At 39.4% G+C, this 72089-nt stretch overlaps 3 protein-coding genes, 1 non-coding gene and 1 pseudogene across 31 annotated transcripts; 3 read left to right on the top strand and 2 right to left on the bottom strand.

Annotated features, from left to right (window-relative positions):
* Positions 1-481: 481 nt before the first annotated feature.
* On the bottom strand, positions 482-6269 carry SAP (Transducin/WD40 repeat-like superfamily protein). The gene is made up of 2 exons (XM_088966609.1): positions 5965-6269; positions 482-1969 (listed from the first exon to the last, which is right to left on the bottom strand). The coding sequence occupies exons 1-2, from the start codon at positions 6205-6207 to the stop codon at positions 845-847; spliced, it is 1368 nt and encodes a 455-aa protein (XP_088822735.1). The 5' UTR covers positions 6208-6269; the 3' UTR covers positions 482-844.
* A 12446-nt stretch (positions 6270-18715) lies between these two features.
* On the top strand, positions 18716-28476 carry LOC148878479 (uncharacterized; annotated as a pseudogene). Its single transcript, XR_016102315.1, has 6 exons — positions 18716-19018; positions 20025-20363; positions 25742-25826; positions 27046-27132; positions 27222-27458; positions 27928-28476. The product of XR_016102315.1 is annotated as an uncharacterized LOC148878479 (transcript).
* On the top strand, positions 25234-25439 carry LOC148878480 (small nucleolar RNA U3). The gene has a single exon (XR_016106027.1). It is a non-coding gene; the product is annotated as a small nucleolar RNA U3 (small nucleolar RNA).
* A 1977-nt stretch (positions 28477-30453) lies between the features above and the next one.
* Positions 30454-55098, bottom strand: LOC148878478 (transcriptional adapter ADA2-like). Of its 27 annotated transcripts, none has more exons than XM_088955259.1 (14): positions 54961-55098; positions 54605-54724; positions 52893-52951; positions 52233-52411; positions 51267-51332; positions 50966-51091; positions 50806-50881; positions 44364-44427; positions 44183-44277; positions 43979-44086; positions 36167-36389; positions 34870-35092; positions 32278-32586; positions 30454-30732 (listed from the first exon to the last, which is right to left on the bottom strand). In XM_088955259.1, exons 2-14 carry the CDS (start codon positions 54655-54657, stop codon positions 30541-30543), a joined length of 1773 nt encoding a protein of 590 aa, XP_088811385.1. In that variant the 5' UTR covers positions 54658-54724; positions 54961-55098; the 3' UTR covers positions 30454-30540. The 27 variants fall into 27 exon arrangements, with proteins under 27 accessions (XP_088811385.1, XP_088811411.1, XP_088811424.1 ...); XM_088955285.1 differs by having other exon boundaries at positions 44219-44277; XM_088955298.1 differs by having other exon boundaries at positions 34870-35080; positions 44219-44277.
* Positions 55099-56166: 1068 nt separating this feature from the next.
* On the top strand, positions 56167-59442 carry LOC148878477 (Ribosomal protein S10p/S20e family protein). Its single transcript, XM_088955247.1, has 3 exons — positions 56167-56605; positions 56751-56810; positions 58807-59442. Exons 1-3 carry the CDS (start codon positions 56372-56374, stop codon positions 59116-59118), a joined length of 606 nt encoding a protein of 201 aa, XP_088811373.1. The 5' UTR covers positions 56167-56371; the 3' UTR covers positions 59119-59442.
* Positions 59443-72089: the final 12647 nt, after the last annotated feature.

Raw genomic sequence — 72089 nt, 5'->3', positions numbered from 1 at the left:
TACCCATACGACCCCCGGAACGGGATCTGCTCCTCACATAGGGGCGCTTCACAGGCACATCCACCGTGCCCCCGGAACGGGATCTGCTCCTCACATAAGGGCGCTTCACAGGCACATCCACCGTGCACTGGTAACATCTCCCGTGAATAATCACTTACAAGTACGGGAGATGTTTCCAATGTATAGGATGTGATAGGATGTGAGTGTGACGACGGTGTGATGCGCCTTGTGTGACGAGCATATCCGATCTCGCCCCCCCCAAACTCCCAACCCATTAATGGTTTATACGTCATACATTAGCTCTCTAGCCTCTAGCTCCGTAGTAGCTCGAGTTCGCTTCTCATGGCACCCAACAATTATTCAATCAATGATAATGATAAAATGAAAAGTCGAAAATCAATTAAGTAAAAAGAGAGGGCAGGCGAGAAAACAACAAAAAAGGAAATACGCTTATGTCACATGTCTCCAACAGTTTGCCAATTAAAATTAAATAGCAGAAAGTACATCCTCCTCTCTCGGGAAAGCTACAACTCAACCCCCAGGCAATGCCAAATCCCGGTGTGTATCAAATCTCTCTTTCTCTCTGTACAAACCCAACTTAGGTTTTCTCCCTCGTCCACTCAGTACCAATTCCACCACTAAAACAACTTCCCCCCTTTCTCATTCCGTGGTCAAGCCTAATCTGTCTACGTCTCTCTGTTTCTTTTTTTTTTTTCTCCTTTTTCTCAGTTTCTCTTTTAGCGTCAGTCAGCAAACAGCAATGGACTTTTATTTTGTTATATAAGTCGTTAGATAAATCCATTAACAACCCATCACCGCATACCCATAACCACATCCACACCCGCTAAAGAGCTCCAAAATCCCACAGATGTATGGTGGCGTCAGAGGAAGAAGCAACCACGTATCTTTCGTCTGAGATCAACGCAGTGGCCTCCCCCATCCTCTCCCTGAGACGGTACAGATAGCCACCATGATGCACGTCCCATACCCTAATCACCCCTCCACTACACAAAAACGCGTAGTCACTGTTGACGCACCCCAATACCATTCCCCCGCCTCGATGCGCTCCTCCCCTCATCGTAAACCTACACACCTCCTCAAAGCTACCTACACGACGCACACTGGCCAGACCACGGTTGTCAACTACCAAGAACACATCGTTACACACATCAACCGAGTTCACATTGATGCCCCGTTCGAATTCCTCCTCCCCCAATATCAACCCTTGGTTCTGCAGATCAAACACCATCACCCTCGATCCAGTGCATGCAACCGCCGTTTCCAAGCCCGACACTCTGATTCGTCCTACCGTCTCCCCCAGTCGCGTCAGCAGGCGCCATCCAATGACAGCTTCCGGGTCAGTCAAGGACCCACCAACAAACATCAGCTCCTCCGTGTCACCATCCCACACGTGGAAAGCACGCCCCGGAACACCGGCGAACAGGCCCACCCACCACCGCGCACAACCGCTGAAGTCCACCAACGTGCCGTCGTTCAACACGCTCCCCAACTGGGCCCTACGCGTGCCAACGCCATGGATGTTGGCTACGTGGATATCCCCGTCCAAGGATGCAAAAACGAGTTTCGTATCCGTGAGAATGATACCCGAGACAGCACGCGAGAAGGCACCCAGGAGGTCGTCACGGTGGTGCGGTCGAAACGTACCAACGTGAAGCCTGGACGAGAGATCGAAGAGGCGGACGGTTCCATCAAGAAAGCCGCAGGCGAGATGCACGTCGGAGAGAGCGAGGCACCTACAAATAAGGCCGTCGTTGTCGTTACCGGAGGCGTCGAACTCCAATGTTGTATACACAGCTCTTCGATAGCGGAAGTTAAAGGCCGTACGATGACGACTTATAAATTCGTCACGCCATGTGTCATGCTGTAGACGGTCAGCTCCCCAGATCTGACGAGTGAGGTTGTGCCATAAAAGGTCGGAGCGTGACACAGCTCGCCACGTAGAGCACACCTTCATAAAAATCCGAAATATCGACAGTAAGATGATGTAATGATCATAATCAAAGGCAACGTTGTCATGAAATATATAATAAAAACACGGAAAAAAGTATGAAGAGAGCTGGTTTCCTCCTCTTTCCTCTAATGAAAAGTATGAAGAGAGCTGAGAAGGAATATTATACGATACAAGGAAGGTTTGACTGTTAGAGATTGAGTCAATAGAACAAACAGGGCAAGGCACGAGATTCGTACGTAGAATACTTTATTTAAGACTTGAAATTTGAAAGCTTAAAAAAAATAGGGATCACGGGCGGAGATGGATATATTAAAAAATTAAAAGGATGGTCCGTCGGGTTGATTTTCATAAATGGACTAGTTTCGACTGAAAACAATGGCCTGCAACCCTGGTTACTGGATAAAGCCGAGGACGGTATCGGTTTGATATTAGTAATTACTAAATATTCATGAATCATCATCCGTCACATGGGAATCAAAATATTGAATGGGGGAATATGACCAAAGGGGAGAGTCATCACCTCACTCCTCAGTCGAGATGGATTGGCAAAGCCTTAATCTGTATCTGCCGCGTACTTAGCCGTCCGTATTCTATATACGCTTACAGGCAGGCCAGGCTATTTATAGGTCCTCGAATACTGTATCCACAATACCAACACCCAACACACAAGAAAGATTCCTAAAATATTTCCTTTGCACGGGGACGGCTATCAACCCTGGGGTCTATTACCTATTCCCCGTAACCCGAAGCAATTAATAAGAGCAGAAAGGATATATAAACCACCGACTGGAGAGATATATCTGAGATTAATGGGGAGGAGCCGTGACAGAGACACCTGAGACCAGAGAGAGAAGCCTGGTATCTACGATATAGGCTGTGACGCTGCTGCCCTCTAGGGGGTGTAGAGATGTATATATGTGAATCGATTTGTCCTTAGTACAATATAACACATCATGTCACATCGCCAGGGAGACTCTCAGCCTCCAGGCACAAGGTAGCTTTTCTCTTTAACCTATTATTAAAGAATTTTTTTTTTTATCATATCCCCACTGTTGGATTAAAAATTTAAAATCTCTGCGGCCTGCGGGTATACACCAAGAGTAGGACAATGTCAAAACTCAAAACCAGCTTGGCTATCTACGTGATCACATGTATCAAAATACCATTCCCAGTTTCCCACTACTTGCGTAGTTTAATCATTAATCGACTGCAACGTGGCCAAACATGTAAAAACAAGAGGGCATCAAAGATTGTTCAAGAAGAATGGTGATCAGTGGGGTTATTTAGCCACTTACCAAGTTCTAAGGCCGGCCTAAGGGGAACTCAAAATGTTGCAAGTAGAATATATATATATACACACTTATGCATGGCCATGGATCGATGCACCACGTAGGCACAAATTCCGAGCTCAGCCAACTTAATAAACGGCATATAAATTACAATTTGCCACGTGACACATTATTTGCGCACATTACAAAACCATGTCCATTTTATAGTCAAGCGTCAACAACCCAACTCCAAAGAATATTTTCTGGAGGTATTCAGTTTTCATTTTTGGGAGGTTTGGAACCTTTTACAGGGCAAGACTCTGCTTCAAGGACCGGACCGCCACCCCCAACCCCACCCCCAGCTACTAGACCCAGATACAGCCAAGGACGACGCGCTGCTTACAAAAGAAAAGCGTTCGTCGAATTCCTTTTTGTGAAAAATAATATTAGAATTTTGGACCAAGTGAGAATTACCACGTCCACGTGTTCTGTAGAGTCTGTTCCTCATTGGTATATCATATATGGTGACTTTATTTAAACTTAAATTAAAAAATGTATAACAAAATAGATAACTGAAATATTTAATGAGTTACTGTTATTACTGCGATCCCAGGCTAGAATAGGTTTGATAGACTGTAGCTTGGATTCCAGGCAAAACATTTCAGAGTGTATCCTTTCCCATGAAAGGTCCACACTAACCAACCACAACATTGTTCTACATGGCTAAAAAAGAGTAGGTCATTTAAGAAATGGCCTTCATGTCAGCAGTCGACGTGGCAGAAAAAAGAAAGGGAGAAAATTAAAAAAAAAGGGAGAGAGAGAGAGAGAGAGAACCCATTTGGATTTTGGACGAGAAATGTTAGAATAAGACAACATAAAAAATCGAGAAGAAATGAGATGGAATAAGACAAGACATTGGTATGACCATATGAGGTTGGGATTGGAAGGGCGAGCGACTCGAGTCCACAAAGCCCCACCTTCTTTCATTTCCGAGATAGCGGCAGTCTCGTGAAAAGCAGCGTCGCTGCAATTTTACAGTTTTCAGATAGAAACCCAACTTGCTCTTTCTGTCTGTCTGTAGTTCCTTGTCTTCCCGACTTGGATTTAAACTTTTCCACATAACTATCAGTTAAAAACATGTTCCCAACGTTTAGACCCATTGTGTATCTAACAAACTAGCTCTGGACTCAAACCAAACGCCTCTATTTTTCGTCGAATCTTATCACAAGACAACCGAATGGGACTGGTGTGATCTCAGCTCAAAGCGTATATAGGCGCATATTTGGTAGAGAGCATCAGAAAAGTTCAGTTGTCTGGGATGGAAAATAATCAACAAATAACTTGTTTCCATTAAAGATAAAGATAGGTATTTCTTATTTAATAGAATGATTCAGGAAAAAAAAAAAGAAAAAAACCGAATGACATCCCACAGACAAGGATCATCATCATCATCATATGCTAAGGTCTGGAACCTAGAACAGTACTAAAATGTTCTGCCCCAATAGTCAGTAATGAAAGGATAGTTCTACTCATCATAATTTATTTAACTAGATATGGGTCGGAAGCTACCTCTGTGTCTCTCTCACCTAGTAAAGCGAGTTTTATGTTTTGCTGTTCTTTTGTAATAAATAAAGGTATCCCACAGTAAAGACTATCCAGTGTAGACAGAGACAAGAAAGCTCAGTCAAAAAGGAAAGATTTGTATAGCTAACAAAAGGAACCCTGTAAAGCCAACCTGGAATTAAAAAGAGAGAACCCCCTCCTCAGTTATCAGGTGGGAGAAAATCCAGAGATTGTATTCTTCCTTGACCATCTTTCCGTGTAATCAAGTCCAGGATTGCATCATTGATCCTGATGTGGTGGTGGTGCCGAAGCTTTATGAGCAGATGAATTACTGAGAACAGGCTTGTGGCAGAACTTAACAAACAAGTAACAACATAACATGCCCAAGAGGGTTAACACCAGAGCCAATACACCCCAACTGAAAAAAAATAAAGGGCTGAATGACAATTTCACCCATTGATGGTGATGATGATGATCGAGAAGGAATAGAAACGTATGGAAAGCTAATAGCAATAGGCATCCAACATTTGACTCTATTTTCAAACCGCCCGAATCGCTTAGGCGGAATAAGGAACGAGTGTATGACTCAATGTCCAACTTGCTCAAATAATGACAAGAGTATTAATTTCCACATTCCATGTACACGCATCCAGTGCTGGTGAGGTTGATTTTTGCACTCAATTTGTAGACTTTTGACCACAGAAATCACACCTCATGCATTGTTAAACTCTGAACAGGATAGGATACCGACTGAACGAGGTGACTGTGCATGGAGATTAGTGCACTACCATAACAAATGCTACATTCACCATACAGTGTTTTCACCAACTCAATTCAAGAAAGAAGAATCACCAAAGGCGTTGAATATTCAGGCAAAAACATCGTTCGTGAATCGTCATGAAAAAGAAAACAACAAAAACCAACTTTATTGATGGTCTTTGAACTCTCGAGCGACAGCACTCGAAAATGATGGAAAGATGCAGCTTTGATAAGGATGGTTTCTCTATAATGGGGAGACGATGCACGGTGAGGAAGGTGATGATAAAAGTTGCACAGTGAATAACATAACAAAGCATTGGACGGAAAAGAACACAATCGCATGTAGAAAAAGATAAGCGTAAAAAGAATAACGTAAAGAGGGGCAATCGAGATGGGGCCGACCTGAAAGACATTGGCGACGGCGGGACCAGCAGCAAGGCGACCAATGGTTCGAGCAGCATCAATGGCCACTTGATACGCAAGAGCTTCGACGAAAGGCTCCGGCCAAACCCCATCACCGGATCTTTGACGAGATGAGGAAGGCCTTTCGAACTCTCCTCCCCTTCCTTGTCCTCCATGGACATCCCCTCCTCCTTCAGCGCTTCCTTCCGAAGAGGAAGAAGAAGAAGAAGACGACGACGACATAAAAAATAAAAAAGTGAGTAGAAGAATAAACCGAACCCGAGGGTGAGATAGAGGGAGGGGAGAGGAAGAAAGAGGGGCGAAGGAGATTACACTTAAGTAAGCGCGGTCTTTGTTGTTTTTATATGTAAAAGGTTCACAAATTTTTGCAGATTTCCCGCCCTGCAACGACGGCGGGGCTCGTTAATCGTCATGGCGTGGGTCTAAAATACCGACGGTCTTTTCAATTTTCCGCGGTCTTTTCGGGTGCTCTCCGACACGTACTTCTCTTCTCTCTCTTGCTCTCCCTCCTCCCCACTCCCCTTTCGTATCTAGGTTTTGCTGTCGCCACTCGCCATGTAGAATCAACGTCTGGCAGCCACATCTAAAAGCGCCACGTGTACATATCAAATGGCGAGTGGCATTGAAGGAGCAACCATTTCTCTGATTTCTCCTCCAGAGAACATCATGCATCACAAAAACAAAATCCAGTTAATCTGGTGATACACAGATGGAAATGCAAATGGGTTTGATGGTTCCGTTGGGCACTTCACCTCCCTAGGATGCATCATCCAAGGGGCCACTCCACTCCATAGGAGTGCAGTGTCCACGTCCAATCATTCCCCACCAATGACCAAGTTACCAGCCAAACATGGGGCAGGCATTAGGGCTTTCTTTGGTCACAGCCAAACAGAACGTTCACCTGCAAATAACAAAAACGTTTCCAATACAAAAGAAGGTCTTGTGTGATGACTGATGTGTCACCACTCACCTTCACCTGTCCTCGGCACGTGACTTGCCTTGCACTTGTGCGAGCACCTGCAGAACTCGGACAACCAAGGTGAAGCTGAAAGCCTGAAACAGTTTCATTGATCGTCCCCGGTTCAAAGTGTTTGGGATCAAAGATCAATTAATGGGTTTTTGTCAAACTGGTGTCCGGTTTATTGTTAAATCGTAATATCTGAGAGGATCTGAGTTCCTTGATTCCTTCGTGCATTGGGGTAAGATTCTGATTACATGGATCGAATAAAAGATCCAGGCGTGTCAAAAAAAAATATGGGGTTCGAAACAAAGGTCGGAGGCAGTAAACCTGCTGCACTATTTCATATTTTTATTTGCCAATATCCTGAATCGTTGCTATTAGCTGCAAGACGAAGGATGAAGCTATCCTGTTTTAAGCTAAAACACCGCGTCACACACTGTTGGAGACTTGGAGGTGATGAAGATGAAGGGGGGGCCGGGCACCAGTAAAAAGATTAATAAAGAACGATGCCTCCACCCCCTCTGCCTGAAAAGTGAAACTCACTCCGTCATTCGTCCAATGATCCTCCAATCCTCCTCTTCTTGGAATGGATGTTTCCCCTCCCCATGTTTTTTATAGGGGCACGCCGCACCCGCACGCTAGCCTTGGGATATAGGCAGAAATATAGGGATTCCCTTCACCATCCTTTATTTTTGTTTTTAATAACGTTATTAAAGGTTTGCCCCACCAATCAATGCGAGGAAAAAGGTTTTCATTTTGCAGAAGAGAAAGGATGGGGGAAAGAAATATATTAAATTCTACCGAAAACGACGAGAATCAGTTAGCCCTTGATTCCACCCGAAACCTAGGGGTGCAAATTGGGCGACCCCAACCCGATGCCAATCCAATTCAACCTGAAATTATATGGATTTGGCCCGAGTTTTTTTTGCCTTAACGCTGCGTTTGGGTCAGAAATTTGAGCCTGATTTGATTCTCAGATTAGCCTTGGGTAACCCAAACCCGGACCATTATATATATATAAATCATTTCCATTATATATACAATATATATTAACAAATTTTGAGTTGGCAAACTCAGGCTTGACCATGGGTTGAACCAAATTGGGGCCCGGAAATTGTATATTTAGGTTGGGCCTTGGTTGGTGGAAACGAATCGAGCTTTTAACAAGTTTTGAGTTGAGTGAAGCCCGTCTTGTAAGACTCGCAGGCCTTATATATATAATAAACAGTTATTATTAATATGTATATATATATTTACATATAATAAATAATTTCATAATTATTAATTTTTGTATGTAAAGTAAAAACAATTTTTATATGCATATATATATATATTATTTATATACAATAAATACATTTTGTATGTCTAACTTTTATTTTTTATTGAAAATTTGACTTATTATCGAACTCAAGTTGAACTTAACTCAAACTTACGAGCTTTTGTACCAACATTTGACTCGGCTCAGCCCGAATCCACCCCTACCCGAACCCAACCCGCGCCTTTCATATCTATTTGCTATGTGCGATTGCCCAAAGTTTACACACTTACACCTACAAACTAAGGCAGTCCTTATAAGTCCATTGACCCACACCGGGACAACAGACAATAACCTCCAAAGTCCAAAGTCCAAAGTCCAAATGCCAAACTTTGGGAGGGAGTCTGGAGAGGAGAGTACTACTCCAAACCTAAATCGCCAAGTCCCATCTGTCTGTACACTGCTTGACTGCAAGGATAGATGACAGAACCAGAGAAAGCATACTACGTTGTCATCTTATATATCTCTAATGAATCCCTCCCTCATTTTTAAACTTTTTTTTATTTTTTATTTTTGGGCACTTTTTAACTAAATAAATGTGGACTGATCTCACCTTTCACGTATTGTGGCCTCGTGAGCTCCTAACCAGCAAACCCCAATATAGCTTATGAGTGGAATTATCCATCGAGAATCCTTTGTTGGAACTTGGAAGTTCCCATGCATGTCGCTAGCCAAGCCTAACGAGTAGGTTTTCATTTGTCCTACCTTCCCGGTCAAAAAAACACTCGACCCAAGTCTAAATCCAATTAACCTCTCAGCTTTTACTGCACTTTCTGCAAATTCTATATATGATATATACCATAACGGTGCTTGTTTGTTTGTTCTTCCAAATTAAATCTTCCTCTCATCACTAACATTTTTTTTTAAATTACAACCAATAAATATTCGTGATATCAAATATATTGATCTTCAATGTATATTCTTTACATATGGGTTTTTGTCTTGATTAATTTGCATGGAAATGGTCTAGAACGAATTTTCCCTACAATAGAATTATAGATATGAAATATGGTTTTCTATAAATTTTCATAAATTGATACATGATATGATCGATGTAGTTTGCACCTATTAATAATTTATTACAGTTTGTTTTTTCCGGTTCCATGGTTCTAAACAACCGGCCGGGTGGGTTGGGATCTCAGCTGGTTAGTTGGCCCAGTTGGTAGCTAGGATCTCAGCTTCGTTGTAGCAGAAACCTAGGACCAAATCCATTGTCATCAGGGTTGGGAGGGTTTAGGGAATGGAAGATGGGTTATATCCATTGTATAGTTCCAAAGAAAGAAAGAAACACAGTGCGAAATTAGATCCCCAAGCCTCCATTACAATGAACAAACAATCTTACCAACTGAACCTGTTAACACCTTCATAAATTGTTACAAGATTGGATCCCAGCCTAGAGTTTTTTCGTTTTCTTTTTTTTTTTTTTTTTTTTTTGATAGGCACAGGCTTTTAGTTGAATTGACACTCCAATCACGTTTGAGAGTTTGACCAATCAACCCTCGGGTGAATTTTGATGAATTTTCAGTGATTTGTTTAAGCGTAGGAGACCCAGGACTCACGGACGGCTGATCTTTGCATACTCATGACAAACCCTTTTTTTTTGTTTATTGGTTCCTGCTCTGCATCTTTGCTATCACTTCACTTGGAAAGTTCTGCTTGTCAAGCATGTGATGCTCCTTAATTTCTTTTTGTATTTCATCATGTTTTATGACAACATGATATTCTTTCTTGGGTTGTGCCGTCCAACCTTATCCTATACCACTTTCCCTTGTGTAAGGAAGTTGGGATCTCCTGCACTTTACATCCTTATTTCTACACATTCAATGAGAGTCAAACGTGTCAACTATAAAAACGAGAGAGAGAGAGAGAGAGGAAGTGGAGGAAGAGGAGGAATGGAAACAAAATAACCAAAGGGAATGAGACCGAGAATATTGCAATGTCAGGGTATATATAGTCAAAAAGTCCGGGTCTCCTGCATATTGCGTTTTATACAACTTTTTGCACATCTAAATATACCACGATACTTCAGCATCATACATTATGAGTGTTGTACATGTGCTAATAATTTAACAGTTGTCTCAAGATGTTAGTTTCATTTATTTAATAATTTTAGAAAATTATTTCATAAAAGAAAAAAGTTTTGACCATTTAACCCAGCCATGAGAAAAAAAAATAGTGGAGGATAACAGGGTCATCTTCTTCATGTTTTTACTGACAAACCCTTTATCTTTACCATCACCGCCCTTTTTGTTTCCTACCGGACAGGTGACATAGAAATTCTTTTCAATGAGACATTGTGATTTCAGTTTCAAATTCAACTACTCCATGTAATCTACTAAAACATGAAATCGATCCCTTTTACAAGATTTATTATTAAGTGGATTTTTGAGTTAGAAGTTTTCAGTCTTAAAATTTGGGTCCATGAACACAACAAATCTAGAAATCCGGTAGTTTCAGAACCTAATCTAGTAAACTAGTAGAGGTTTAGGTAGACTTATACAATAAGTTTGCAGTTTAACACCACAAATTTATTAGTATAAGTTTTGAAATTGATTGTAACAATTACTCATTGATTTATAGGCTTTTGGGTATACAATGACTTGTATTGGTATTTTGGACTCAACATATTAAGCAAGTGACTTTTCATCTTCTGGTTTTTTTTTTCTATCTTTTTGTCAATTAAATGGACAAATGAATTTTTGGTTGTATACATTTGTATTTGTTTATGCTTACTTAAATTAGAATCCAAGCATGTGAATATTAAGAATTCAGAATATAAATGAAATATTTTTTACTATTATGATACATCGATATTTTACACCTTGTTATTCCTTAAAAGAATCAATGGTTTTTTGAACTTGTTATTCTTTATTTAACTCTATTATTATTGTTATTATTATTATTATTATTATTATTATTATTATTCCTTTTGTGATACTTGTGTGTGTGTGGATTGATGTATCAATCTATTTATTCTAATAATAAATGACTATGCTATGAATCCTACCATTAGGGATGAATACAATGGCATCATGGACTAGTCTATTTTGAATTTGGGCCCTTACTATAGGGTACATATGTGGTCCCTTATCACTGGGGTGAAAGTGTTTGTAATCTATTCTTGTAAAATTGCTATGTAACTCTGACTTTGAATATATAGAATCAGTCTACGACATGTGTTCCATCCAATTTGTCCTTATGGTTTTGTAGACTATGGGGAAGTTTGATACTTATTGAATATGTGAATATTTTTCTCCATGATGGATTAAGTTGTCTGAAACATGTGAATAATATGTAGATTTTATGAATTATTTATTGTTATTAGTATTGCTATTATTTTTTTTCGCATGCTTGGTTCAATTGGGGAGATGAAATGTTACTCACTGAGGGTCGTACTCATTATTGTTCTTTCTTTTCCTTTTTAGATGCCGAAGATGAATAGTTATTGTATGGGATTGCTTGAGAGAGAGAGAGAGAGCATTAATACGGATTTCTTTACATTAGAACTTGTAATAAAATTTATTAATTGGATTTTAGATTTATTGTGTTTTTTGTAGACAGGAGTTTTCACTAAAGCCTTAGACATTTGATGGAATTCAAGTTATTAGAGATTATATGATTTTACTTTTAGTTTGTGATTTGTTTTGATTTAAAGTTTATTATCAGAATTTTGGAGTTTGATTGTAAACAAGTAAAGCCTTACATGCTAAAAAGTATGTGGTGTTGTCTCGTGCCTAACCTTGGTTAGGGGTGTGACATAGAAAAAATCAGAAATTGAAAAGAAAATGAGCTTTAGAGGACTATTCATGAGGACACTCAAAGGCCTACTCTTCCTCGTTTTAACAAGATTGTTAAAGCCTTGAAAACCACTAGTCATTTACCAATTTGTTCTTTTCGACAATCTTGTTCTTCAATAATCCTGATTTCTTTTTTCTCTTTTGGTTTTCAATTTTTAAAATTGGGCAAAGCTTTAAAATAATAAAAAAAAACAACTAACCTCTTTATTTACTCGTTCACACATATTGATGCCACTCTTAAGCTAGTAAGTTGGAAGAATTGACGACTTTGGACAACCTGCAAGCATAGGGACAATTAAAAGGCCCTAGTGGATCCTCACGGAGTGGTTCTCTGATGTTCAAGTCAATAATCACTAAAGATGATCAATTAGGCTGAGTTGAATTGGTGAAATTAACTATAAATTTATAAGGGCAAGAGAACTAGAGAATTTGAGAGGAATATACATCAGCGCCCCACAACACATCCCAATCATGTATTTTGGGAAATTCTTTCAATAATGTCTCATCATATTCCATACTTGTCATGGGGAGATGTTCCTTCCCAGCACACGATCAGGATGTGCTATGGGGCGCTGATGTAAAATTGTTTGAGGTCTAGAGAGTATTACCTCGGGATGCCCTTATGTAAGTGTTAACAATTCGTTGCGCCTCTTCATGGGACATGTGTCATCACCTTGTGAGAACACAGGCCTATCTGTGGTGTCTCATCGGTTGCCAATTACACAGTTAAATCAAGGGATTGATACATCTTGGATCTTCGATTTATCCAAGTGTCCTCTCCTTGATTTGTGCAGAATATGCTGCAAAATAGAATGTGCAAGAGATCCAGATTTTTCAGGGGGGGGATAGAAAGAGAGGATTGTGCATAGCAATGGATGGGCTCGGATTGCTAATGACATAGTAGTTGAGATAGTCACTTGGAGTTCTTAGGAAGGAATATGATCCAAATCACATAGCTGTAGATTCTCCATGGTAAGGTTAGTGGACCTCATGTGTATTCTACTGTATCCCCACCCCTTAACCCCCCATTAATTTATAATACCCAGAAAGAAAAAAAATGATGGGTTCCGGGTTAAGTCAGGTTTTTGTTTAGTTAGGATGGGATCATCTATCTTTCCATCCCTGTCCTTTATAGGGAGTGGCATCTGTCCTTAGCACGAATATGCATAACAAGCATGTAAAGTTGAAGCCCTTGTCTTCCTTTTCAACACGAATCTGTCCTCTCTCTTTTTCTTTCACCCATTGTTGCTGCTGATTCGTGGTTTCTTTACTCTCTCTAAATACTCCGGATTTCCTGTCTATGAGAATTCTGCCCATGTTAATCATAGGTACACGTGGAGAACATCTCATACTCTACATAGTATTATATAGGGGGGATGCTCCCAATTCATGGGAGATAGTGTATTGTGAATAAGCGTGGGCAGAAGATCCGGACCCCCTTCCCAAACCCTTCGAAATTCCCTCCCTTCTCTTTAACATTGCTATCATTCACTAATCTAACTCCTAACTAGTGTCTTCATTTGGTTTTGAGGAACAATAAGTTGCAAAATAACCTTTGGAAATCTCTTTTAATGGCTAAAATAGAGTGATAATAAACTGTAAAAGTGTAAAATAGAGTGCGCAATATTCTCCTCCAGTGATTTGGTTTAGAAATTTTAGAGGTTGAGATTGAAGCATATAAAAATGTATAGAGTGCTTGATAATTTCCTTTAGACTACCACTCAAGTAACAAGGCCTAGATGTGGCTTTCTTCTTCATTGGCATAAATAGAAATAAAGTAGCTCATATGACTGCAATGAAATCTTATGAGGAGACAATCCTTCTCAACATCTGTCGGAATGATTATCTAATGCCATCCTGACTATAGATATATAGGTTAATGGTTTTCTTTCTTGGTTTTACTTCTCTTTTAGATTATGAGAAAAACAAAAGAAAGCTTGGAAAGACATTGAGAAGGACAAAGATGAAAGGATGGACAATCCCATCCTTGTTCAATTGGGTTGGGATGGGGTATCTAAGGTTGAACCCAAGCCTTACTAAAGTTTTAGTAGAACCAAATCTTCAAGTCAATGGGGAGTTTAGTCTAAAAATCCACCCCCATTTCATCCAAAAAGCTTGAGTTAAATGTAGAGGTGATAATTCTTAGCTTGCCCCAATCCAACCTTGTTTTGGCCTCGTATAGGCTCATGCTTAAATTTGTATTTTAGGTTCACCGTTCAAGTCAAGTTGGGCCTCGAAATCAAGCTTTATATAGCTATCAAGGTTCAAAATTTTGATATGTATTGTATTAGTGGCTTTCCGATACACCCCTACAAGGAGTGTTTCAGGGTCTGGCCTGATTCACGGAGCCTGGATCTCCTACACTCACGTTGGTGAGTGCCGGAGTGCTCTTCCACTCAAGTTTTCACACGTCTCACTTCACATGCCACCCTAGCTCACATGTGCGGGACTTATTACATGGTCATAAGTTTTTTCTGTTATTTATATTATTTTTAAACTAATAAATTAAAAGAAAAAATGGAAAAGGAATGTCATATTTACAGGCCAAAGATGATTGTTTGATGGGGGTTATTTAGATTCTAGAACGTGAAGTCACATACCAAAGACAAGGGAAAAAACATTGATTGGTTTTTAGTAATATATACATTTTTAGTAATATAGATTTTGATTCACTAGGCTTTGAATTTTAGGGTTTTTTCCAGGCGTCTTTTTCTTCTTCTTCTTTTGACTTTAGCCCTCAGAACCCTACAAATCAAATGTTCTTGACAATGTGAAGCCATGGATCAGCAACGTCAGAAGGCTATCCAAGTCGTCTTGGTACACCTCCGTGCACACATTGAAGGTCGTATTTCCGTCGGGACTTTTAGTCTTCATGAGATTAAAGGACCCCCAAACTTTGCCTGATTGATTTAAAGGATGGAGGCATGGGTGGTTGAAGGTCAAAAAAGAGTGGGAAATTTCGGATTTGAAAAATGGAAGCACTTTGATACACTCGCACGCTTGACCAAAAGTTGAAGAAGAGTATAGAAAGAAATTTCAGATTTAGAAAACAGAGGCTCACTTTGCAAAATTCAAACCCTTGCTAGAAGATTGAAAAACAAATGGATTTTGTTGCAAATGTCTTCTAACCCTGGCTGAGGTATGAAGAAGAAATGGAGGTCTACAGTCGTCTATTAATGGTGTCTGCACAGCCAAGGTTGGGTTTGCAAAATTTTTCCCCTCTCTTATTCTCTTTTGAACTTTCCTTCTTTCACTTATTTTTCTCTATCTTAACTTAAATAAAAAAGAATAATGGAGGAATCAGGAAAGTAAGACCCGCACATGTGAGTTGAGATGCATGAGAAGTAAGACATGTCTAAATATGATTCGTAGTGCAGCCCCGCACACACCAATATGAGTGTAGGAGATTCGCGCTTTGATTCAGGGGGTAGACGGGCCTTTAAAGCAACTCCTCTGGACTACCTTCAAAGAAAAACTAAAAAAAAGGGCAAGCAAAATATCCATACTTTAAACCTTGAAAGCTACTACCATAGGTGATGAGCTTGATCTGACCCATCAATTGCTTAAATTACAGCCCTACCTTCGACTATAAAGAATCTCGAAAAGTAGGAATGTCAATGGGTTGAATTTGATATGAACTTGCCTTTTCTCAACCCGAACCATCCCTTTACCTAAACCCAACTCGACTTGGCTAGATTAATGACATTGAGCTTGCCCACTGCACCCCATATATAGTACACTCAAAACAAGCCTATCCATTCTACATAAAACTTTATGTAACTGTCCACGTTATCAAGCATGGGAATGTTTAGACTCACCCACAACCAATTCAATTTCCTTCTATTAGGTAGTTGAATATATTGTGTACAAGTAATGAGAAAATGGGCCAAACGAAATTCATATTACTGTTCTTCCTTACCTACAGCATTAAGGCCTCTTTTGTTTGGGGGGATAAGTGGGTGGGTCTCATAGAATTGCAATAATCTCATGTTTGACCGCCTTTCTATTGAAACCTATGGAATTTTTTTTGAAGAAATACGGACAGGCCTAATGCGGATTTCTGATTTTTACTGTGTAACTATAAACATTTAAAATGTCAAACCCCCCCCCCCCCCACTTTATATATCAATGTCCGTCTGTGAATTGGCATCAATTCCGATTTGGCACCCACCCCAACTGTATTTTGGGCCTAAGAATTCTGACCCTGGGCTGAACCGTCATTCTCCCGTTTTTTTTTTTTTTTCTAGAGAGTATTGGTTAGAGGGTGTGTAAGTTATCCATCCACTGAAAACTCAAATCACATGGGTTCTCACACCCAGGTTACTTGGGTAATGTTTTGTTTGAATGAGCGCCGTACACCATGGTTTTCAAAACCAGATTGGACTGGATGGTCTGACCGGAAAACTGGGAACCGGTCAAGTGAACGGTTCTTTTTGACCTCATAACTGTTATTTCCCCAAAAATTGTTGATTTAATCAGCAAACCGCTGATTCGAGCGATTGAACCGTTCAACGATTTGATCACTTATTTATTTATTTTTATTTTTTTGTCAGAACAGGCCATCCGTTCCATTTAAACAGTCGGACTGTTCGACCCAAGAACTGGACCCTTGACGGGTTCATTGTCTAGTTTGATTTTAAAAACCTTGCTGTATACCCGGGATATGTTTCCTAGGAATCACTTGTCCGGGGAAATGTATTACTTGGGTAACGTAGGATGATGCCTAAAATGAGGTTACCACTTCCAACAACCCAAATTAATAGAACATCTCATACAACCAATTGTTCTAATTGATATTTAATCGGAGTCCATTCTAAAGCATTCTTAAAAAAAAACATATTTTTCCCGAAAAATCAACATATAGTGTAAGTAATCGAGATTATCACGTTCTACATTAAAAAAGCACAGTAATGAGAAATACTCGATATTTTCTCAGTTTATATGCAAGCTTTAGCGCATGTTTTGATTTAAAAAAAAACTAAAGAAAACTTCAAAAATAGCTAGGGGTGCAACTTGAATGGGCCCAATTCAAGCCTGAACCGACCTGGCCCACAATTTAATACAAACTGGATTTGAATTTTAGGGCTTTTGGATGGGTTTGGACCAAAAAAATTGGGTTTTTTGTTTTCGGGCTAGGCTCGGGCCTAGCTGTTAGATAACCCAAACCTGGCCCAAGCCTGGCCTTGCCTTATTCTAACCAGAGCCTGCCTTGCCTATGTATATATACATATATGCATATTTTTTTGATAAACCATATATATATATATATATATGCTTATATGCTTACATGATGCATATATACATACATGACATAGGGCAGTGCAGACATGACATAGGGCTCGAATTAGGCTTGGGCCTTAGGCTAAATTCTTAGGGTTGCACTGGTTTAAGCTTAAACCCGTTATATAGCCTGCTCGACTTGTACCCGTAAGAATAGCTGATTAACATGTAATTTGGTGCCCGAACATAGTTGAAGATGGTCATCAACCTCCTATTTTTAAATAATTTAAGGGATAAACTCCTCTCAACTTCTTACTTTGCAATATTAGTAACTTTACTTTGCAACAAATATCTTGACTGTTAAGTAGTTGGTGACACTTGACAGACATGGACAATTGCATTTTAGGAAGGAAAAACTCCAGTACCCAAAACTGTAGGGGTGTGTTAAGTCAATCACCGAATTTCAAAACATGTGTATGTAGTACCTGAACTAAATTTTAAAATGTGTATAATAGGTCTCTGCCATTAATAATTCATCAGTTAAATTTGAAAATATCAAAACTACTCATTATTAGATGTTGTTGTTCCACATTGATTCTAAGATAGAAAGATTGTTGTTTACAATGGATTTTAAAATATACAAGGAATTTTTATCAGCTATATAAAATTTTAAAAAATTAAAGAAAGAATATACAAGAGATTATGGCAATGGCGGTTTCAGCATTCCTTGCACCATCGATGGTTCGGTTCGTTCAAATCTGTTCTTGGCACCGCCGTCAGTTCCCGACACCGTTGTAGCAATGACACTATTCTTCGGGTTTTAAGTGTCACATGTGATCATGTGAACAGACGGTTAATGGCAGCGACTTATTAGACACACTAAATTTGGAAACACTACCCTAAAGTTTAGGAAATATAGAATAGATTTCAACGCGGCAAACGCAATGGCAATAGGCCAAGTTGAGCACGGGTCCATCCATTTGAACATGAACCTGACCCGACGACACTAACCCGTCAGTGCGAGTTTACCGCTTAACCTGATAACCAGATCCAGTCCCTACTGGGCTACTGCATACTGGTACTGGGGGAAGTGTAACAGGTTGTCTATGTTGCCAGTAAGTGGGGCCGTGTCTGTCCTGATCCAATCACCCGCGTTGTTCTGTTTTATAATCGCATTGACCGTAAGCACCATGAAGAGGTTTGCACGTTAGATTGGAATCCACTTTGACAAACAAAATGACAATCGTATCCTGAGCAGGGAGGGTGTGTGACTCATTGACTGTGTGCGTTGGATATGGAGTGTTCAGACTTCACACTTCCGGCGTCGTAGATGTATCATATATGCAAGGGAGTCCAACTCTCGTTCTCTCGGAAGTCGGACCCCCCCGCTTGCCAAATTTAATATTGAATTGAGTTATGATTGGGACCGGAACCGGAAGTGAAAGGAGAAGGAACATCGGAAGTTTACAATTAACAGTCTCCATCATGTATAATTTATTCATGAAAAGGATTCCTTTGAGAAACACAAACATAGCATATAACCCCACGTGCTTTTAGGAATTTTCGAACAGGGAGAAAAATGGCAGGAATAGCTCTTTTGTTGGATCTGTGGAGAAAAAATATTGCAGTTTCGAGCCACACCCTGCATTCTTCCGGGTTATTCTCTGCAACCTTCGCTGCTTCGACCGCTGCTGCTTCTGTTGCAGCAGCAAGGCCTTTTGCTTCTAGATTCTTGTTCGGGTAATCTTTTTCTTTGTTGAATTATATTTTCTTGATTTTTCTATTCTGTAATCAGGCCAAATGCATCTCTATCTTCTGAATGCGTATCTCTACTTTTCTTGACTTGTTTGAGTAAATAGCTACATTGGATGTTAGGGTTTTGCCAACTTCTTCTTGATGAGCGATCCTTGTGTTTGCTTATTACATCATTATCATATTTGGGTTAAGTGTTCTGGCTATTTGTGGACGAGTTTGCTGCAATCTGCCATGTTTTTCAACAAGTCCAGTGCCGTTGTCTCATTGGAGCTTAGAATCATAGTATTCTTAGTGTTACATTTTGGTTTTGTTGTAAGAGCTAGATACGTCTGCCGGGTGGTCTGTACGGTTGACTGCTAATAAATTTTGGTTGCTGGTTGTTCTTATGATGGTAACCAGGCATTGCATGGTTTACCTACCTAACCTATGCCTGCATAATTAGTGTTACAAGCACCAACATGTTTTGACAAGAAGGAAACATTACACCATTAACATTTCTGTTCTCCCTCTCATCTTTTCGCTGGAGAATAAGCTATCTACTTGCTTCTCCATCTTTATTCTTCATAATTCAGCCTTTGGGTGGGCTATGAAGCCCACTACTAGATCTGAAAGTTATATGATCCCCTACCTGTCCTACGTCATCCATGCAAAGCAATGTGAAACAAAAGAAGGTGACTGTTCAATAAATCACTTTACCATAAGAAGCTGATGGTCCTAACTTGAGAAGAAAATCTCTATAACATTTTGAATAGCTCAATAAATGAGATAATTTGTATATCAAGGGGGATTTTGTCATTCCTCAACCAGACACTAAAAGGGGTCTCTGATGAGTAAGAGTATTGGGTTATCAGTTCATGTTGAGCTGCACTCATTGGTACATTTCTTTGGGATCAACTTGCTATTTACACTATCTTTGCAATTCTCCTTGCATATTGCTATCACTCCTTTGCCAAGCACTTGTTTTCTAACCATAAACTTGTTATTGTTTCAGTGGTGGCAGGATATCAGTTTCTTTTTGTGATGCTAACACAGAATGGACTGAAGACCATATTTCCAATCTACAAAGTGCTTCTAGGAATATTTTTCAGCATGATTCAATCAAGTACAACACCAAGGAATACCCAATAGAGCAAAAACCTCTATTCTCAGCCTTTGGACTGAGGTCCCTTGCAATGACTTCCTTGAGGTCCTTCTTGGTTTTCTATTTGCCTCTTCTGGAACCTCATTCAGAAAATGAGGATGATGATGATTTCTTGCTGGACAATCCAGAAGAAAACCATGTATACTTGGTTACTCCCTTCAAAAATCTATCAAGCAAATCCTGCGAGAGGTGAATAACTTACTAACTTCATTTCATGTGCTTTCTTTCGGTGTTCCATGGCTGGTTACTGATTCAAGGACAACTTAGTTCAACTATCTTGATTAAATTCAAGCATGCAATTCGTTATATTCACAATGTGCACTATTTTTGACAATGATAATTTTGTATCTTATCGAACTTCACTCAGTCTTATGGTATGAAATTTCTAAAAGTCTTTGACCTAGCCTCTGTCAAAGGTTTGGTTGCCGTTTTCTGATGCAGTGGCTTTTGTGATATTCCTTTGTCTATTGCATGAGAGGAATACCATGCATATGACTTGATAAAATATTTTGAGATTTGATGATCCTAAAATCTATTCATTAACTAATTTAAGTTCAACTTCATTTGTAGTTAAATGATGCTGACAGATCGACTATTGCCACAAAAACGTTTTTTTCTTGAAAAGAAGGTAAAGTATGATAATAATATAAAAGTATCAGAATGAAAGGACCTGAACCTTTGGACTGGATCATAGTTTTCTTTAATTAAAGGTAAATTGCTGAAACCTCCCCTGACGTTTCTGACCATTGCTGAAACCTCCCCTGAACTTTCTGATAGAGTTGCAAGTAGACCCCCTCTGGTAGAATCTTCTAAAAAGAGGCATGGAAATGTCAAAAATACCCATGTAGGTACTATTGAGGCTGGTTTCTACAGAAAAGAAAAACAATACAAACTTTATGAACAACAAAAACAAAGAGAATTTAAGTTGTAACTTTACCTTTGAGTGATTGATATGAAAGGGCAAATTTTGAAAATAAATCAACTTCAGAAAAGAGATTAGAAGGGTTTGAGGTAGTGACTCATATGAAGAGAAAATTAGGAAAATAAACATTTTTGTTAAAAGTAACTGCATGGATATTTTGGACATTTCCATGCCTCTTTTTAGAAGACTCTACCAAAGGGGATCTACTTGCAACTATGATTGCAATTACAAAACTTCAGGGGAGGTTTCAGCAATTTACCCTTAATTAATTGATAAAAAAAAATTACCCTTAATTAAAAGATGTGGTAACATATTGATCAAAAAAAAAAAAAAGATGTGGTAACATCTTTTGACAGCATAATTATCAGGGTAAGGATAAAACTTCAAGCTCAGGTGGTATTTCCGATACCTTCCCATGCCATTAGATTTGGTCCATTCACATTCCCTCTCAAGTTTGTCTCTGCCTATGGACAGTATTCTTGGGTCAAACATTTCTTTCATTGCTCTCATCGCAGAAGAACCTGGTGCATCCCAATCAATAAACTTCAGGCCAACAAGTCTCATAGGAAGTTCATACAAAGTCATTGTTTAAGTGCTGTACTTGAGGTCTAGAGGTGTCATGAGAAAATTTAAGTCTAAATACTAAGGGGTTGGTGTGCAAGATGGATGTAGAGAAAGCTTGTGACCTTTTTGACCGGTCTTCTTGGAGGGGGCATAAGAGAAGGTTTGAACCTAATTGATAAAGGACCTTGAGAGTTGAGACATCTAGTTTGGTGTCCTTATCTCAAGATTGCTTTCTGGGCAAGAGAGGTTTGAAGCAAGAAAATCCTTTATCTGGATTTCTATTCATGTTGGTGGTTGGCATCTTTAGTAGGCTTTTCAATAGTGATACTAAGGCTGGGCTGGAACAGCGAGTGAGTGAGGGAAGGGGTGTGAGTCTCTTATTTACAATTTATTGATGATTTGTGAGAATGGAGGGGAGAATGGTGTGAAGAACTTATAGTCTCTCTTAGGTTGCTTTTAGAGGCTGTTGGGTCTGAGGATTAATCTGAATTAAGAATAGCTTAATAGGATTAAACATGAAACCTAGTACTCTTATGCACTATGCTACACTACTTGGATGCTCTGTTTCCTCTTGCCCATTTTGCTATTTGAGTCTTTCTTTGAGAGGTAACATCAAATCTAGTGCATTTTTGGGGCTTGGTTTTGGATAGATTCACTAACAAACTCTCAGTTTGAAAAAGAGTCAAGTCCCTTTGTAAGTTAGGATGACCTTGATTAGCTTCCTTTTCTTATCTATTTATGTACCTGTTCTCAATGTTTAAGGCCCCCGTTATGATCATTAAAAGGCTAGAAGAAATCATGTGGCATTTCTTTTGGGAACTTGGAGATACCAAGAGAGGCCATCTAATTAACTGGAAAGTGATGTGTAAGTGGAAAGAGGAAGGGGGTTAGGTTTGGTATATTGAAGTTCAGAAATATTTTCTTGTTAGGAAAGTGGCTCTGGAGGTTTCTGGTAGACTTAGATAAGTTATGGCGTTCTGTAATTTGAAGCATCCGTGGTGTATGTGCTAATGGCTGGGAGCCTAGATTCGTTCATAGAACTACTCTATGCACTCCTTGAACATCTATTCTTGCAATTTACCCTCTTTTACTTTGGTTGATCACATTGATCTCAGAAGCGGTTGATGAGTCTTTTTGGTAAGACCTTTCATGGGGATGACACTCCTTGAACACTTTGTCCTCTTTGAAGATCCAGTTGATTGCATCGTTTCTTTCTTGGTTATTGGTGGATTTCTCTTGGAACCTTGGGGTCTTGTAAGAATTTTAAGGGATTGGAAAGTGGACAAGTTGTCTTCTCCCTTAAGCCATTTGTAAATTTGGTCTCATTCTTTATCTATTTAACTGTCAACAGTTTATACTATGGCATATTCACTATCTTGCCCATTCTTAATCTGTTGAACAGTTGAATGTTTTAGCAAGTGAGCTACTGAGCTAGTGTTTGTAACTTGTCCCCCTTTGTCACTTAATGGTGTATTTAGAAGGAATTAACTGCTAAACATCTTGGCATCTCCTCTCTCACCATTGAAAGAGACTCACCAAACACTATAAACTGGATAAAAAATCAGGAAAGTGGGCCATGGAGGTTGGCTCACTACTTTCTGAAGCTGGGGACTTGATGGCTATTTCGCATGCAACAGTCAGGGTGGATCCCCAGGTAATTGGACTGAATAGCTGATGTGCTAGTCAAATCAGGGACCCAAAGGGGGATTTTCTTTTTATAGTGACAATATGCTTCCTTTATAGTTTGCTGGGGTAGGGGGTTGTGTCTTCTACACCCCCTCTGTACACTGTTTTGTCTATTTTGTTTATGCAATATTTACGGCTACCTTTTTCTCAAAAAAAGGGAAAACATTTCATCTTTATCCATCTTGTCAGATTTCTATGTGCATGATCCACAGTTCCATGCTTGTAAAGGTATCTATTAGAAGCTTGATGAATTGTCAAAAAAAAAAAAAAAGAAAGAAAAAGAAAAGAAAAGAAAAGAAAAGCCGAATGAAGAAAAATTCTCTGGGTTGTGTTTAGCAAATGTTTTGTTTCATCTCTTTTGGAGAAACTGTTTGAATTTTTTTTGGGAAGGGAGAACTTTGAAACCATGGAGAAAGATAAATTTCTTGTTAAAATGGAAGATATCCATGTGGATTCACCAAAATACCTCTCTGTAGTTTATTGCTCTAGCCTCTATTGCTCCTTTTTTTGTTTTCTTTTCGAAGAAATTGTTTGGATCATTGTTTCTCTTTTTCCTCGATCAAATTTCTTCATATTTTGGCACTTCAAAGTATATTGTGCTACTCTCAGCTCCTCTCTTTTGATGCTTTTCCCTCCTGTTTTTTGGGCTTCAACTACCGTTCCCCTCACCCCCCCTCAAGAAAAAAAGAAAAACCACCACCATATGATATCTACTTTTGATTAAGCTGACCAAATAGATAAAGCTTGCTCCTTTATTTTTTATTGTGCATGTAAGTTGAACACATCAAACTAAGTTGAGCCAGATTCTGTATCTGGAATTTTGATTGGATTGATTTAAATAGATTAAGATCCAATTTTTGTTTAATGACTTTTATTCTTTAATAGTTTAATTATATCATCACTTGTCATTGGTGGTTGACCTAGTGGGACAGAGCTTTGCCCCTGGACTACTTCCTACTGTGGACATTTGAAAGGCGGACCTCTCTTAGCATTGATGAAGCCATGAGGCTATAGGTTGAAATCAAAATCCATATTGGACTCGAGTTTTTATTGGCTTGATTTTGGAGGGATGTATTAACGACTGTTACAAAAAGTGATATACTTTTTTCTACTGATTAACACAAAATGAAGGGCGGACAAACAACAACAAAAATTTTCGTTCTTCAGTTTAGCCCCAAGCTCAGTTGGCACCTTAACATTATATCCAGTTGCTTTATCTTCTTTTTAGCTTCCAGGAGGCAGAGGAACCTTTACATGGTTTATCATCATCATCATCTTCTTCATCTATGCCTTGTCCCAACTATATGGGGTTGGCTACATGGATCCTGTTTCATCATTCCAGTTCATTGTCAAATTATGGGCACTAAAAAAGTAAAAATCATGTCTGACCACTTCCACCCAAGTCCTTCCAGTCTAACCCTAGCTCTTCTAGCTCCTTCAACTTGTAACAGATCACTTCTTCTAATGTGTACTGTAGATGGTCTTCTATGCATGTGACCAAACCACCTCAGTCTACTTTCTCTCATTTTATCACTTACTGGAGCTACTCCTAGGTTCCTTTGTTTGACTTCATTTCTGAGTCTATTACGGTGCCATACACATTTCTGCCACAGTTTCTGGATAGAACCTTTTCATGGTTCTGGCAAAAGGCTTATAGTCTTGTATCTAGTTCACCTGTCTGATAGTTGGACCAGCTTTAGGTAATGGCCTCTTTCATAAATTTCTGATCACAAGAATAAAATCATCTCTTCTGCCATCTACAACAAGAAACAATCTCTTGGCCTTTTTGCCCAAGCATATGTTCTGCAAGCTCTGTCTCCTCTTATTAATATAGCTCTATTGCTGCGGAAGAAGTAAAGAATATTTATCACTCTAATATTGCTCTTTATGATCTGTTCTATAGGCTTATGCCTTTGTATCCTTGAGTTTGAAGGAGACAGGAACCCAAGTCTGGTGGATGTATTAAGGGCTGTATGATCACACTGTGGTTAACAGCTGGCCCCCCATTATCTGGGTCTCCACAGAAGTAGAGGATTGTTCTCAGTCATCCTTAATCTGATGGCTGAGATGGTCACAAGGTTGTCTGACAGACTCAAACCTTTTACCTTTCAAGAAAAAGGCTCTTTTAATAGGGCTCTCTTTTCACCAATTAATTGCTTATGCTGTTGCTTGCTAGCCACTTCTATGCTATTTAAATTTGTTCATAATCAAGCATCCCATTTGTGGTCCTCTTGGACTTTGAAACACAATGATTGTTTTGTATTCTTATAAGATCGTCTGGAGGTTTAGTAATTTGTAGTCTCAGGTACTAGTTGCTTGTCCTTATGCCTTGGATTAAATATTGTTCTGTTGCTAATTGACCTTTACTTGTTGATCAATCAATTATCTAATGCAGACTACAGTTATAACTACAAGACGTGTACTTGAAAGACTTGCTGTTTGTTATGTTTCACAACGAATGGCATGGAAACTTCTTAAGGGTACTTGCTCTCCCCAATAAAAAATACAATGCATGATTTATGGTATATGTTTCAATTGTTACTTATACTAAGATGAAGTAAAATTGTAAAAGATGTTTATCTATTTACATTCCTAGGTTTGCTATTAGATAGAGATGCAACCTTGAAAATGTAGAAATTACACTTTGTGTTGTTCTGGTACAAGTCTGAAATGTATGGTATTGGACTTTGATGCTTATTTTCTGTACTGGAGGATGACATCATGCTAACGGAGGCTATTTGCCTGATAATATGATGGCAATTACAGGATGAAATATCTTTCTCAAAAAATTACTTTTCAGCGTCATTTTATTTGCTTTGTCAAAGCAAGATACTTTTTTTTTGGTACATTGCTTATAGAGAACCCTATTCCTTAGTTTAGTAACTACTCTTTTATTCTTTTGGATGTAACAATGTTCAGATTTAGGGGAAAGGTCTGCATAGCATACAACACGATTATTAACACATTTATTTGCTGGGTAGAACATAGGAAGTCTATTGTTATAGGGTCCTAGATGTTAAAGTGCTTGGCTTGACATGTTCCAATGGTCTTAAGGCTTCACTATGATTCAAACTTGAGGTGTGGTAGGCTTTTGGCATGTTGGTCAAGCACATAAGAAATGGTACCAGAGCCTACCAAGCTCGAACCATATTGAGGGCTACCTGGGAGAAGGGCTCCCTAGAGCAGAGTGAAAGCTTTCGCAGAAAGGGCTACCTGCTGCTAGAGTGAGAGCTGCCCAGAGTGAAGCTGCTGAGATGCCGGCTGCAGAAACATGGTGGTATGTTACAGCATGTTGAAGTGCTTGGCTTGATGCATTTCAAGTTTCCAACAGTCTTAAGGCTTTTGGCATATTGGTCAAGGATGTAAGGTCTATGCAAAACTCTGATTGGTTTCTAACAGTCCAATGTGTAAATTTTATTCCAAAAGTATGCAATGAGAAAATAAAATAAAATAAAAGGGGGAAAACAAGATAAGGTGCATACCTGATGGTTTGCAGAACATATTTATAATGCAATCATACAGGTATTTCTCCCTCACTTGAATGGTCAAGGCTGTCGAATTCTTTGAGGTTATCTATCCATCTTTTTACCCATGCTCATTTATTCATGTAACTCATGGATTTAATTAATATCTTTGGACATTTCATTTCCCTTCTCTGCCCTTTGATAGATAACTTATGAATTGAGTTAATGTGTGTAGATGTGCCCAAATCAGCAAAGCGCAAGGCAGAAAGGGGAATGCCCACTTTTGTTTACTTTTACAGAGTCAGTAGGACAACCTTCAGAGGTCAAATGTTTTTCCTGTTAGTCTGTTATTCCTATGGTGGATTGCTTGGTTGTGTGACTTAAATGCCTTTTATCCTTTCTGTTTAATAGGACACTTGTTAGGAGTTATGGCATCATGGGTTGTCCAAATTGGAATTGAGATATACGGATGCTTTGCTCATATAATCAATAGTGAGCGGGGCAATAAAGTTAGTAAAGAAGAAATCTGGCTTCATGGTAAAAAGATTTCTGCTGCAACTATAAGGTGCGGTGCATCCTTAGTTTTTGTATCCATTGGAGCAGGGATTGGTGCGACTCTCTTCCATCCTTCAGCTGGGCAATGGATTGGTAAGCACATCACTTAATTTTCATTGTATTTGTATAAGATCTTCATTACCTAGATTACCCATGTTGGTTTATTTTTGGCTGCTGACTCGTTAGTCTTTGAATTGGGGTCGTATTTTCCCCCCGTTAATTTTTTGAGTAAAGACCCCTGAAAATAGCAGCATTCTAACCCTGTTTGCTCAAGGCACCATCTTATACATATTTGGTGATTTAAGTCATAGAATCTGGTAAAAAAGGCAAAGGTTAGAACCGTATCCAGCTAACCCATCCTGAAACCAACATTGGATGATCTATTCAAAATCCCATATTGTGATATTCATAATTGTTAAAATTATTGTGACGGTGACAATGACTGCTAATGATTTAGCAAACTACAGCAGCACTATTTTTGTCTGATGCTATTCATAAAAAAAAAATGTCTGATGCTCTCAAGGTTCCAAGCTAATATATTATAGCATTTACTTTCCTGCAGGTCGTGCTGTTGGGGACTTGGTGGGACCCATATTGGTAACATTTTGCTTCGAGAAGGGGCTTCATCTAGACCTCTAGAGTTGCTGGGTTTGGTGTCTTGTACATTCTTTGTATCCAACTTAGAAATAAGATTGGTGCACTTTGCATACTTATCCACTTACTGTGAAGGTGCTCAAATTATGGCAGGCATTAGAAGATAGATGTGTCCCACCACCATTGTCTTTCCCTTCGAAATTTCAGTCTAGGGCATCTTAACTATTGTGAAGAATCAGCTAGGTGTAAACTGTCAATGCAGGAAGAATTTTGTCCTGTCCGATCTGTCTTCCGGTATTAATGGGCCTTTCTCTTTTTGTTCCCTTGGAATCTTTCAGATTATTCCGTTGCCATTTGATATCTTTGTGAATGCTTAACGGGGTATTCCGTACATGTTACTTTGTAATAACACTTAAAATAAGCCCATAAGTGCTTATTTTGAAAATAAGCAATTAAAAATGTCAGAATTGGGTTTTTTTTAAGTGCTTATTCAATAATTACTTTTTTTTGGGGACAAGATTGTTTCCAATGTTTTATTTATTTATTTTGGGATTGCCCCCATCTTCAAAAAGCTGAAAGGACCTTATCATTTTCTTTCCATCGAATGTTATTTGTAGTGGCAGCAACCATTGTGGAATTTGACATCAAGTTTATGAAACCCACTGTTTAACTCATTTTTTTGCTCCATTTTTCATTATTTCTCCAATCCCTTTCTTTCTTCCCTTGATTTTTAGGATTCTAATGCTCGTTTTGCTTTGGTTTTCATATCCAGCACACAATGGGCCCTAAATGTTGATGTTTATTATTTTGCTTTGGTTTTTTAATCAAAGTGTCGATATAGCGTTCATAAATATTTAATATATGTCTATATTAAGCTAGGGCTATAATTATCATTTCTGCAAATATAAATACTTATAGGATAAATAGTAAATTAAACATTGCAACAAATAAGTATAAATGATTTGAAAAAATACCTTCCAAGCGTTAATAAGTACTTATTAAATAAAGCATTTATTCCACCAACCATTTATTTTCCAAACATACCTTTATAATAAATTGTTTGATAGCCTAAATTTGAATTCTTACGTAAATATAATTCTGTTTGCAGCCTATTTAGCATTCAGCATAAAGCTGTTCCGGTCCAATCAGGATGTCCATGTCTTCTATTGGGTTTCTAAAGAACCTTTCATAGACGATTAGATGATGGCTTAGAATGAGAATTTGACACTAAATCTCTCAGTTGCATAGATCATAATTCAGCCAGCAAGATCAATATGCATCCAATATAACAATTATAACATTAAATGTATAAAACCTTTTCTTCTTGGTAGCCATTGAATATATCTAAAATCCACCATTCTATTCTACTATTTAAAATTTCACAGTAGACGCAAGGGATCTTGGGCTCTTGGCCTCTCGAAAATAGAATACCGCTGAACCCACTAGGCCAATAACGCTCTAAACCAATTTGTATTTGTCTTTTTTTTTTTCGATTTCTTATCGTGTCTATTAGATATTACGGCAAAGTAGATACAAGAATTCTTAGCTACTAAAACCGTTCATGTCATCTTTTAATCGAGTCCGACTTAAACATAAGCATGATATCTAAAATACTGAACCAATCAACCGGTATCATGAAAGATTAAAATTGGTAACAATCAGCTAGTATTTATCAAAATTTACGGGAAAGTGCAGTTTTAAATGGTCAAAGTTCTTCCGGTATGATAATCCTTTTGTCTTCATACAAATTGCCATTTTAATTTTCTTCAACTAAAAAAAAAAATTCTTTCAAATTATGAGTACTTTATTTATCGCCCATGCCCTGAAGCCCATCCCTAAAAAAATAAAGACTAAACCAGATGAGCAGTCGAAGGATCCATAGTCAGGCTCCACCGAATTTATCATATTCGATTAGTCATCAAATTCATGGTTCAAAGAACCGATGCATATCGTTCTGTTTTCAGGGTCACCAAAATGCCAAATACTAGGATTCAGAACATGTGGTCATGTTCAATGCTTAATACCGAGATGGCCATGTTCAAAGCTCGGCACCTGGAATATTTTTTATGCGTGAGAGTTGATCCCGAATGTTCAAAACCCTCAAGGCTTGTGTATTTCAGTGTATCAAACTGCATTGGACCCTTTGGATACCGATGTGATATGCCCGAGATTTTGATCCTTGCTTCTATTTAAACAAAATTGCATTCACATCAGTGCTTCACCTTTTGCACGCTCAAACATAGACTTAACCAACAGGGAAATGCCAGATCATGTTCCATAAATTATGATGGAATTTGTTCTAAAAATTCACATTTTAAGCAAAATAGAAGACTCATTCATGTAAAAATAATTTAACATTCAAATTTTACATTCCAATAAATTGCATTCACATCAGTGCTTCACCTTTTGCACGCTTAAACATAGACTTAAACCAGCAGGGAAATGCCAGATCATGTTCCATAAATTATGATGGATTTTGTTCTAAAAATTCACATTTTAAGCAAAATAGAAGACTCATTCATGTAAAAATAATTTAACATTCAAATTTTACATTCCAATAAATGGAAGAATCAGATTATTCTCACGGTTGAGCAATCTGTTTTTTTGCAAGCACATCATAAATTCTATCTAATTTGCTTGGCTCAACCTTGAAGAAACGATATGCATCAGATTTCTTGGTGATGTTACCACTGAATATCTCCACTGACATAATTTCCTGTATTTTTAGATAATGAGAAGGGAACAATTGGAGTTCACAGCACAAACGTTGATCCTGCGAAATACCAAAATCTGCCAAGTCAATCTCAAACACCTCAAGTTAAACGATAATTTTTTGCTTCGGGTGGGGCAAAAACCAAAACAAAGACATTATACAGTACTGCAATTATTAGCATCTTTCACAAATTGCATTATACAGTAATGCAATGTAATATGGAAATAAACGCATTTAAACCTACCAAGTACAAACATTTGATTAGATTTGGACGGGATAAATCAGTTAGGGCCGTTGCCTGAATATTCTCATCCACATAAACCAAATTTCAGGGTGAAACTTTTCCAGGTGGGAATCCGAAGCATTGAAAGCAAATCACAGGTTTGTCGTTGATTCTTATTTGATCAATACAGATGCTTTCTAACTATAGAAATCAGCTTTTATGTTACCTTTTTGATTGTGCATCAGATATAGTTCGTGGTGTGAGGTAAGGCACCGGGGCCTTTAGATGCATGAGGTGTAAGTGTGTAACCTTGGCATAGCCGCACAAGGTTCAAGCTTCACGACTATCCACTTCTAAAGAAAAACGTTAAACCAAAGAATGAAATATCACAGAAATATACATAAAAGTTTTATGCTATTAGTTTTAGTTATTCAACCCAGACAGTCAAACCCTGAACCACCAAAGTAACTGGTATTCAATCCAAGAGTTCCAATATGTTGGTTATGAAACAAGGCTAGAAAATTTGAGAAGCGGTTGCACCAAAATGCTTTAGCATTGACAGCAACCTCATTTTGCTACCAGGATCATTCAAGATAGTGTCAACTGTTAATTGGTGTTTAGGAAACCGGACTGGATGGCCAGTCGGACTGGTTGAACTGTGACCAGGGACCCTGACTGGTTTGGTCAAGAACCGAAATTCCTAAAAAGTAAATGAAAACTGGATGACCAACTGGTTCAACCAGAAAACCAGCGAACTAGGACAACACTTGAAATTCCAAAATACTTGTGCCAAGACTTGAACCCATGGACCCTTTATTTATGTATTTTACTCAACATTGATATATTTATTTATGTGTTAATTAACGACTCTTTATTGTAAAGGGTTTGACTATGATACCAAAAAGACATGATACCCAAGAAACTTGTGACCAATCAAGAGTATCATAAACATGTTAACCAATTAGGTGGAATTTATCAAAATTTACAGGTGGGTTTGATTGGGAACTTTTTCGATACCATGTCTTTCCGACATCATAAATTTTCCCTATTATATATATATATATATATATATATATATATATATTACTTTATTACACGCATTTTAAAGAAAATATAATTTGTAAAATAAATTATATATAGTAATTATACGACCCATAGTATATATACATATATGTCACGTTATCATGGTTCAACTTCCAGTTTGACCCTGATTGAACCTCTGACTCGTGAACCTCTCCCCTTTTCGGTTCTATGCCTGGTCCAGTTCTCTAAATTACTCATAATATCAACCTATCTTCTTTAGTGAAAGATCTCAAAGTTATGAGATGTGACCTCAGCCTGTATCAAAATACTGTAATGCAAAAAAAAAAATGCGTACTTACAGTCTCACTAAGTAGATCTGATCCAGGAAGACCTGTTATACACCAATCATCCATTGCAGACTGTCTCAAAGTTGTACTAGCTAAATCTTTACCACCTGTCTCTAAACCCAATGAGCCCTTTACACCTCCCCGAGGGCTACTGTCAGCTTCCCCCTTAGGCCGATTTGCTCTTTGGAGTACTTTACCACTTGGACCAACCAAAGGACCTTCCTTCCCTCTGCGAGCACTTTCTTCAGCTTCCCTTTTTCTCTTATGCTCAATATATCTATCTAAATCAGCTGATGTATGGCAGCCAGCAGCTCGAGCCACCTGTGCAAGCATTTTTATCTAAATGTGAGAGGAAGGTTAAAATGACTGAAATTAAGTTCAATGAAAGCCAATGAGTTAAACCTCTAAACAATAAAGAGAATTAGGGCCACTGGATGGTTTATGACATTTTCAATGGTTAAACTTACGAAACTTCTGTGTTGGTTGCTAGGGGCTATAAATAATTTCTTTTTTTTCTACAATTGTGTCAAGGGTAAGTTTTTTGGAGCATAACAACTCTAATATTAAAATAAATGCATGTCAGTTGCTGTGTAAGCCGTAAGGACATGGCAATATGTGTCAATATCCAACAATGAGGCGATGCATCCAACTCATTGACTTGGGAAAACCTGAATCATGGTTACATCCCACAGCTTATTCAATGTATTATGATACATATCTCTGTTGTAACTTAGTCATTTCAAACATGCAAAATAAAATAAATATACTTGTGATTGAGCTAGTTTCGATGAAATGGTACCCAAAGTAGCAGTTGAAAATAAGAGATATGTTGTTACTTTCATGTTAATGGAACTATTTTCATGTCTGATGGGACTATGAGCCTATAACACTAATTTGATAGATGGTTTGATCAATAATTTAAGTATTATTATTATTATATATCTATCAAAAAAATTTAAGTATTATACCCCATGTGGGACTCATCGTATGGTAGACCCCACCGCCCTGAATGTGCATTGATGTACAACAATGCCACTTGCAGAGCTTCATAATTGTCCAAAGAAGTACCCATGAATGTGACACCTGGGTAGGTGCCTAGGTGACAAGGCACCCAACCGCCATGGAAGTTTGCCTCCCCCAAGCACCTAGTTGTTTATGTACAAGGCATCATATAAAATTATTATATTTTTTATTTTGTTAGATTAAATATTACAATAACATTATAACACAATTATTCATTTTGTGGGTTCATAATATTTTTAGAGCTGTCAATGAGTTGGGTCTGGTATGGGACAGGGTGGAACCGGTCCTGACCCAATTCTAATTGGGACGCAAAGCTCAGAAGCAGAACTAAATCAATTATTAATCAGGATAATCGGGTCTGGCCTACTTAGACACTTTTTTTTTTTTGATAATTACCTACTTAGACATTATTATACTTGACATCTATACTTAACCTATAATATGACAACTCGGAATTTCATGTTTGATAATGTAACCTTAATAAAAATGACAGTAATTAGTTAAACATTTATATGTCGATAAAAAATGTTAATAAACTAAAACTATATTATGTACTGTATGAAATTTACCCTTTTAGACATAAAATATAAAAAATACAAGAAAATCAATAAGATGTTTACACCCTATTAATTGGATAATCGATTCAGAACAGCAAAAAATGTTCCTGACCCAACTTGGATACAAAACTCAGAACCAGAACCACTATAATCAGTTCAGTTATATTGGGTAGACCCCGACCAGTTGACAGCTATAAAAATTCACAACTCGTATACTAGATTCCTTTTATTATTATTATTATTATTATGATGGTGATGATGATGATGATGATGATGATGATGTTAGGTTTGATCAACACACAAATCAATGGACACTGTTGAACCCTTGAAGAAAAAAATTGTTATTTCCCAAGGACAAAAGGTTTCATCTCTGACTAGTCTTTTCTTTCTTCATTTTATTTTCACGAATATGTTGATTTTCTATGTTTTATATGGAGTTTATACTTCTTTGATGAAGATAATTACTAATTATTAATGAAAGATGATTGCTGGTTGCTATGAATCCTAGGGAATAACCCTAGGATTTAGGCTTTTAATTAAAAAAAAACCATAGCCTGGGTGGCAAGGCACATCCCTGGCCCTTTGGCCTAGTTTTGCCTTGGTGCCATGACAACTACCGAAACTACCACCATGAATTTGATGAGACTCTTGACATGGTTGTCCTACAAGATCATATTTCCAGAGGTGGTTCAGTCACTGACATTTGAAAGTCAACTGTTTTAGATCCCCTAATGCACATTCATGTAAAACGATGTCATTGCAGGGCCTCCTAATAGTCAAAAAGAGAAGTACCATACATGTTCATGAATCATGACAACTGAAAACAAGTGTTTAATCCAAAATCTGTCACCACTAGTTGTCTGTAGAATCATGACAACTGAAAACAAGTGTTGAATCCAAAATCTGTCACCACTAGTTGTCTGTAGAATGATGTTGCACCACACCAAACCTAGGGGATAGTCAGTTGTGTGTGTGTGTGTGAAAAGAGATTAAGATGTACAAGTCAAAATCCAACAATCCATACCTGAAGATCTTGAATTCGTTTCCGTATCCTATGTTCATCAATTACAGTCTTCATCAACTCCTCATGTTCTTCTTTGGAAAGAAAGCGCATGAAGACCTTGTATCGATGATATATATTCTTCTCTTCAGGTGAAAGATCCTTCTCCAAAGGATTAGGATAAAGTAAATTTCTTTCTAGTATGAAATCCTTCCTACGTTTCCTCTCATCAAGCCTGCTAAGAAGACTAAAATATGTTTACCATGGAAAGAAAAAAAATAGAAAAAAGAAACTTTATATCCTGTTTGATTTTTCATCCCATGGGGATCAATGATGTAGACGTTTATTAATATAAAAGGAAGAGAACACAAACAAAAATTTTGGAGCATAAAGCAGGGACCTGACAATAAACCTCAAGAATGCAACACTACAAAGTATTTTACATTTTTTTCCTAGGCAAATTTGGGGATAAAAGTGGCCAGGGGAGGGTGAAAACAAGATCTGATTCCATGTCAGTAGAAACCACATCCACTGACCCTTCCAGCTAAGCCAGCTGGCACCTTTCATGTTCTTATTCGACATTCACCCCCTACTGTTTATTTTTCCTTTTTTTTTATGCTTAATAATCAAGAGAAACTTGTTAAAATAAAGGGTAGGGAAAATGAACAAGACCCTTGAGTGCAAAAGTGGAATCTAACAAAAACCTCAAGGAGAAACAACAACAACAACAATAGTAATAGTAATTTATTATTATTATGCAGGAGAGGCATTCCCCAATAGAACTTCAAACCTCAAGATGATCTAGTCCATTACTCAATGTTGGTCTCAGCTATCTGGGGTCTTGGGAGGGTGGACAGGATACTATCCTTCAGTACTTTTTCCCACACTCGTTAGCCCAAGATTTTACCATTACACCAAGCAATAGTCCCCTAAACCTCAATATGTTCTACTTTGATTAAACATTGGTCTATTTTTGATAGAATGTGTAATCATTAATCTAAAATAACCACAATGCACGAAGATAGAAGTTCAACAGAAAATACATTGAGAAATGAAAATAGTTCATTAACCAAGGTTAAGGATTTATTTATTGCAACCACAGGCAGCTGCATTCTGTTAGTGCTAATGTTAGAAATATTTTGGTATGAGAACCAAAATCACAAAGAGTTACAAAGCACAGGATTCCACAAACCTTAAAATACAGGAAGCATAGATTTCAGTTTTCCTTACCATTAGGTCTCATGATGTCATGTTTATTAGTGTAACTTTACTAGTTCTATCAATGCATATTTACAAGTAAACAATGAAAAATGATTAACACCTTTTCAAGTAGATATGCAAAACTCGCAGCTTAAGTTCACGCTCAGCTTCAGTGTCAACATCCTTGAATTCCATCTCTGCCAGGGATTGCTCAGCATCATTATCATATTCAGGATCGAACTCCTGCCTTTTGGGATTATAGCCACTCAATTCACTCAGAGAAGGTCCCTCATCCCCTGAAGACTTGGGTTTCTTCCCTCCAACACTCCTGTCCACTTCAGAATCTGACAACATTAAAGCAGAAGTAAATAAGGATTGCCCTATGATAGGAACCAGTCCTTAATGTAATAGAAGACATTTTTAAGGACATCATAGAAAAATAGAAATCATATCCATCAGAACTAGACATGATTTCAGAACTGGAAGATTCTGAACTAGGCCAACCAGTTCTTTTGGCAGGTAAAATTGGTCTCATTGGCAGGTAAAACTGGAAGATTCAGAACTGGAAGATTCTGAACTAGGCCAATCAGTTCTTAAAAAGAATTTTAAGAAGTAAATCAAGCCTAAGATGGTTGGTATAGCCAGTTTACACTATGCAAATGCAAATAGCATTGTAAACCTGAATCAGAGAACCAGTTTGATCAATTCCACTGAAATGCAGGTTTTTATTAATTAAATAATAAAAATGGATTTAATAAGTGGGAAACCTATCCAGCCCTGTTAATAAAGTTTATATTTAGAATATGGTTTTTACTATTTTACAAAATATAAGTATATAACTAAACATTACTAGAAATTTTAATAAAAGAAAGTATTAAAAGGTTATAATGGCTAAACATAAGATGAGGACCATATAACATAGTAGTTCTGGGCCTATTGCTGTTAAAAATTATAAATAATGCCATTACAGTATATAATCCCAAGAAGATTGATATTCAGACCATAGTTGTCAAGGCAACGCCTAGGCAACAAGGTGCTCTTGGAGGCTCGCCTGCCCAATCACCAAGCAGTTTTGTGTACTGTGTTATAAAATACTGTGTTTATATACTAATTTCTTTTTATTATTTTCTTGTTTGTTAGGGTTTAATCAACACAAAAATTGCTAACTGCTGTACTGAACCCATGGTTCAAAGTATCGATACACCTCTGTGTATCGGTACTTATAATGATATTCCCCCTATTTTTTTACTTTTTTTTGGTTTTCAATTTCATTTTTAAATATAATTATATATATTATTTTAAAAAATGTGTTCCCAAAAACACCTATAAACAGGTGTATTGGTACCCTAAAGATACAATACAATATGCCCGATACAGGGTGTATCGTATCGAAATTTTGATCCTTGATTTTTTTTTATGAATGAATATAATTTATTAATTCAGAAAAGGCAGTACAGGGAACTCAAGAGAGGCACGAGCTGTTACCTCTTCAGGGCAGTATTACATCAAATAAAAAAACAGAATTAGTCATAAATACAATTACAAAGCAGCTCAAAATAAATGTTCCCTAGTAGCCCTCTGCTTAGCTAATCCATCCACTAAGGTGTTTGCTGATCTTCCCTCCCAACAAAAGGTAACTATCATATTTCTTGTAAACCAGTTGACTTTCCTTAATAAATCTTTGTGTCGCACATGGCTGAAGTTGGATCTGTCAGCCATCCCACAACAATTTGAGTCTCCTTCAACTACCAGATGTTGAACTCCTAATTGTTCTGCAATCTGAATACCTTGTACCGCTGCCAAAATCTCAGCTCTATTAGAGTCTCCTAATCCCACAGGACCTGAAAACAAAGCTAATATATTGCTCTCCGTATCTCTTAGCACCCCTCCTATTCCCGATGGGCCTGGGTTTCCTTGGCTGCTACCATCAAAATTCAGCTTTACCCATCCTTTAGGCAGAGGGGTCCACACTGTAGAAACCCTGTCCTTCCTTGTATGGCTGCTAGCCAACACCAACCAATTTCTCCAAAAATCATCAAAGGAAAAAGTATGAAAGAGGTCCATAGTTCTCAGCCAATGAATGGCCCTATTTAAGATGCCATCCTCAACAGCCTGAATGCTTCTTTCCTTTTCCTTGAATATTCTTGCATTCCTTTCTTTCCAAATTGTCCACAATGCGGCTGCTCTAATACATCTCCAAATCATTTTTCCGTTTTTTGTAGGCCACACAAAAAAAAAGGATCAAACAGCTGACTTAAATCCATGGACAAATTCCACCTGCACCCAAACAAAGAAAAAATCTAACTCCAAATGGCTCTAGAAAAGGAACAAAATACAGGTAGATGGGAGCAATCCTCCCCATTAGCCCTGCAAAATACACACCAATTAGGGGATAAACACATGAAAGGCCTTTTCTTTTGCAAGTTGTCCAAGGTATTAATCTTTCTATAAAGCACCTCCCAGCAGAAAATAACAATTTTTGGTGGAACAGGCTAAACCAAATCTCCTTGGTTGAAAAACCCCACTGACTCGGGGAGGAGGAAAGGGACTTAAAAAAAGAAGCACAAGAGAAATACCCTTTTGGATTAGGGGACCGTAATCTCACATCCAAACTAAGAGGGTCCAAAAAGACATTGCCAAGAAGAGACAACAGATCTGAGACACTGTTAAGTTCATCATCCCTCAAACCTCTCCGAAAGCCAAAATCCCAAGTTAAGGATGAAGGTGAAATATGAGATGGAAGAAAATGAGAGATAACTTTTTCCTTGTAAAGAGAAATAGAATAAAGAGACAAGAATTGGTCCTTTAGAGCAGTAGTCCCCACCCAAGTGTCTTCGCAAAATAAATCACGGTTACCAGAATTGACATCATACCTGACAAAGTTGAGAAATTGAGGGAGGATACTTTGGATTGCTTTCCAAGGAGATGCCAATGTTGCTTGTCTTGATACACCCGCATCCCATCCGTTTTCCAGTCTTCCATGTATACTAGCTATCACTTCATGCCACAACCTCTCCCTTTCTCTAGGCCACCTCCACAACCATTTTCCTAATAGGGCTTTATTCTTGAGAGTTAACCTACCTAACCCCAGTCCACCTTCCTCTTTGCTCCTACAAACTATTCCCCAATTAATTAAATGATCTTTCTTTTCCTCCCCTAGATCCCAACGAAAATTTCTCATTAACCTCTCCAGCTTCTTAACCTCCCTATTAGGTATCCTAAAAATGGACAAGAAGTAGACTGGTAGGTTCACTAGGGCTTCTCTCAATAAAGTCACTCTACCCCCTATAGAAATATAGTTTCTTTTCCAAGCTGCTAACCTTTTCTCAAAATTTTCCAAAACCGGATTCCAAAAACTACTTTCTCTTGGGTTAAGCCCCTAGAGGGAGACCTAGGTACTACAAGGGCCAAGAAGAAACGGGACAACCTAGACAAATTTCCACAGACTGAATAATACCCTCATTCATATTGACACCGACCACACAACTCTTATCCAGGTTTATCTTCAAATTGGAGACCTTCTCAAAATGTTGTAATAATGCTCTAAGGTTCCTCAGTTTTTGCCTATCACCTCCTTCACAAAATATTATGATATCGTCAGCAAATTGTAGATGGGTTACCTAGACATTGTTCCTTCCAATCCTCCATCCACTCACTTCCTCTTCCCTATCTGCCTTATATGCTGAAAACATCTGCAACTAAGGTGAAAAGGAACGGGGAGAGTGGGTCTCCTTGTCTAAGGCCTCTACAAGCTAGAAAATAGTCTTTGACCACCCCATTAACCAAGACTAAGTAATGGCAAGAACTAATATAGCCCTTTACCCAGTTGCACCATCTATCTCCGAAGCCATAACACCCAAGGATCTCTAGTAAAAAACTCCAATCCACAAGATCATAAGCCTTCTCTAGGTCTAACTTACACGCAAAACCTTGATTCCTCGACTTTCTCATGTCCTCCACACACTCATTTGCTATTAAAATCTGATATGTTATTTGCCTACCTTGCATGAAAGCACCTTATGCTTGACTAATGATGGATGGTAGTATTACTCGGATTCTCAAAGACAACACTTTAGCCAAAATTTTATAGATGCTAGTCACCAGACGGATCGACCTAAAATCCTTAAGGTCCTTTGCATCTATCTTCTTTGGGATTAGGGCTAAGAAGGTTGCATTAACTCCAGGGCTTACCTTGTTTTTATCTACACGTTCCTGAAACACCCCAACAAGGTTTTCTTTAATCACATCCCAACAATTCTGATCAAAAGCCATTGTGAAGCCATCTAGACCAGGAGCTTTGGATCTATCCATTGAAAACATCTGTTTGATCTCTTCTTCACTAAAATCCCTTTCTAACCAGTTTACTTGTTCTTTAGATAACCTGGTCCACTCCAAATCTTCCAATATTGGCCTATTATTCAAGGGTTTCCTATAGATCGCTTTAAAATGATCCACAAACAACCTTGCTATCTCATCTTGATTTGTTACTTCCTCCCCATTCACCTCTAACTTAGCCACATAATTTTTTCTTCTCCTCCCATTAGCCAACGCATGAAAAAATTGTGTTTCCATCTCCTTCCTTAATCCATTTATGTCTTGACTTTTGCCTCCAAGAAATTTCCTCTCAATAGAACCTCTTCCAAATCCTTCTTTAAGTTCCTTCTCAACACCCTTTCTTGCTCACTCATCATCCTTTGGGCTTCTTTAGAATCTAATTCCTCCATGGTGTTACTATACCTCCAGAGGCACCCCAAGAAGGGGCCGAGGTCCAGCAAACTCCTCTTGATCTCCATATACTTTTGACCCACCTTTTATCCATTTCTGCCAACTTGGTTTCCTGTATCAATACTATGTCCGGTTTCTCTCTTCTTAGTAGGTCTTTAATATCCCTTCTCTTTCTCTCACTTCCCAATCCTCTCATATTCCAACTTATGATTTTCATTGAGTACTTCTTTTCAAAAATCCCTTCCCAAGAGATTCCACCTACTACAGAATCTTTCTTCTTTCCCCTCTCATGCTAAATTCAATGTCACCCTCAATATCTGAAATCAATCTCTCCACTTCTGATCTCTTTTTCTTTTTCCTTTTATTGTTACCCTCGAACTTCCTAGATGGTGCATTAACTTCAGCTACCCCTCCCCCCAACTCGAAACTTCTATAGAATTCCTTCTCTTGAGAAATTTCTGCTCTCTCCCTTTGGCCTAGTTCCTCCTCCTCTTTGTATTCCCCAACAATGCACAGATCATCTCCCATATTCTCTCTAATTCCTCCTCCTTTCTCTCTCTAGGAGCCACTTCTTCCCTTCTCAGTTCTCTCTCAGAACCGCCGTTCTCTCTTATCTTTCCCCCGACTGGAACTTCTATCTGTTACAAGCACAGAAAGCACATTAGTGACCAAAACCGAAAGGACATCCATACTTGTGTTGTTGGGAACCAAAAGGCCATCAAACAAGGGAGGGGAATGCGCATAAGGAGAGGGGCCTAAATCTGTTCCCTGTTATTGATCTTTCCTTAGAGAGTTTATAGTAGGAGTCAATACCCTGTCAGCTTTAGCAATTGAACTATTCTTCCCGTGCTTCCTTTCTTCCGGTATTACATTACAAACCAAGGTGTTAGGATTTTTCCTTACCGACCTTGTATCCTGATTTTCCTGAGCTACTGGGCTGATTTCCCATGTGAGTGCAGGCATCACCTAAACCTCAACTCTTGTCAGACGATCCAAATCATTCACATCGTCTTCTTCACTTTTTGAGAAACATCTTCTTCTTTGTTTTCTTGAAAAAGCACCTCTGTACCCCAACTGTCTTCATCAAAAACACTTCTTGATCTGCTCAGACCAATGCTCTTTAAGCTCATTGTACAGTCTGAATCGCTCTCACTAGCTTCATCTTCCTCAGAGCACGCATGCTCCTTCTGCCCTTCAAGATCACTTTGCCTGAAGCTCCTTGGATTGTGTCTTTCTGGCGACAGTCTGTTTATCTTTTTTGCCGCGACCCAGTGTAGGGAGTTCCCTGAAATGGCGAACTTCTCTCTCCGTGGTATTCGACCTGTTGAGATCAATGAAAAAGAAGACCATCTATCGACTCTCCCCACCCCCCCTAGTCACGTGACCTTTTAAAAAACATGTGATCCCCTTTGATGGGCCAATAATGTTCGGCCCATTTGGACTTTTGACAAAATGTTCCTTCTGTCCTGCCTTAGATAGGCCCCCAATGGTCAGCCCATTATAAACATTGTCCCTTTTAATTATTATTTGGCCCAGTTTTTAATAACGGGGACCCACCACTTGGGGGAGGCCCATTCCCAATTATCTAGCCTGGATTGGGTAGAGATTGGGCCCTATTAATTTTAAAAGTCCCCAGCTTTTCAGCTCCCTTACTCTTTGCCCCCTTCTCACCTTTTCTTAGTCGAACATGTGCATTTAATAAAGTAGCTTGGACGCCATGTGTTACTGCTAGTGCATATGTTCTGTCAGGTATCCATCTCATGCTTTGTTGATCACGTTTGTGACTTTCCATCTTCAGCAAAGCTTTTGAATTGCCAAAAGCTTGCTTGCCCTCTTTTGTGTAACTGTGTCTACCTTGTAGGTTAGCCAACCCCTTACTGCCACGTAATGTTTCTTCTTCAACCTTACCATCTTCCTCCCTACGATCTTCCTTCCACATTTCAGCTTCAATGGAGTAAGTCAACCAGACCGCCATGAACGCCCCTTCAACTCTCAGGTTCACTTTCCTGGGAATCTCCTCGGGCTTGACACCATCTAATAAGATTGTTGCAGACCTTAGATCTTCCCAAAACACACCCGCCAATCTTGCTCCACATAAAGTTGCGATGTCTTCTGCTACTTCATCCTTCCACAAATGGAAAGGTAGACCCACCACGCGTACTTTAACTCCATCCATTACCGAGTATTTCTTCGAGTTTGATGAAGGAGACCACTTGTAAATGTTCACCGACCCCAGTCTATCTTGCAAGCACACGGCCTCAACTTCTGTCTTATTGTACAATTTTGATCCTTGATTGAATCCTCAAAGATTTCAAAACCTAAACCAATAAGCAAGGGAAGAGCTTAAAATTGTATCTAATCAACACATTTTCTTCTTCCACCTTTTCTTTTCTTATTTTCCTATTACAAAAATAGGGGTTCGGCCCCTATATTTTTTGAATTTTCTTTCCTTTCTTCTTTTTCTTCTCATAAAATGTTGTTTTTTCTAGACTTAAACATGAAATTTATACTTCTCTTATGAAAATTATGGACAATAATTAAGGGAAGATGGTTATGGAACCTAGGGAATTACCCTAGGATATATGGTTTTACTTAAAAAAAATCCTTTGCCTAGGTGACTAGACAACAAGGTACCCCCTGTCACCTAGCAACAGCTTGGCGCCTTGAAAACTATGATGCAGACTATTGTGGGTATTCATACCCAAGAAGATTGGTAAACAAAAATAAAAGGAACCAAGAAAAAAAATGTCCCAAAGACAGCCAAGGTTATCCTTCAGTGTAAGGGGTGTATATATTTCAAGAGTTATTCATTTTTCTATTATTTGGGCCATCTGAAAAGAGCAAAACCATGAGATTTTTGAAGAAAGAAGAATCTTTGGACAATTTGTGTGAAAATGCATCATCATGGACTGGAGTTTAGCCTCAAATTGGCAATTTGTATAATCACTATGACTCTCTAATTTTCTTGTTTCTCTTAGCTCCTTATTTGAAGGTGTACAGCCCCATGGCTCTGTTTTGTGCAAGGATGGAGCCTGTTGTATTATTATCATTTTAGCAATAAATTTTGACCTTACCATCTTCTAAAAGAAATACTGCCAATGCTCAACAATGATAATGGAGCAGATAGCAAACAAAAGCTAGAAAGGAAGGGAAAATGAAATTTAAATTCCTTTGTGCCCTATAAAAATAATTGCACAAGAGACTGCACCTTCCAATTTAATGGGATCAGGACTCTCCTTGACCTGGGTAACGTTTGAGGCCTTCTTAACTGCACCGGTTGATGAAGGATTCGTATTGCTAGAGCCAATGCCAGAATCTACATTACATGAAGATGACAAAAAGGATAATAGCACAAGCATTATAACTATCACATCCATCTTAATCATTTGTAGTCAGCCTGACAAATCAGTACCACCATTTACCCCATCAAGAATAACCACCATGGTACCTGTAGTTAAGCTAGATGGGGATCTACCTGCTGGAGCTTCTTTACTCAAGTCTTCAAGCCTGATTATGCATATCCAAAATTAACTAAAATAAGAGGACTTCAAATAGAAAAAATTAAAACTGGAATCACCTAGGAAATGACATACTTGACTCTTGAAGGAGAGAATGGAGATTCTTCCTTCATCATCTGTTCCCCAAGTATAGGAAATCCTGAGGCAGTCAAAAGCATTTAAAAACCAGGAAGTCTGATTCATTCCATGTTAGTCAAAACTAGTGGAATATATAAAAAGAATAAGGGCATAGTATCATCTATTCCTTCTATTCCTTGATAGCCTTAAAAAGAAAAACAAACACAAAAACAGAAAACCACCAGTGTATGCACAAAGACAATTTACATATCTCTATCTATCCCTCTCTCTATCTCTCTATGGGGGGGGGGGGGGGGTGTGTGACAAGCATTGGTAGGGTGGAGAATAAAAAGAAGGGATGCTTCACAATAATTACAAATATAGAGAAAGCTGAGTAACACCCCATATCTTATGAAATCAAGAATATAACATTTTGGGTTAAATGAGAATTTGAAAGTTTTGCTTACCAGGGGGATATCAAATAGTGAAAATGGCAATGTCACCTGGGAGAAAGAAAGGGATAACAATAGTTGGTTCTTCCACAAGCTAACCCCAACACAGAGGGAAAACACCATTAAAAGGTCAATGGTGAATGGTGAATGGGGAACTGGTAAATGGAAGCCGGATTCATGAAGCTACCAATTGACACACCCAGGAAAAGCATGGTTACCTCTAGAATCCAAGTAGGCAAACATGTCTAAAATCGTCAATACTATAATCTCAATGATGTGAGACATGTTTGTAACTTAAACAATGTTATATCTACTTACCATTATGTAGAAATCAATTACCACCCAAATTTAAGCATTAAGCTTATTGGTGAGATAGGTTGCATCTGTTCTGAAGTGCAAATTGGCCAGACAGGTTTATTCTCATTTCTGCAACTTGTTTAATTTGTCTTTCCTGGGAACTTCGCAGACCAATTATACTCGTTTTTTTTTTATCAGCCAGACCATTTCGCTATGTCACCCGACATATGTCGATGTCGAGGCTCACCGACATGAAAATTGATGATAATATAAAAATTACATTATTTCAATCAACCAAATCGGTCCAAATAACAAAAAAAAAAGACAGTTTTTCCTATTATGTTGATAGGATGTCGACTAATGTACATTAATAATATAATATATTAGTATATTATATTAATATAATACAGTGTATTAATATAAATTATTCCATTAATAATTTCTATTTAATATTTCAAATAAAATATTTATAAAAAATAATTAACAAAAAATAAAAACAAAAGAATAAATTAATTACTTTATAATATAAAACATAAATATTTTTCAAGTAATAAAATATTAACTAGTTAGTATTTTTAAAATAGTTATTAAAATCAGAAAATGTTTATTAAATTTTATAATAAATCATATTCTAAATTTAATAAAAAAATCAGAATAAATTTATTAAGTTTTATACTAAATCATAATTTATTATAAATTTAGTATTAAAAATCATAATAAATTCATTAAGCTTTATAAGATATCAGAATTTATCATAATCTTAATACTACAAAAAGGAGAATCAGTTTATTAAATTTATAATAAAACATAATGTATTATAACTTTAATGTTTAAGAAATCAGAATAAATGTATTTCTATTTACTAGTGTGAAATAAATATATTAGAATTAAAAATAAGAAAAGAAAATACCGGATAACCTTGTAAAAACGTCAAAATGCATGATAAATCAGTAAATCGTCATTTACTAATTTGTTATTGATCTTAGTTTCTTAGCTTTATATAATGGTTGGGAATAAGATAATAGTCTAGAAATATGTATTAATGCCTCTTTTATCATTTTACAAAATATCATTGCATATTTCCACATATTTCATAATATTTCCACAATGTCTCTAATTTTTACAATATTTCCCCTCAACATTCCTGACATTTTTGACATATGTCCTATATTTTGGTAAGTGACATTTCCATCAACATCGACATTTTAAACCTTGCTCTTGGAAGCTGAAGAGTTTAAATAGTAAAGGAAGCTATGGAGTACTAACTCTGTAGTAGCATCTTGGTTGGTGCATATGGAAGGAGAGACATCAGAGAAAATTTCAGAATCAACGTTGTTCATTTGAGGAGCTAATAAAAAAGATCATGGGTACCATCCACTCTTGACCAGCGACAACAGATCAATTTAGTAACATCGTCCATCACAATTATTTTGAACTTGCCACTTTGTTTTTGTACTGGATGGCAAGGCAGTTGCAATTGACAATTGACATACACTTTGCATAGTGAGTCACATAGTTGTCAACTAGGCGCCCTTCTAGGCGACTAAGCGCCCGCCTAGGCGACAAAAATGACAAGGCGGGTGCCTTTTATAATGTCATTTATATTGATGTATCTTATTAATGTATCTTTTAATACATTTTATTATATGCTATATATATATATATATATATATATATATATCAATTATACTTTGTTTTAATGTTTTACTATTGAAATTTAAAAGATCAAAGGGTTTTGAGGAGAGAAAAAGAAAGAAAGAAAGAAAAGAAAGAGGAAAGAAAGAATAGAATAATAAAGTTCTTTTTTTCTATTCTCTCTCTAATTAAATAAAACAGAAACTCCATCCTTGTTTTTCTTTTTTTCTATTTTACTTTCTATCTTGAATATTTATCATATAAAGTTAATAACCTTCTTTAGCTGCTAATTAATATGAATTTGCTCTATTAAATACTTATAATAGTAGTATTATTTTTGAAAATAATGAAATTAATACATGTAAAAGATTTTTATCTTTTAGATGTGATGATTTGCCACATTTTTAGAGGAAATTTAATGTTCTTAATAAAGAGAGTTGCTATTTTTTCAATTAAGATACATGCTGAATGGTATGCAAAACTAGGAAACTAGCCAAAAGTCAGTTTTTTATATTATAAAACTTTTATCACCTAGGCGACACCTAGGCAACTAGGTGCCCCAATGCCGTCTAGAATCGCTTAGACGCCTTGAAAACTATGGATACATGGATATTCTTGTACAAATTGACATGATGATGCAGGATCTCAAGAGTCAAAATTGGAATTTTATGAAATTTTATGTTTTTCTTATACATCTCTCCTTATTTTCTCTCTTATACCTTCAAGAAGCCATTATAGCCATCAACAGGCATAAATTTTTTTATCAAGAAGACCATTCAACACTCTTTAAGGACTAGAACTGAACTGGTCCTACCAGTGATTTAAAAGGCGTGCCTGAGGTGTGCCTAGGCACACAGGCGAGGCGCATTTTGGGCATGCGCCTCACCCAGGTCCTAGGTGCATGCCTGGTGCACCTAGGCATGTGCCTGATGCACCTTGCGCCTCAGCCCTCCGAGAACCCCCTATTTGTTAATGTTGTTCATTCATTCATTGCAATAAAATATCTTCTTAAAAGGCAATGAAAGTTATAAAATCATTATTTTTTATGTGAGAAATAAGAATTTCAGACCCTAACATAGACTTGTTCGGGCTTGCCTCGAGGGGCGTGGTACAAAGGTGACTCAGAGAATCAAGAATGCAATATGTTTTACATCACATTAGCTAGTTGGAACAATGCAATTAAGGAGAAAAAGAGATTGTGGGTTTACATGCTTGAAAATGCTTTATATGTTTGCTTTTATTTTTAAATTTTCATTTGAATATGCTTTACATGTTATGTTTATGTATTTTAATTTTAGATAATAGGTTTTTTAAAACATTTATTTTAAAATTTAAGTTTATATTTTTTATTAACACTATGTTTAATATTTTTTTGAATTTTTTTAAAATTTGTGGCATTTTTTTAAATTTTCTGACTTTTTTTTTTTAATTTTTAGCTTTTTTTTATTTTGCGCCTTTCTTAAAAAGGCGTGCGCCTTGCCTTGCGCCTTGTGCCTCAGGCGCAAATTGGCCCTTGCGCTTTTTTTGTGCCTTGCGCTTTTAAAACACTGGGTCCTACATCAGTTTGGTATCAAAGCTAATGGTTTATTCACTATGTTCTCACAAAGTGATCAATTCTATAGGCCTAGGCATCTTCTAAACAATCTTACAGGTTTAGAGTCGATGATGATTGGGTTTCTGAACCATACATAGGGTCTTTGGTTGACTTGTTTGAGAAGATGGTGGAAGAAAGTAGATTCAATAATGTTGGCTACGGGAGTAAGGTTTTCAAACATGTTAGAAGAGAAAGGGAAATACCAGATTTGAAAGGAGATGATGATCCACAAGCATTCTTTGATTAGGTCACTAAACTAGAATATTTTGATAGGCATGATATGTTTGACAAACAAAGGATTAGATTTGCGTGCATGAAGCTGACGGGTCATGCAAAAGTATGGTGGAGAACTGTTGAGCAACAACTAGAAAATAGAAGTGATGATCCAATTAGTACATGGGCAGAGATAAAGAGGTGTTTGCAAGAAAAGTACATCCCACTAGACTTCCATGATGATCTACATATGGAGTTGACTAATTTCGAGCAAAAGAAGAGACAATAGGTTACAACAAAGAACTTGAAGTCAAGGGGAAGAAAGTATAAAGTTGAAAAGAAAGTAGATGATTCCTTACATGTTGATGTCTATCCTAGAGCTAAAGTTGAGGATGAACCTAAAGAAGAAGAATTTCAAGCTATAAAAGTTGTAGATATTAAAAATCAAGAGGATGCAAGCCAAGAAAAAATAGAAATTGTTGGAGTTTCCAACACCCATTGTCAGCTTGAGGTTAATGATCAAGAAGAAATCAATGTTTTAAAACGCAAAGGCGTGACGCAAGGCATTCCACTACCTAGAGGTGTGAGGCATAATTCAGAATGCAAGAGGCGTAAGCCTCCCGAACACAAGGAGGCATAAACCTTCTTAAGAGGAGGGGGGTTAGGAGGAGGATAAAGGGGCAGGGGGCAAAACATTTTCTTTCCTCTTATCTTTTCTTCCCTTCCCTTTCCTTTTCTTTTCTTTCCTTTTCTCTTTTTTTCTTCTCTTTCCTTTCTTTTTCTTTTCCTTTCCTTTCCTTTCCTTTCCCTTTCTTTTCCTTTCCTTACCTTTTCTTTCCCTTTCTTCTCTTTTCCTTTCCTTTCCTTTCCTTTTTTCTTTTTTCTTTTTTCTTTTCTTTTTCCTGTATTTTCGTATCAAGTGTGCATGAGGCGCAAGAGGCGTACCCCTCTAAGGTATCAATGCCTCTAGCATACGCCTCAGGGCGTTTTGGGAGCGCCTCGCCTGGAGGCGCGCCTCCAAGCGTACGCCTCCCACACCTTTTAAAACACTGGAAGAAATAGAAGTGGAGCAAGTTAAAGAAATTCATGTGCAAGATACAAATGTGTTGGACGTAGTAAATCCTGGTAAGTAAGTGGCTTTGCCTTTCAAGTTCAACTAGAACTAGTTCAAGAATTACAACCTGACATAGCACAAGTTCCACCAACATCAACAATGGAAGGAGTCCTAGAGCTTGTTGAAGAACCAAGGCTAGCAGAACACATAGAGATGGTGATGCTTAATCTAGAGGTTGAAGAAAAAGTTCCAAATGTTGTAGCTAAGGGTTTGGATAAGCAAAGGGAAGATTCATCACAATGGTTGGTTAATGAATTAAGTGTTCAAGAAACTAATGTTATTGATTATTTAACAAAGATGGTTATGGAAGGCAATGTTTCAAAAATACATTTCTTTCAAGATCCTTTACTAGTTCAGTGTATGGCCTTTACTCTACATTCCAAGCATGTAGCTGTGGGAGGTCCTAGTCCTTTTGTAATTATGGCATATCAACTTTTCATCCTCAAGTTCTTCAAAACTCGAGGACGATTTTTTTTTTAACCTGGGGTGAATGGTGCAGGATCTGAAGAGTCAAATTTGGAATTTTATGAAATTTTATGTACTTTTGTATTTTTGGAGAGTAGGGGTATTTTGTCATTTTGCAATTCCTGTGGGATCCAATGATAGGGTTTAATTTGTCTAGTTATAGTTTGCTTATGTTTAAAAGTTCAGAGTCATTGCATAAGTAGGATTAGAGTTATTGAGCCTTCTTTGAATTGAAATAGGATATGACAGCTTAGTTTGAGTCCTACTAGGATTATCAAGTCTAACAGTTTGACTCCTGGGATTATTATGAGTTTAGAGTCTATAAATATGTATGAGTGTTTTACACAAAGGCAATGAAGTTTATCAACTTTTCTTCAGCTTATGCTAGCTATGGTGAGTGATTCCCATGCCCTAGAGTGATTCTAGGCACCCTGTGAGTGATTCCAAGTATTTTCTCTCTTCTCTCTCCTTATTTTCTCTCTTGTACCTTCAAGAAGCCATCAACAGCCATAAATTTCTGATCAAGAAGACCATTCAACACTCTTTAAGGACTAGAACTGAGCTGGTCCTACATCACATTATCTTGATTTGAACAAAAGAATGAAATACCTTGCCTTTTTCTCAAAAAAAAAAAATCTATGCATTAAACTGAAACTAAAAAAGGGGGGAAAACACATCAAAATCACTAACCTTTCTTGCCTTCACCATGCCCTTTGGCCATAGCAAGAAGCTCCTTTCTGTTCTTCCCTACAACATGAGACATGTCCTACAAAGAATTACAAAAAGTCAAATACATAAGTACCAACGCCAAACAGTCAAATATGTTGGTATGAGATAACTGATATTATACCGGGAGAGGAAAGCATGGTGAATTCATGTATGTGGTTGAATAATGGTCAATACATTGTGCTTTGTTCTTTGTACCAACATGCTCTGCAACTTCTGCCCAATTGCCAAGTCCATACATTTCAATTCCCTATACATAGGATGCCACACAAATTTTAAGGCTATAAGCTCCCAAACAGCATTAATTCTTCAAATCCCAGTTGAAACAATGTGCTAATTGACCAGATTTAACATATGCCAATTCAGGAGAACCTGAAAACCAGCAAACAGTCAATAATGAAGTTGGACTAAAGAAATAGAAATACCTCTAGCAGCAGTATCTCTTCATCTGCATTCCAATCTGGACAAATCAATGGAAAAGATAAATTGTCCTGTTCAACAAAATGCATGAAGAAAATGTGAATGTAATTGATATATATTCTGAAGTATTGTTATGATTTTTTTTTTCAATTAGTTATGTAAACAATATTTTTACATGAAATAGTTTTTATCTAAACTTATTTCACTAGCAAGTTGGTGATCCAAAAAGAACTTAAATCTGTAGATCATTATGTGTACAAATTCTGCAGATATTTCTTTTGTTGCCAAAATAGCCAAAGGCCCACACAAATGAAATGTTTTAACTGGCAATAATGAGCAATAATTGGTATTATATTTTTCTAAAGTCATAGAGTTACCAACTTATAAAGGCTGGTATTGCCCAACAAGAGTGGTCCAGCAGGTATGGTTGAACTCACAGGCGATTGTGCAAAAATTGCCCACTGAAAACACCCTGTTTTTTTCAAATGCACACTTTATAAGTTGGTAAAGTCTCATTGTTTAAATCAGAAGCATTGGGTTTAAAATCTGTTTGCATCTTTGATTTATTGATCACTTTAAAAACGGAATCATTAGGCAGCAATCAAATCTAAATAGTAACCTAATTGCTAAGTTCATAAACTCATTAAAGTTCATTTGAATTACGCACAGATCTAGGTTTTAAAGCCATGTCAGACTGATCCAAAGTCCAAAGGTGTATATGTTATAACACCAGGAAATGGTTACAATCCCACAAGAAAACAATTGGGTTTACTCCGTGGAAACACCGGAAGTTATGCCATCCTAATAATTGGATCAAACCAATACTTATAAAAAAAAAGGACCAAACCAATAGCCAAATTGGTTGATGGCACACAAGCAACAATGAAAATACACCAGCTCCATCCCAGCTTATCCAACAAAAATATGGTGGATATCAAAAAGACAAAGGTTGTATGCATGGTGAGACTAACCATAACCCTGTATGGGTGATTACTTTTATGAGGTGTGACCTCAGCTCCAACAGAGAAGCACTCCACGCATAGGTCAAAATCAGGGCACTTTACACATTTGATTCGAATCTTCCCAGAAATATCTTTGTTGCAATAATTGCAGTGGTATAAAGCCCTTTTTCCTTCATTTGTTCCTTGGCCTTTCTCAACAACAAATCGAGCCAAAATTAGAAATGATAGACAAATAATAAATAACTCATTGATGTCATAATGTGAAGTAAATCGTATTTTTCATGAGGGGAAGCCCACAAATGGCATCAGATATGCACCACTTAGCTACCAATCAGCATGTGGAAACCCAAGAATCAAACAAAATTTAATTATTGGATAGGCTATAAAGATGGTTATCAAAGGTCATACACAAGGCAGGGTAGTGGCACTTGGAAAATATACTGATAACAAAAGAATAATTCAGATAAAGCAAAAGAGAACTCAATTGGATGATTAAAGCCGTCAAATCCATTATATTTTTGCTGATCTAACATCCCTTCAAAACCAATTGTACTTTGATTATAGGTGGTGCACAATCCCAATTTAAAGACTGAGACTGCATCCTCCTACTACCTCAAATGAAAATAGCATGGATTTTCACCGTTCAGATTCAGAAGAACAAAAACATACCTGTAGTTGCAGACTCTAGATTTTCTCCACTTGAAGCAACTCTTTTTCTTTTTGACCTACTAAATGAATAAAGCAGTGCATTTCAGATAGAACCAATCAAACTAGAACTAAGCAAAAATAGTGGAAATCCTAAGCAATCTATATTTTTAAAGTTCCACATAGTATCTTAAGTACAAAGTAAAAACATGGGAAAGGTTTCAGTAGACAGGCAGATTGGTATTAAGCCACCTATTCTACCTAGAGAAACACTATTGCACATGTGGTCCCATAGTGAAACAGTGAAATAAACAGAACCTCGGAACGTGATGCAGCTTTGACACCTTTTATGCCCTTGTTATTTACAGAACCAGGAAAAGAAAGGTCATTAGCCAATGCTAGTTCCAGCTATCCAGGATCTTGAGAGGGTGGATTGGATACTGACCTAACCTCCAGATATTTTAGCACAAGGTGGATGCTCTCAGGTTTGAACCCACATTCTCATAATTGTCAGTTCATGAGTTTGGCAACATACCAAGTAATGACCCCTTTCTTTCACAGAGCCAAAACTCAAGAAAAATGAACAGGTAGGCAAATACAATGTCTCTCACTCTAACATAGTGTCTCTAATGAATAAGTAGAAATTGGAATCGGTGCCTTGCATAATTGAAAATGTAAGCTTTTATCCATGTGAGTCCCTTGCAACAGGCAAACTAGTGCCCTTTAAGTTGAATATCAAGAAGCATATGGATATGCATTTGACATGGAATGGAGAGTGTATCTAAATCAAATTAGTACTTTGGACACAGTTTGCTAGATTGGTTATGGAAACATAATTGACAACCAATGAAAGCTCCAATCTATCCACCTGAACAGCCCTTACCAAACAAGATAAAGAATTGGTAAAAAGAATAAAAGGAAAAAAAAAAAGAAACCTTTTTATGTCCATGAGTCCTTAATTTCCTATATAGTTGATTGACTATTTAGGTAGGCCATAATTTATATTGTGTTTGATTTCCTACATATAAATGCTATAGGAGAGTAAGAAGAGATCAAGCTAAAGGACTCAATGATAGAAATTTAGATGATAATCAAATGAAGATGCAATGCGATAAGTATCCATAACAGATACCTTGAATCACCTATGCAGATAAAAGCAAATAAATACAGTTCAACATCCCCCGGCCGGAGGGCCAAGCAGGATAAAAGGAGTCACCCATACAAGTAAGAATATCACATAGATGTATGTCAGAGGAGGAGCACGTGGTATTGCTTGAGAAAGGAAGTTTCTGGGCTCCATACATATAAATTTACAACTAATCCTCGACCACATAGGATGATTACATATATGTCAGTGTATAATCCGGAGAATTTAGATCAGAAATGAATGATTTTCTGATTTCCCGACAGCCGAGAAAAGCATATAGAATGTAAATAAGAAAGAAAGGCAAAACAAATTGAGACAATTCAAAATGGCAATACAAATGAATGAAAACGTATAACCAAATCATTGAAAACTAGTCATGCAAGTCAGATGCATAAAACCGAACAAGTACACCGTGACAGTAAGAATTTCGAAGCACAATCAAACAATAACACATGCATAATCAAAAGAGATGGCCTTCGAAGTAAGAATCCCACCAAAATCAGCTATTAATTTTAGAGAACCAATAGCTCGCTAAGCAAAATCCAAAAGACGAAAATGAAGAAGAACAAGTAGAAGTAACAAGACAGACCTTTGACCAGGATCCTCATCTGCAGAATTGGGAACACCCCGAGAACGTCCCATCTATCTCAGAAGTTGAGAAAACTCAAATGAGAAGAAAATGCGACTTCTTCGTTGGGGAAAATTGGGCCTGGGGGAGCATGGGTTATTAAATAAGACTAAAAATACAAAGGATGTAAAACCGAAAGGAGAAACCCTAAATTTCTTTTCAACAATATGTAAACGATCATCAAGTAGCGACTAGCGTCTAGCGACATGCATCGATTTCGATAGTTATAGGAGCCTCGAACTGGTCTGACTTGCGCGGGTAGATAGAAGATTCATACTACCTCTAAGGCTCTCATTCGACGAATCATCTTGTCTTACCATGTTGACTGGTGAAAAATGAAAACAAAAAATCCCGACGTGGCTTTTCTTTCGTTTCTTTTTTTTCTACTTGTGTGATGGATAAAAATCACGAAAATTATCACAGAAACGAGAGAGATACCGACCGGAGTAGTTCAGACGATTGACCCGAACGGTCCGGTCAACCGCGCTAACTCGCCCTGCATTTTTTTAGGAAAAATTGCTGTATACTTTGAATCTAGTGCAATTTTGGTCATCAAACTTTAAAATGCATACTTAAACTTTCAAAATGTAATAATCCACTATATATCATTAATTAGTTGTTAATACGTTGTTAAGTGGCATTTGAAAAAGACACAAATGCTCTTTAAGTGTCATCTAATTTCTTTTATCAATTATCTAAATACTGACAAAAAATTAATAGTGCCAAATCCTTGCCTCAAAGTTGGGGTCACCAAAATGCCCACACAAACATGACCCCAACTTGTTTGAATGAAAAAATAAAGGATTTGAGACTATTAATTTTTTATCAATATTTAAATGGTTGGTAAAGAAAATTAGATGATACTCAAAGGGCATTTGTATCTTTTTCAAATGTCACTTAATTAGTTAGTTAATGGCAAGTACTAGATTGTCACTTTCTGAAGGTTTGATTACTTAATTGTCGCATTTTAAATTTTGGGGACCAAAGTGGCACTAGACAAAGTACAAAATATTAATGGAGAATTTTCTCTTTTTTATTTTTCATTTGTAATTTAATTAAAGATAAACTCCTACTCAATATCTTGTACTTTGGCTCGAGTGACAATTTAATCTCCGAATTTTAAAATGCAACAATCCAGTACCTATCGTTAACCAATTCATTAATTAACCATAAGCGACATTTGAAAAGTCAAAATTGCCTTTAAGTGCCATCTAATTCTCTTTATCAATCATTCAAATATTGACAAAAAATTGAATAGTCCCAAATCTTAACTTCTTCTATTCAAAAAATTGGTGATTGTTTAGAAGAATCTAAAATTTGGGATTGTATTGATATTTGGATGGTTAATAAAGAGAATTAGATGATATTTTAAAGGCATTTTTGACTTTTCAAATGTCACTTAACAACTCAATAAAAATTAAATCTAACTGCAATTACTGAATTTTCACATTTTAACAATTCGGATGTTGAATTATTACATTTTGAAATTTCGAATAAATTTGAAAACTAATCGTAACTCGACCAAAGTACAGGATAATTATCAGAAATTTTCCCTTTTACTAACCTGAACAAGGGGTGCGTCGACCGTAACGTACACCCAACTTCAAGTATAGAGATCGACACCTATGTTGGATAAGATAACGTACTGTCAGTCTCTCCCAGAGTGGAGCTCTCTGTACTGTCCTCGGCGGTCGAGCAAGTGAGCGAGACAGAGAGTAGAGCGCTCAAATGGCTATCTCGTCAATATCCGCAAACCTTAGCTTTCCTTCATTGCCCAGCTCGACCATTTCTACCAAACCGAAAGCGGTAGCTTTTTCTCTACCTTCAAATGTTCTGAAGCTACAAATCCTAAAGGTTACCCGTCCTTCAAGGGTTTTCGCCGCACCAGAGGTTATTGAGTCTGAAGAAACCCTAGAACCACCTCCAGAAATTATCGATGGACCTAATTCAGGCACCATTGAGGTGGGTACTTTGTGCATTTTCTGTCCTTTCCCCAACGCTCTCCGAGTTTCTATCAAAAACAATGTGACTTTTTAATTGTGCTATGATTTACTTTTGGAGGAAAAGAGAGATTTAAAAATTAGTACTTAATTATGTTTCTTCTTAGGTTGGGCAATCTGAGAATCTCGATTCTTTTCCACTCGCCATGGGTGCCGATGTCGATAAGGTATAAAATTTTCATTTATTCAAGGATTCAACTCATTTTTTTTTTATATAATGTATTTATATCTTTCTTTCTGTGTCAATTGAAGTGATAGATGAGCAAATAAGTAGAATTCTTTTGTTAATAAGTTGTTCTGCCTTTTACTACTAGAGACTTGTATCCATGGATTGAAAGTTTGATATTGATAATCCCAATAAGCTTCCGAGCATGGAAACTAAGTTAAGCGGTTTGTTGATAGAAAAGCAATAACACTGAAAAATAGACCATATAGCAGAAAATTTTAGGCTTTAGGTACACATTCTTTACCTAGTTGAGCAATATTGGTTGTTGGGGTTATCAACTCGGTAAAGTCTTGCATTCAAATAGGCAGAAGCTGTGGATTGTAGTTGGTTAAGTCCTTGAAACAGCCATAGTTTTGAATTATGGACCAGTTAGTTGAAATCATTTACGTTGAACCACTTCACAAAGTAGGTAATGCTAACGAAACTGCCATACCTTTGTATTAGAAATGATAGCATCTGATATAAGATTGACAGTTTGACACCACTAGCTACCATCCTTGCTTTGTCAACATCATGGTGCAATAGCACAAATTATCTGTTGTTGATAACTTTCATCTCCAGTATTGATCATTTTATGCCTTAAATTTCAAGTTGGTCTTTTTCCAAGTGATAAACTGGTAATCCTGGTGGAGTAGCAATAAAACTTTTCAAGTGGAGTTAGATCTGGGGTGAGCATAAGTGACCTGCTGCTAGTTGAAGGCCTAGAAGAGCTAGGGGCAGGCCCAAATGACATAGGTTGATGTAGAGTGAAATGATTTGAGGGCCCATAGTTTAAAAATAGATATGACATTCAACAAAGTGGAATACAAAACAGGACTCATGTAGCTTACCGCATATAGTTAGGAACAAGGCTGAGTTGAGTTGAGTTAAATGTGAGGTGAGGGCAGCTGATTGGATCCATATATATAAATTATGTGCAAGTAAAAACAGAGGATAATCATTGAAGGCAAGCTCTAGCATTCTCCCCCTTTTCCCTTCTTGGAACAATAACAAAATTATATTAATGTAGGGGTCATTACTTGATGTAATGGTAAAATCTCAGGCTGTCAAGTGTTAGAACACAGGTTCAAGTCTGAAAGTGCTCACTTTGTGCCAAAAAAAAAAAAAAGCCAAAGGTTAAGACCATATCCACTCCACCCTTCCCAAGACCCCACATAGCTGGGGCCTACATCGGGTAACGACCTTTGACATATGGAATGATTTCTTAGTTTCACCAAACCATGTTGTAGCATGCTATCAAGAAGTTTGTGAATCATGCCTTCATGGCAGAAAGATGTTAAAGGATTCTTTCCATCTTAAGGTTAAAGCTTAAAATGGTATATCAGTTGGAATTTTCTATAGGGGTTAACAAATGTTACTTATGTGGAAGCTCTATTTTGAACCTTAGATCAGTAGAATGGTACTTTCTGTAGAAGCAAGGCAAGGAAGGTTCTCTGGGTTCATGTCTATCTGATTGGATTTAAGAACTTGAAAATCAGATGGTGGGGATTTGTTCCAAACCCTTCTATCCTAAAAGATGACTTCTCGGACTTGATCATAAAAGGGGATTCCTCTAGACCTCTAGCATAATATAATTAGGCTAGAGGTTCCTATAGGCGTTAGGTGTGTTTTGACATATCTTGAAATTAAATAATTTTTATTTTTGAGGATTTCTGGTTTCATAAAAAGTTTATTAACGCTATTGTATTTTCTCGTAACTTTATGGAAGCCAATGGTTGTTATTGTGGTTTATTTGGACCATCCAAATTAGCTAAATTCCAAAAACTAGGACTGCAAATGCTGTTTGTCCAAACTTGAATTCAAATGCAGATGATCAAGGTATCTGTTTCTGGGGTTTGTCATTTTTGACATGTACAAAACACAAACATTTGCATCTTCCTCCATTGAGCTTATACTGTCGTTGGCATTAACCATGTAGATGTTCTTCTTTTCCTCAGATGGCGCCAAAGCAAAAGATTAGAATAAAGCTAAGGTCTTACTGGGTGCCGCTGATAGAGGACTCATGCAAACAGATTATGGATGCTGCAAGAACAACCAATGCGAGGACCATGGGGCCTGTGCCTCTGCCAACTAAGAAGAGAATCTATTGTGTTCTCAAGTCCCCTCATGTTAACAAAGATGCAAGGTTTCATTTTGAGATTCGGACCCATCAGCGCCTCATTGATATTCTCTACCCAACTGCCCAAACAATAGATTCTCTGATGCAGCTTGACCTCCCAGCTGGTGTTGATGTAGAGGTCAAACTATGATCAAATGTACCAGATGCTCAGTAAAACTCACCATTTCTGTCTTCAGTCAACACCTTTTTACTACTTTCTTTCCTAAAATTGTAGCTTGTACCTTTCCTGTCAAGCAACAGTTGTGGGAGATAGATAGATTGCTGCAATTTTTTTCGTGTTTCAGTCTGACCTCTCTGTATGAACGTTTCATGTTCATATCGCACTGCAACATGAAGACAACATCACTTATTTCCCTTTTAGATTTTGTTTTCATGTCTTTAAAATTTTAGTATCATCTTTCAATTGTTATTTCCATTCAACAAATTGTATGGCATATATTATGTTAGACTCCAATCCTCGGCATGGGACAGCTGGTGTGTGTCTGTGTGGCAAGTCTCTAAAGCCATAAGGCTGGGTTCTTTAATTGACTTGAAACTTAGGGGCTGCTTGATAACGACTGAAGTGGCTGAATTGGATTACTTATTGCTTTAGTGGATAAAAATAATTAAATAATAAATATTTTGAGGCTACAGTAACCAAACCAACTTCAGCTTTAAAGCTTAGGATAGAGATCAGAACATCCCGAATAACTTATCTCTAAAAGACAAAAAGAAAGAAAAAAAAATAGTCATTCAGTTCAGCTATTCAGCTATTATCAGCAAGTCCCTAAATTAAATGAGGTTCCATTTATGACTGAAACTTTTTTGCTCCATTAGGATCACATTATTGTAATTGTATTTTAACTGGGCCCACTTTCTAGTTTCTCCATGGTAACTAGTGAGTCATAAAAAGCCTTGAAGCTGGTTTTTTTTTTCTTTTATTTTGAGTAGGAAAATTAAATGAGGTTTGGTTTTGATTATTGATATCAACTACCTTTTAAATCACTGTTTTCAAAATCGGACCAGGAAAATTGGGAACCGGTCACTTGACCGGTTTTGTTTTCCTCCAAAACTGTTTTTCCCCTAAACCGTTGATTTTGGTCAGCAAACTGTTGAACCAATTGGTTAACCGTTCGAATGGTTTTGACCATTTTTCAAATTTTTTAATTTTTTAATTTTTGTTAGAACATGCCAATAGTTCAGATTAAAGGGTCGGACCGTTTGAACTAGTAACCGGACCCCTTACCAGTTTGGTCATCGATTCGTTTTTAAAAACCATGTTTTAAATTGAATGAAGAAACATCTATGTTGAATCCACATTGTCTAGTCCCTTTGTCTAAGGGGGAGGCGTATCCATGTAATTGGAAGGGCCCTCCTGTTTGAGAGAGCTTTGAACCGGGGCCAATGCAATGGACCTATAGTACACGTGGCTCGAGGTTTTCTTAATTAGAGGGCGGATTTTGAATTGTATAGGGACTAGGGTTGCTTTTTGATTCTTTGAAGAAAAAAAAATCTTGAAACACAATTAGATATTGCTTCACGCACCAAAGAAAGGAAAACAAAACTGATGAAGAGGAATTTGGCTCAACCTCGTAACAAGGAGACACGTGGGCGTAACTTGGCATAAGTGACAATTCAACATGACTAGATCGGCACGTGGACGTGACTCGACACAAGTGGCAGATCAGTTCACTACAATGCAACCTCAGGCACCCCGATACCCCAAACTGAAGTCACCCCGGTATCGGATCGCGACCAGGATAACGATATCAAGTCCGCTATAGATCGAACCCGGACAGAACGACCACCTCGGTCAAAACTACCTCGGGACAAGTATGCCTCGGTGCAAGGTCACACCAGGATCACCTCGGTCCAAAGACATTTCGACATTCATATCAGGGCAGACCTGAAGAGCACGAGCTCAGGTAGCTTGCCACCAGGCAGCCCGGTACCTTATAGGCAACTCGCCTACCATTCAGACCGACCACATCTATATTAGCTCACCCACTCCCTGGTTTAACACGCAAGCGGATCCCATCACAGCGAGGATCTAGGAACCGCTTCACCCACCCACGGGGACTCTAGTATATAAAGACTTCACCCCTAGGGGCGAAGGTATGTTTTTATGCGTAATCTTTGCTCCCTAGCTCTCTAACTCAGTATTATCATCTTCAAGCTCTCTACTACTGCTGTTGTGTGCTAACTTAGCCATTGGAGCGTCCCCGCCGAGTAAGCCACCCTGAGATCTGTTATGGATGCACCACCCGACAGCGTGCTACGGCGCAGTCATAGGCAGCAGCACGACAGCAGCACTAGGCAGCGGCACGCACCGCACGGCAACAACATGCACCACAAGACAGCAACACCGTGAGGCTCACGCACCATCGGCAGCAACAGTAGAGCGGGGCCCACATGACAGCTCATCAGGGTGGGTCCCACCTTATCCTACCACAACAGCTCGGCTTGCCATCTGCCAGCTACACTTTCCATCGTGCCTTATCCTTATCTTATCTGTTTTTAGTAGGAGTTGTGTTATCATTAGAAGAAGGCAATCTGTTTAGAAGTAGGAGTTTGAGTTTGTTAAGGATTCCCCAGTCTAGCCAAATCTAACAAGGAATTCCCTTTGTAATCTCCTATTTAAGGAGCTATGAGTGGAAATAAATTCATTCATTTTTCAACCAAGAAAGGTGTAAGGAGAGTTTGAGTGATCTCTTGGACAAATCACCCCCCTAGTTCGCCACCAAAGGGAAGCACAAGGGAAGGATAGGAGTTTTCCCCGTGGACCGCCCCGTGACGAGATCCTACGCCCAGGTCCATAACATTTTGGTATCAGAGCCTAGCATCATGGACGACATGGAGCAGCTATCATCCAAGGTCCATGAACTGGAACACCGACTCGTGGAAAATCATGCAGAAGTAAGAGAAGTCAAGGAGGATGTCAGGGAGCTTCAACGCCTACTGAAGTTATACTTCTCCACCAGAGAAAGAAGTACTGAAGAGGCGGCCACCAACCACAACCGCCGCCCAGATCGGGCCAAGGGCTCCGGTGAACGATAGGACGCCACCCAAGCTGTAGCAGTCATACCCAAATACAGTCGTCTGGAGTTTCCCTCATACAGTAGTAGCGGTGACCCATTGGGATGGCTGTACCGGTGTGAGCAATTCTTCCGTAATCAGTGCACGGAGGAGAAGGACAAGGTCAGCCTGGCCACGTTCCACCTGACCGAAGAGGCACAACTCTGGTTCTATCGTCTAGAGCAGGAAGAACCCGGGCTTAGTTGGGAACAATTTAAATCCTATTGCCTCCTTCGGTTTGGACCCCCGCTGACAAGTAACCCACTGGGCGAACTAATCAACCTTAAGAAAACCGGGATTGTGGCGGATTATCAGCGCCAGTTCCAAACCCTTCTCGCCAGAGCAACCTCGGTACGCCCAGACCAGCAAGTCGACATGTTCACAACAGGGCTAGTGGAACCCCTAAGAGTGGACGTTGAGATGTAGCACCCCCCTAATCTAGTCACAACTATGAACCTCGCACATGCCTTCGAAAGGAAGATGCATATCTCCCACGGGGGCTTCAGCATAGGACGGCCGGCATCAACTTGGACGCCTTCGAAGACAGCAGGAGTGACTCCCTCTTCGATCACCAGCAGAGAACCAAGGCTGCTTGCGGGCAACCCCTCCAGATCAGCGTCAAGCATAGGAAGTAGCAGATCTGCACCCCCCATTAGGCAGCTGACCCGAGCCGAAATGGCGGAATGGCGCGCAAGGGGGCAGTGCTTCAACGGCAATGACCTGTACTCCGCGGGCCACAAGTGTAAGAAGTTGTTTTGTCTCCTAGTAGAAGAACCCAAAGAGGAAGAGGACGAACCTACAACATCAAAACCAGAAATCTCCCTCCATGCCATCACGGGGTCAAGACTTCCCAAACCATGCAACTAAGAGCATTGATAGCAGAGCTGCCAGCCCGTATTCTGGTGGACTCAGGTAGCACCCACAGTTTCATCAACGAACAGGTGGCCCACAAGTTAGAATTTCCCATGGAAAGAAGACCATAATTACAGGTGGCCATGGCAAACGGGGAAAGAGTTCACAGCCCCAGAATTTGCAAGGACACCAGAATTCAGGTCGGAACAGAGTCCTTCCAAGCAGATTTATTCGTACTATCCTTGGACGAATTTGACATCGTCTTAGGTGTTAAATGGCTGATCACGTTTGGACCAATCCTATGGGACTTTGCCACCCTGACCATGACCTTCAACTTGGATGGCAAACCAGTCACATGGTAGGGAACCAGAATAGGAACAAGGGCACAGCTACATACACTCCAAGGTGGGGACTCACGCGCAACGGATATGGAAAGGCTCCTTACGGACTTCTCTGCAGTATTCAAGGAGCCCAAGGGGCTTCCCCCTCCCAGAGCTTGCGACCACCGAATCCCTCTGATAACCGGATCAGATCTCATTGTTGTTAGGCCCTACCGCTACCCACATCAACAGAAAGATGAAATAGAAAGGCAGTGCGCAGACATGTTACAGCAAGGGATCATCCGCCCCAGCCGCTCCCCCTTCTCCTCCCTAGTTCTTTTGGTGCCCAAGCAAGACGGGACTTGGAGATTCTGTGTGGATTACAGAGAGCTTAACAGTCGGACGGTCAAGGATAAGTTTCCCATCCCAGTCGTAGATGAGCTGTTAGACGAACTCCATGGAGCACAGTACTTCTCCAAGCTAGATCTCCGATCAGGATACTTCCAAGTCCGAATGACCCCAGAAGATGTGGAGAAAACGGCCTTCAGAACACACCATGGCCACTTCGAGTTTCTGGTCATGCCCTTCGGTCTTAGCAGCGCGCCCTCCACATTCCAGGCCCTGATGAACGAGGTGTTTCACTCCCATCTCCACAGATTTGTCTTGGTATTTTTCGACGACATCCTAGTCTATTGCAAATCGTGGGTAGAGCACGTGCAACATTTGCCAATTGTTCTTGAACTCCTTCAACAACATCAGCTCTTCCTCAAACGGTCAAAATGCTCCTTTAGGGAATGCAGGGTCCTTTACTCAAGACATGTGATTAGCGATCAAGGGGTCACTATGGATGACTCCAAGATTCAGACCATCAAAGAATAGCCCAGACCGCAATCCGCCAAGGCCCTCTGCGGGTTCCTAGGGCTGACAGGCTACTACCGCAAGTTTGTTCACAATTATGAACTACTAGAAGCCCCGCCAACAAGTCTGCTCAAGAAAAACGCCTTCCTCTGGGATGGTACAGCTGAAGCAGCCTTTGTAAAATTAAGGGAAGCACTCTCCTCCACACTAGTTCTATAGTTGCCAAACTTTGATCTTGAGTTCACAGTGGAGTGTGACGCATCCGGCACCGGCATAGGCGCGATACTACAGCAACAAGGGCACCCAATCGCCTTTTTCAGCCGCAAGCTGGCCGACCGCCACCTTAAGTTGCCCGCCTACGAACGAGAACTTATTGGCCTAGATAAGGCAATGCAGCACTGGAGGTCGTACCTGTGGGGAAGATCTTTCATAGTCAAGACGGACCATTACAACCTCAAATATCTGCTGGAACAATGGCTCACCACCTCGCCACAACAGCATTGGGTTAGCAAACTCCTTGGATTCGACTTTCGGGTAGACTACAAGGCTGGGGCCTTGAACCGTGCCGCAGATGCCTTGTCCCGTCGAGAAGACGACATGCTACTCCATGCAATCTCACAGCCCCGAGTCTCCCTGCTGGAAGACATTCGAAATGAACTGCCACAGTCACCCAAATGGAACAATCTGCTCAAGAAAATACAGGTGGGAACGGCCGACTCCAATTGGAGCATGCAGGACGAGTTGGCACTATACAAGGGCCGAATTTATTTTCCAACCGACTACCCCTTAATTCCCTCCGTTATCTCCAGCATACACAACGCCACGCATGAGGGTATCCAGAAAACATTGCACCACATCCATGCAGATTTCCACTAGCAGGGCATGAAGGCTTTGGTACGGGACTTCATCCAGAACTGTTCAACATGGCAGCAACATAAGTGGGAAAACTTGCACCCAACAGGCCTTCTCCAACCCCTCTCCCTCCCCACTCAGATTTGGGCAGATATTTCCATGAACTTCATCGAAGGCTTACCCAAGGTGGGAGGGAAATCGATGATATTTGTGGTGGTGGACCGCTTCTCAAAGTATGCCCACTTCCTCCCCCTATCTCACCCCTACAGCGCAGTTTCAGTGGCCCATGCCTTCTTCGGCCACATCTTCCGATTACATGGGCTACCCGAATCCACTGTAAGTGACAGGGACCCGATCTTTACCAGTGCCTTCTGGAAGGAGCTCTTCCAACTGTAGGGAATAGACCTAGCATTTTCCTCTGCCTACCATCCACAGACTGACGGCCAAACAGAGGTGGTGAACCGGACAATAGAGATGTACCTCTACTGCCTTGTGGGAGACCAACCCAGGCGCTGGATGGAGTGCCTTCCGTGGGCCGAGTACTGTTATAACACGTCCTACCACTCCTCCCTTGGCATGACTCCCTTCCGGATGGTATATGGCAAAGACCCTCCCCGTCTCTTATCTTACGAACCAGGCTCAACACAACTGGAAGAAGTGGATCGCAACGCCCTCCTGGCCGAAGTCTCCTTGCGTCTACAGCCGGCATATGCGCGCATGAAGCACGCCTACGATCAGCACCACCGCGAACTCACCTTCGAGACGAGACAGTTCGCTTGGCTGAAGTTCCAACCCTATCGGCAGTTCTCCCTCAGACGTCGAGGCCCCCCAAGCTAGCCCCAAAATTTTACGGGCCCTTCAAGGTTCTCAGGCAGATTGGGAAGGTTGCCTATCAACTCGAGCTACCGGAGCACAGCATAATCCATGACATCTTCCGTGTGTCCCTCCTGAAGCCTTTTACAGGCACTCCCCTAAAGGGATAGGATATCAATCACATGGATGCCCAAATCTTGCGGAATGGACTGGGCGAATTTCAAAAATTTCTCCCATCTTTGCAGGGAATCAAATTCCATATTTTAGAAAAACATATTTTTCAATGATCAATCTTGAACCATTAACCAAACCAGATTTGAACCAGAAGGAGTAGGAGGGAGGATGTACCTGATAGGGAGAAATAATATCTCCCAATGGAGGTGTTCACGCCCAAGGAATGATCCAAAGACTGCTCCCACTGAAGATGGCGCAGTGCAGGATGGAGCAGAATCAACAATGTTCTTCAAAAGAACTTGACCCTTCGCAAGAATCAACTGGATGGCTTGTGAGTACAACTCCAATCAATCTTTTCCCAAAAGATTGATATCAAGATCAGATCTTGATTTCTCCCAAGAACTAGAGGTCGAACTGGAGATAATAGCGGCGGTAGGAAGGAGGCGGCAAGAGAGATTTCGCAGGGTGCAGAATTCTCTATTCTTGTGATTTCAGCTCTAAAGACAAAATTTTCTTGGGTTGCATATCTAAAGGCTGCCGCCCCCTCCTCCTTTTATAGATTTAAAGGGATCAGCTCCTCCTAAGTGGATAGGGTCTAGGCCAATCCTATGATAGATATCTAAATCTGATCAGCTTCTCCTAAGTGAATAAGGAAGAACCCTTATCTTATCTGCATATCAGATATCTAAATCTTATTTAGATCTTGGACTCTCTAAGTGGATAGGGTCTAGGCCCAATCCTATGAGCTAATTCACCTCAGAATTTGCCCCTTTTAATTGACTAATCAAATCAGCCCAGTTCGAAATGGGCTTAAGGCACAATTAAGGTTATGTACTCACTTAGTCTTCCAAACTGCTGCCCAGTTGGGCTTCCTTGTATGGCATGAGACCCAAACATTGATCTATACATCAGCCACATGGGTTCAGCCCAGACTTTATTACAAGGCCTGGCCGAATACACTGTTGTGGACAGTGCACCCCTTAAAACCCATCTTATGGGCTCTATGGGCCCAACACTTACCTTAAGTGGTCCCTGGGCCAAGCCACCTTGTAACACCCAGGGACTATGGGCAGATGCAAGATTAGCCCATCAGGTATTATCCTCAATGGTCTTACACTTAACCTCTCAGCCCATAATGATCATACACTGCCCAACAAGAGAGGACCTCTCCTTTGGCTGCAAGAAACAATGTTGCACTCTCTGCTTACATGGATCCTGGGAATTAAAACCTTTTGCAAATCATTTCGAAACCGTATATATATTTGCAAAACAAAATCTCAACAATTGAAATTGGCTGCCGGTAGTCTTGGTTTCTATCAGAGAGAGTGCAACCCTGATCATTACCTTTGTCCGACAGAGGGGTTGATCATGTCACTATGATCACCCACTCAGATGAATTCTCAGACTGTCCCAATATACCCAGGTTTTGACCCCCGCTAAGGATCTCACTGATTGGTATATCAAAGACAACCCAATCCGACACCTAGTGCAGTATCATAATCGAGTCTAGGGGTCGGGTGTAACTTTCTAGTTTTGCCCATTAATCTCCAAGGTCCAGGGCAATACTGGAAATCTGGTCCAGTTCAAATATTCAATTAATCCTACACTGTATGTGCCTAGGGTCTCACCCTGGCAGCTGAGACAAGCCACCCCAACCGATTTGGTGGCACCACAGTGTCAGCCTTGTCAGGATAGGTCTCTCCAGACCGACCCACTGGCTGTGAACATTCTAAACTAACACGAGTCTCATTAAGTATCCAGTTTAAGGGTATTACATAGAAACATACCAAGGGAACATGAATCAAATATGCACTTTTATTCATTTACAATAAGCTCATAAAGTACATCATTCTGATTGAAGCTAAGGGCATACAAAACTGTCTAACATCCCCCGGATCAAGTGCCTCCCCTACCACTTCTAAAGGACGGCAGACCCATCCTCCAACCTAGAGCTCTTGTACGATCACGCATCAATCAGGGTACCTTCGAGGTTCTAGTGGAATGGGACGGACTACCATCAGCTGAGGCCACCTGGATTCCCTGGACCGATCTTCACAGTGCCTACTCAGAACTCGAGCTTGAGGACAAGCTCGTTGTTTAGGAGGAGTGTGATGTTATGGACGCACCACCCGGCAGCGCGCTGCGGCGCAGTCATAGGTAGCAGCACGCACCGCCCGACGGCGCGCAACGGCACAGTCATAAGCAGCAGCATGCACCGCACGGCAGCGACATGCACCACACGACAGCAGCATCGTGAGGCGCACACACCATCGGCAGCAGCAGCAGTAGAGCAGGGCCCACATGATAGCTCATCTGGGTGGGTCCCACCTTATCCTACCACAACAGCTCGGCTTGCCATCTGCCATCTACACTTTTCATCATGCCTTATCTTATTTGTTCTTAGTAGGAGTTGTGTTATCATTAGAAGAAGGCAATCTATTTAGAAGTAGGAGTTTGAGTTTGTTTAGCATTCCCCAGTCTAGCCGAATCTAACAAGGAATTCCCTTTGTAATCTCCTATTTAAGGAGCTATGAGTGGAAATAAATTCATTCAGTTTTCAACCAAGAAAGGTGTAAGGAGAGTTCGGGTGATCCTTTGGACAAATCACCCCCTAGTTCGCCACCATAGGATCAGCACGCAAAGAGAAGCGCAAGGGAAGGCTAGGAGTTTTCACAATGGACCGCCCTGTGACGAGATCCTACGCCCGGGCCCATAACAGGATCTCTGGCTCATCTCTTGTAGGTTACCCCAATTCTCGTCATTGATAGTAGCCAGATCGTCTCCAGCAGAGAGTAGTCGGATTATGCCACATCATTTGGTGTTGTCTATGGGAAATCATTAGTAAAAGCCTTTTATCTCCATTTCAAAAACCTCAAGCTCAAGATCAAATCCATGGTTTCCTCCAGCAACGCCAGACAGCACAACGAAGCAAACGTCTCCGGAGGGCAACCTCAGTTCCCATCTGTTTGCATAGCTTAGTTCACTATACCGCTCCCCGCGGGTGGGAGTCCAGCACTAACTGTGCCTCAACCAACTGAGCCTGTGAACGCCCCACTTCCCCCTGTAGTGGGTGCGACCTCCATTGAAACCTCTGTAGTTCCCCTGGAGTCGGATAGAACCAACTAAGTGACCTAGTATACTGTGTGCAGGCTATTCAAACCCAAATGCATCAGGTCCAGTAGTTCTAGCAGTACCAATAGCAAATTCTGCACCACATGTACTAGCAGCAGTTCCCACCGCTGCAGTAGAACCAACGACCAACCCTGCCTCAGTGTCCAATTACCCCGAGCAAGCCTCGCCACTAGAACAACCATCCTTGCTAGGGAGAGACTTCCTTGGTCTTGTCTCATGGCTAGAGGGAAAGACAAGTTGTTCCTCCCGTCTCCCAGCAAGTAAGCAGGTCGAGAGATACTCGACCCACCAGAACCAGTCCACCTCGGCCCTCGCAACCTGAAGGCACTCTTGTAGGAAACCGGTTTGAGGTCCTAGATGAGGACTCCAAACAAGTCCTTTCTGTCCACAGCAGCTAGCAGCCCGAATCGCTCCTGGCCAAGACACTGTCCAACAGCATAGAAGTCAGTAGCACTACCGCGGAGCCAGTCAAGCAGCAACGAAGGAGACGTGCTAGGGCACCTCGAGTAGTAGACCCAAGCCAGCTCGCGGGACCTAGCTAACCTAAGCAGCCTAAAGGTAGGGTGGAGGTAAGCTCGGGAATCACAAAAGCCGCTCCCCTCCTCTTTATACCCTCTCTACTATCCCCCGAGCTCTTGGCCGCCCTAATCTCGATGAACTTCAGGGTCTCCCCTTGGATAAGTATGATGGGTCTTTCGACCCCAATGATCATGTAGATTCTTTCCAATCCCATATGCATCTCGTTGGGGCTGACGAAGCTTGTATGTGTGTTGCCTTCTCCACAACCTTCAAAGGGGTAGCTCGCACATGGTATAGAAACCTCGCGCCTGGGACAGTTAAAAGTTGGGCGCAACTCGTACAATTGTTCACCTCGCACTTCATCACCAGCAAGAAGTGTCCAAGGTCACAAGAAAGCCTCCTCAGTATAGTCCAGAGGGAAGGAGAGTTAATTCGAAGCTACATCAAACGCTTCAATGACACTTGTTTACTAATCTCGGACTTAGACCCCATCGTAAGACTTGCAGCAGCAAAGAAGGGGATCACCCACAAGGAATTCAGATGGCATGTGGTGGCAAACAAACCCAAAGATATCACAAAATTCCTTAAGCTCGTCGATCAGTTCATCGGGACCGAGGAGGAGATGAACCAAAGGCTGAAGCCCCAGCAGAGAAAAGAAAGAGAGAAGACCATAACTTGAACAACGGTGGCGGCAAGAGGAAGAAAAGCAAGTCTCCAACCAGGGGAGGGAATAAGTCAGATTTTCATCCCCGAGCTCCCTCGGTTGAAAGAACAAACTTCACACCCCTCAATGCGAAGCGAGGGGAAATTCTCATGGCGATCAAGGATGCCTCTTTTCTGAAGTGGCCGCCCCAGTTGAGGGGGGATCCGACCACTAGAAATAAAAATGTATTTTGTCATTTTCATAGAGATCATGGTCATAGTACCGAAGATTGTAAAAAACTCCACGACGAGATTGAAGAGCTCATCCGTCACGGGTACCTGAATAATTTTGTACAAAAAAGTAATAAAAAACAGGCAGATCGGCAGGGAGAGCAAAGGAGAGATGCTCCCGAGCCTAGTAGCCAGTGCAACAAGCAACTGCAAACTGCCCGAAAAGAGACCAATCCGTGGGATGATCAGCACGACCACTGGTGGATCCATAGTCGCGGGCGGCACCTCCGCCGCAGGAAAGTCCTTAGTTCGTGAACTGCACCTCGGGCTGCACCTCGAGCTAGAGCGACCTGTGTAGTATTTCGAGGAGCGAGCTACGCCAACCGAAGGAACGATCCACATCCCGACCTCAATGGAAGATCCAGCCAGGACCCTTTAGATCAGAGCAACAATCGAGGAGCCTCTCCGCTCTCGGCTGGTAAGTTTTTTACTTAAAAATTTAGATGTATTCGCATGGTCCGTGGCAGAGATGCCCGATATAGATGCTAAGATAATAACTCACAAGTTGAATATTGATCCTTTTATCAGGGCAGTTATATAGAAAAAATGCAACCTCGCCCTGGAGCACTGGAGGATAGTCGATGAGGAGGTCGGGGAACTCCTCGCAACCGATTTCATCAGGGAGGTCCATTACTCGAGCTAGGTGGCTAACCTCGTTCTGGTAAAAAAGGCCAACGGTAAATGGCACATGTGCGTCGATTAAACCGACCTGAATCGAGTTTGCCTAAAGGATTGTTTCCCTCTCCCTAAGATCAACCGTCTAGTGAACGTGACCTAAGGGGCGAGTTGCTGAGTTTTCTGGACGCATACTCAGGCTATAACCAGATCAAGATGGACCCCACCGATGAGGAAAAAATAGCATTCATAACCGAGCTAGGATTGTATTGTTACAAGGTCATGCCCTTCGGGCTAAAAAATGCTAGGGCGACCTTTCAAAGACTTGTCAACAAACTGTTTCAGCCATTGATCGGCAATAAGGTTGAATGCTATGTAGACGACATGGTCGTCAAAACCCAGTTTTCAAATTGTTTAATAAGTGATTTGAAATGTGTTTTTGTAATCCTGCACAAGTATAGTATGAAGTTGAACCCTAACAAGTGTACCTTTGGTGCCACCTCGGGTAAATTCCTGGGTTACATAGTTAACCAGCGTGGCATCGAAGCAAACCCTAAAAAGATCAAGGCTATCCTAGATATGAAGCCACCTCGCAAGTTGAAAGAGGTTCAAAGGTTGAATGGCCGCATAGCTGCCCTAAGACGCTTCATGTCCAAGTCAGCGGATCGCTGCTTGCCTTTTTTCAAGGCAATTAAGAAAAGTAAAGACTTTGAATGGACTGAAGAGTGTCAGCTCGCCTTCGACGAGCTAAAGAAGTACCTAGTTAGTGTCCCAGTTCTGACCCGACCTGAGGAGGGTGATGTTTTAAAGTTATACCTCTCCGCGAGCAATGAGGTGGTAAGCTCGGTACTAATAAAAGAAGTAGATCGGGTCCAACGACCTATCTACTATGTGAGTAAAGTTTTGCAAGACGTAGAAACCAGGTACCCAGAGATCTAGAAATTGGCGTACGCACTGGTCACAGTAGCTCGGAGGTTTC

Source organism: Nelumbo lutea, chromosome 1, assembly GCF_056320005.1.
Source record: "Nelumbo lutea isolate HS-2025 chromosome 1, American lotus-T2T, whole genome shotgun sequence".
Taxonomy (NCBI): domain Eukaryota; kingdom Viridiplantae; phylum Streptophyta; class Magnoliopsida; order Proteales; family Nelumbonaceae; genus Nelumbo; species Nelumbo lutea.
The sequence above is the reverse complement of the archived record's forward strand: the minus strand, read 5'-3'. Positions and strand labels throughout refer to the sequence as shown.

Bases quoted from the DNA above. Each gene is read 5' to 3' on its own strand.
- LOC148878478 (XM_088955259.1), bottom strand. From the start codon at position 54,657: ATGGGACGTTCTCGGGGTGTTCCCAATTCTGCAGATGAGGATCCTGGT. The intron at 44,428-50,805 runs GTTAGTGATTTT...TGACTGCCTCAG, and splicing joins GCATGGTGAAGGCAAGAAAG to GATTTCCTATACTTGGGGAA. The intron at 44,278-44,363 runs GTATGTCATTTC...ATGCATAATCAG, and splicing joins TTCTCTCCTTCAAGAGTCAA to GCTTGAAGACTTGAGTAAAG.
- SAP (XM_088966609.1), bottom strand. From the start codon at position 6,207: ATGTCGTCGTCGTCTTCTTCTTCTTCTTCCTCTTCGGAAGGAAGCGCT. The intron at 1,970-5,964 runs GTCGGCCCCATC...ATTTTTATGAAG, and splicing joins CCGTCGCCAATGTCTTTCAG to GTGTGCTCTACGTGGCGAGC.
- LOC148878477 (XM_088955247.1), top strand. From the start codon at position 56,372: ATGGCTATCTCGTCAATATCCGCAAACCTTAGCTTTCCTTCATTGCCC. The intron at 56,606-56,750 runs GTGGGTACTTTG...GTTTCTTCTTAG, and splicing joins CTAATTCAGGCACCATTGAG to GTTGGGCAATCTGAGAATCT. The intron at 56,811-58,806 runs GTATAAAATTTT...TCTTTTCCTCAG, and splicing joins TGGGTGCCGATGTCGATAAG to ATGGCGCCAAAGCAAAAGAT.